The sequence below is a fragment of the Scleropages formosus genome, chromosome 3 (genome assembly GCF_900964775.1).
Source record: "Scleropages formosus chromosome 3, fSclFor1.1, whole genome shotgun sequence".
Lineage (NCBI taxonomy): Eukaryota > Metazoa > Chordata > Actinopteri > Osteoglossiformes > Osteoglossidae > Scleropages > Scleropages formosus.
This window is the reverse complement of record NC_041808.1, coordinates 35,082,937-35,135,105: the sequence shown is the minus strand read 5'-3', so window position 1 is coordinate 35,135,105 and position 52,169 is coordinate 35,082,937. Positions and strand designations below refer to the sequence as shown.

General features: G+C 43.4%; 2 protein-coding genes across 4 annotated transcripts; both read right to left on the bottom strand.

Moving 5' to 3' along the window:
• Nucleotides 1-211: 211 nt before the first annotated feature.
• On the bottom strand, nt 212-17,962 carry hsd3b7 (hydroxy-delta-5-steroid dehydrogenase, 3 beta- and steroid delta-isomerase). 2 transcript variants are annotated; one of them, XM_018732768.2, is made up of 10 exons: nt 17,759-17,962; nt 14,744-14,803; nt 14,464-14,549; nt 10,722-10,829; nt 9,812-10,136; nt 5,039-5,194; nt 4,016-4,124; nt 2,519-2,618; nt 1,815-1,977; nt 212-1,522 (listed from the first exon to the last, which is right to left on the bottom strand). In XM_018732768.2, exons 5-10 carry the CDS (start codon nt 9,966-9,968, stop codon nt 1,113-1,115), a joined length of 1,095 nt encoding a protein of 364 aa, XP_018588284.1. In that variant the 5' UTR covers nt 9,969-10,136; nt 10,722-10,829; nt 14,464-14,549; nt 14,744-14,803; nt 17,759-17,962; the 3' UTR covers nt 212-1,112. The 2 variants fall into 2 exon arrangements, with proteins under 2 accessions (XP_018588284.1, XP_018588281.1); XM_018732765.2 differs by lacking the exons at nt 14,464-14,549; nt 14,744-14,803; nt 17,759-17,962 and adding an exon at nt 12,798-12,903.
• A 2,016-nt stretch (nt 17,963-19,978) lies between these two features.
• setd1a (SET domain containing 1A, histone lysine methyltransferase) lies at nt 19,979-38,019 on the bottom strand. 2 transcript variants are annotated; one of them, XM_018732753.2, is made up of 21 exons: nt 37,983-38,019; nt 36,875-37,019; nt 35,724-35,822; nt 35,366-35,636; nt 34,531-34,661; nt 34,149-34,393; nt 32,202-33,975; nt 31,004-32,038; nt 30,605-30,784; nt 30,370-30,457; nt 30,082-30,248; nt 27,950-27,998; nt 27,640-27,856; nt 27,393-27,463; nt 25,756-27,242; nt 24,493-24,847; nt 23,734-23,906; nt 23,382-23,492; nt 22,917-23,036; nt 22,519-22,656; nt 19,979-22,235 (listed from the first exon to the last, which is right to left on the bottom strand). In XM_018732753.2, the coding sequence occupies exons 2-21, from the start codon at nt 37,010-37,012 to the stop codon at nt 22,062-22,064; spliced, it is 7,023 nt and encodes a 2,340-aa protein (XP_018588269.2). In that variant the 5' UTR covers nt 37,013-37,019; nt 37,983-38,019; the 3' UTR covers nt 19,979-22,061. The 2 variants fall into 2 exon arrangements, with proteins under 2 accessions (XP_018588269.2, XP_029106167.1); XM_029250334.1 differs by having other exon boundaries at nt 25,795-27,242.
• Nucleotides 38,020-52,169: the final 14,150 nt, after the last annotated feature.

Here is a 52,169-nt window from a genome sequence, read left to right as displayed (position 1 = left end):
TAAACAATTAGGAAGGAATCACACTGCTGGTGCACCACTGGAGAAGCTGACTCAGAGGTAGTTGGGCCACCACAGCAAACACTGATTAATCACAAACAACTGGTTTTATTACTATAGCAACTGAAACCTGTTGTGCTTAAGATTCCTAAATAAAGGTAGTATATTACCAACAGCATCAGATTGTAATGATACAAAAGCACCTATACTTTAATAGTGTAATAGGATCTTTAATAAACATTGCTGGTACATAGTTACAGAAATAGATGACTGATTAAATGGTATTTCAATAAATATTCATATTACATTTCAGAGGCAACATTCCTATGCTATTGTTTCAAGTACATTAATTGTAAAACAATTTCAATAACAAAATCTCTAAAAATTGAAAGACTGGCTATTTTGCAGAATACATGAAAACATTATGACAATGTGTACATGAGACACTTATAATAGTATCACAAGGCCCCTGAGAAACAGGTTTGCTAGGCAAATGTTTTAAGCATATTAAAATTATTTGAACAGTGGGGGAAAAAAAAAATGTTTTGAAAACACCTGACCTGGAAGGGTATGAGGTTCCCCAGCCACAGGGAAGTAGCTGTACAATATAATTCCAGATATCCAGGTGTCCACATTTGAATTTTTCAGGAAACAGTGAGGTATGGCCATTTCCACTTGAGACCAGAGGGTCCTAATATCTGTAGTATAATCCTTCCTGTTACAGTTACATGTTGAAAATTGGACATAAATGTTAGTAAAGTGGATTTACTTTAAAAAGTAGTTCAAATGTCTGAACACATTTGAATTTTATATTGCATTTGATAGAGAAAATTAACAGACCATGCATTTGCAATCAGTAAGTAAGAGCAAAACCACATCATCAGCAAACAGACGAAGTAATCGGAAAGAACGAAGATTGAAACAAAGCATAAGAGAATACAGATTAGGGGGGAGGCAGAGGGTGGAAAAGCCACACGCACGCACGCACGCACGCACGCACGCACGCACGCACGCACGCACTACCCCTTTATTTAGCAGGAACTTCTGTCCCGTTGTTGTAGCAGCAGCAAAACGGCAGCAATGAAACCCTTTCCTGTACCAGCTGCTTCAGGTAGTTAGGAGTCCTTGGTGCTGCGTGGAAAGGTGCTGACCCAGCGCAGCGTGCGCATTCGGGCCTGATCCCAGTCATATAGTGGCTGGTACTGAAAGTGGCGCTGGGCCTTGTCTGAATACACTGTGAAGGAGGTGCATGCCACAGCCAGGGTGTAGCGATTCAGCAGTGGGGTGTAGTTGTAGATGGACTTCAGCAGCCAGTGCATGAAGTCATTCATGCCCGCTATGATCCGGAGTAGCCAAAGTGGCAGCCTCAGCTCACGGAAGTTGAACTGCGACAGGAACTGCATGTTGAATTCCTCATAGCTTTTGTACGGTGAATTGTCATAGCAGAAGTATGCTTCTCCTCCCAGTATCTGGGGCTGTTCTCTCAGAGCACGGGCAGCCAGCACGTGCATCCAGGCTGCATTGCCTAAAAATAGAAAAAGCAATACAGTCAAGACAATCGCTGACCACATATTGTAGAGACATGCTTGCAAGACTTGATTTTTGCGTGACCAAGATGAAAACGCCGTTCTTTATTAAACAAAGACTTAAGACGATATAGAAATCGGTCTCTAAATGCAAGGACTTTTAGCTCTGCACTCTAGGTCATAGCATCCATTTCTGAAAACAAGCAAGGCTTAACAAGAGGCTAGAGGCAAAGTATCTGCGGTGACAAAAATGGAGAGGTCTTAAGGTATGTGAACGGACGGAGGCCCCACCTGCGTAGACACGGCCGTGCTCCGTATTCCGTGGGATACCATTGATCAGGCAGCCCCTATTGCGTACTGCCTTTTCATAGAATTGACGCATCAGTTCATGCTTCTCCCCATAGATCCCTGTAGGTCGGAGGGAGCAGGTGTACAGATGCTTGCCACTGCTCACCTGTGCGACCAGGAAGTGTGTGTCAGAGAGAAACAAGCAGGTCTCTTTATGTTTAAAAACTCAGCTAAAGCTGCTGGCACCACAGTACCACACAACATTAACCTGTGCTCCAGTGAAGAAAGTAATACCATCATATTCTTGTTATACATACTCTTGAAGGGTATTCTAGTGCAAGTGCAACTGTGAACATATTCTCTACACTGCACCACTATTCTGTTGTCAGAATGCCTGATGTTTCAGAAAACCAGAACCATTTAGTTTCTTTTTCCTATCATCAGTTTCTTGGACTGGACTCAAAAAAAACATACTTTTTCTGTTGCTCACTGGTTAGTCTTTAACAACTGTGGTTGTTATATAAAAATAAAAATACCACACAGAGAAAAACAGAAAAGACTATCCCAACGTGAACCAATCAAAATGTATAGGTTCTGCAAAGTGTGTCTGCACTTTAAAAGCCAGGTCTTTCAATACTGCTGCAAATACAACAAGACCTGCTATAACTGTGGTGAAGCGAGCAGAAAGGCCACCTCACAGAATATACCTTAATGCCATTGGCTTCCAGCACTCGCTTTTCAGCCTCCGCTTTGCTTTTTGGATATGGCATTCCATGCCACACATTATACACAGTGTCTTCATTTCCCCTGTAAGAATAAGGTGTTAAAACATTAAAAAAGGCATCTAACAAAGAAGCACAGGTGCTTTTCCTCAGGATATTAAGTACCAGTTAGCTAAATAAGAGCAGCCAGTGAAAACCACAGCTGAACACAATAATAAAAGGTCAACACTTGGCTATTGCTGAATGGGCTGGATCTGCACCGTCAGTATTCGGTGTGATGGGGATAAACATTCAGTTTATTAAGACAGCTGAAGTTAAGCTGTAGAGAACTACGTAGAAACTCCAGCCATCCATGCTGCAAGCACGAAGAAGGGGTTGTTTTTCTAGAGCATTCCAAATGAAAAACAAGAACGGAAAAAAGCAAACAGCTTGTTTTCCCCCCGTTACTTGGCGGGGTCTGAAGAATGGTGTCCTTTCCATTCCAGACATAGCTTAAATGTTATCCGATTACAGTCAAATTCAAAGAAGAGGGTGAGAGGAAACCAAGTGTTTTTTTTTTGTTTTTGCTTATCTTATTGTTTCTGGAATGTAAGAACCTGTAATTTCAGAAACTATCTGTTAGCACAGAGGAGAAAAAGCGGTGTTCCAGGGAAATGTGATTTATGTCACATCTGATGATACAAAGGTGCATATGAGTGAATTTGGAAGGTAGAATGTTCTTTTACACACGTGACAAACTGCTTTTCCATGCCATTCACCTTTTTTCTGTTTGAGGGAGCAGATGGAATACAGGCAGCTGACCATTAAACAGACCACCGCTGAGAGAAGTGAGATAAGAGGGTTTCCAACTGTAGAGACAATTTTCTATTTTACCCAGTCAAAGTTTTTCCAGAAAACATTTTTCAAACTACTCCTCCACCTTGTTGTTACATAATTTTGGAACCACAAAATTAATCAGTTTTGCAGATGAGCAAAGTCTTCCTAAATTACCTTGGACTTGGTAGCGCTATGGAGAAACATGCATCATCAACAAGTGGATAACATTTAAGCTATGTCTGGAATGGAAAGGACACTATTCTTCAGACCCCGCCAAATAACGGGGGGAAAAAAAGAGCTGTTTGTCTGCAAGTCATAATGGGCTTTCAGCATTCATAGTTTAGGTAACCGCATTTGTTCAGTCACTGCACAGTAGCCCCTACTCCACTTGCAGACAGGTTGGTAACAATGTCTGTGGGGCTCAGTTAACCAGGAGGATATACAGACAGAAAAGAGAGGCAATATATAAGAATATGCTGAGAAAATCTATACTCAGCTGATGAGCTCACTGGGTGGGGGATCACTAAAAACCATTAAAGTAGAAAAAGAGGGGCGGGGGGGGGGGGGAGGAAAAAACTAATGTGAATTGTGTACTTTAAGACTAGCCATGCATAAGATGGGGGGAGAGAGAGAGAAATGACATAAGTAAGGAGAAAGACAGCATACCGGATGAATGGTTCTCCTCGGACATTGGGACCTATGACTTCCATACTGCTAGTGTAGACTAGGTACTGGATCCCAACTTCCACACACGCATTTATCACATTGACTGTACCTGAAACATAGACAGAGAAACACAGTTGAATATGAACAGCTTAAACTGCTCATTCCCTGGACCTGGACTCCATTCCATATAAAAATATGCAAACATTTCAAACTCTTAACATCTCACTGAACTTAAGGCATACATTTTGTGCCAATACCTTTTCTGAAACATCCCAACATCCGCTCCACATTTTGCTCTAAATCTGTTGCACAATTTTTCATGAACTCAGACTATTCATGTGTGATTACTGCTTTAATTGTGGGGGGGGGGGATATTGTACTGCACTTCTACTGATCACAGAGGAGGAGGAGGAAAACTGACTGAACAAAGTTAATTTCTCCACAACATGAAACACAGCAATTAAATAAAAGCAAGCAAGAGAGATAAAACAAAAAGCCATTTCTGGTAGATATTTTAACAGCCATGAACAACTGATGTTTCTGAATGGGGTGTGATAATTTAACAGGGGCCTCGGAGCTGATCCAGATGTTTGGTTGTTGTGACGACGTGACAGTCTTGTTTGCAAGGGAGCATACCACAGAGATCAAATTAAACCTGGAGTGTCTCTCAGCTGCTGTCCATTCCTGAGTCCTTAATTACAGGAACTCACAAACAACATTTATCTCTTCACTTCAGTGATTTTATATTGACTGCACAAAATATCAGAAAACATACCACAGATTTCTAGCATGTGTGGAAAACTGCTGTTAGTAAGAGGTTTTAAATTTCTGTTCTAGCTGCCAAATGCAAGTGTGCAGCCAAGGGGGAGCACCGGGGAAACCAAGAGGACAGAGAAAACCATTTTCAAAATAGCTGCTTGTCAGGAATTCAAAAGCAAAATAATTCCTTTGCTCGTAGACCTCTGTGCTTTTGCTGAGAAGTGAGGATAGAAAAATGCCCACGCCCCCTCCTACTCATCTCACCTTGAACGTTGACATCGTAGAGCACTTGGTCTGGAACTTTGTACCACACATCTATGAGGCTGGCCATGTGGATGACGAGGTCGGCTCCTTGGGCTGATGCCAACACACTGTGGTAATTTGTGATGTCCCCCTGAATCACAACCACCTTTACCTTGTCTGAAGAACACACAAAGAAACCCTCCATGATGAGACTGCACACTGAAACTGATACCGAGACTGAGTGTGGGAGTTGTACCTGGTTTTGGAAATCCATTCGAGTCATGGTCAGATTTGCTTCTGAGCCAAAAAAATTAAACCACAGCCTTGTTTCTTGTAAAATGTGCTTATGACCCACTTTGCTTCTGCACTGAAGCAAATTGCTTTCCTCTCTTGCACCACTCAGACTAACTTGCTGAAATTTTAACATCGTTGCATCCAGTACAACATTTAATATACGTGCACATCTTATGGTCAGTGGGAAGCCTCGGGATGGACCCCTCTCTAGTAACTTTATGTTGTACAAGAATACAAAAACTAATAAAATTGATTGGTGTTCTGAAGTATCATTATACTGCAATATCAAAAATATTAAGGCAAATAATGTAATGCCTCATTACACTAAAATAAGTGTACTCCACAGCAGGCTTGGAATTGAAAGCTTACAAACTGTATTAGTAACAAGACTTGAAAAAGTAAAAAGCTCCTGCTGTTTAATTTTCACTCCTCCCCCCATCTCCAATATTTTACATGCACCTGAGTTACTGTTAAAGTGGGAAAATCTGTCAGCAAGAGGATGCCACAGGGGAATATTGCTAGTTTCCTCCACCCATTTCATTTCCTTATAGTGTTTCCAAAAAATACTATGACGAAAACCTTCCAAATCCCTCTACTCCAGGACACCTTCAATAGGAAAAACGCAGGAAACATACATATGGGTAACACTCCACATGGGGAAATTGCACAACATACAGTCACTGTGACCAGGGCCCATCAGCTCAATAGTGCTGGGGACCAAGTCCAGTCCATACTTCAGCTCTGACATTAAGCATTCAGAAAGGGAGTTGTGAATTCAATGGATTAAGACAAGAAGTGGAATCACATGGCTTGGTGTTCAGCTGGATCAAAAATGTTCTCAAAAAAACTGAGCAGTCCAATAATCCTATATTATAAATCATTGTGATGAAGGTTCAGACATCTGAGGAGAGATCTTGTCAGGAGTCACATAGAATTGATGTGAAACACTACAGCTGAATTGCAAGACATGAAGAAATAAAAGCACTTCCGTCAGCATGCTGTTCTGGCAGTGCTGTATGCAGCACTTCCGACCAGACAGTATTGTTCTCACCGGCAGGCATAGAAAGGTTTCATGAAAAATGTGGCATGTGCTTCAAGTCAATGGATTCTGGATCCTTTTCAATAAAGTAGAGATTAAAAAAGTAGGACACAAAAGTAAGAATGGATTACCATGACTGACCGCTATCCATTGCATATGGATAAGTGTAAAGGCCAAATCTCCAACAGCTGCTAGACAAACACTGGAATGTTTTCAAAATGGTCAGTGGGTAGTCACCTCTTTCAGCACAGCTATGGAGATAGCTACCATAACCTTTAAGGAAGAATTGTTCACCCCATTAGGGCAATACACAAATTTATTGATATCACAGTGCATTCAGAAAGTATTCAGACCCCATCACTTTTAAAAAAAAAAAAAATATTAGTCTTATGCTGAAATTTAATTTTTCCCCTCAAATCTACATACTCCATGACAAAGCAAAAATAGGATTTTATAATTTTGCAAATTTCCTAAAAATAACAACAGAAATATATTGAGAGAAGTATTCAGACCCTTGGCTATGACACTTGAAATTTTGCTCAGACAAATTCAATTCCTGTTGATGATCTTTGACATTTTTCTACACCTTGTTTGGAGTCTGCCTGTGGTAAATTCAACTGAATGGACATGATGTGGAAAGGCACACAGCTGCTCATATAAGGTCCCACAGTTGACAATGTGTATTAGAGCAAAAGTCAAGCCATGAGGTCAAAGGAATTGCCTGCAGAGCTTAGAGACAGGATTGTGTAGAGGCACAGGTCTGGGGATGGCTACAAAAAAATTTCTGCATCATTAAACATTCCCAAGAGCACAGTGGCCTCCATAATTCTTAAGTGGAAGAAGTTCCGAAGAACCACAGCGCTTCCTAGAGCTGGCTGCCCGGCACAAACTCAGCAATCGGGGGAGAAGGGCTTTGGTAAAAGAGGTGACCAAGAACTCAATGGTTACTCTGGCTAGCTCCAGAGAGTGTGTGTGAAGATGGGAGAAACTTCCAGAAGGACAACCATTACTGGAACATTCCACCGATCTGGGCTTTAAGGTAGAGTGGCCAGACAGAAGCCTCTCTTCAGCAAAAAACAGTGACCTAAAGGACTCTCATACTGAAAAACAAGATTCCCTTATGTGATACAACCAAGATTGAACTGTTTGGCCTCAATTCTAGGTGTCATGTCAGGAGGAAACCAGGCACCGCTCATCACCTTCACAGTACCAAAGATGAAGAATGGTGGCAGCAGCATCATGCTGTGAGGTTGTTTTTCAGCAGCAGGGACTGGCAGACTAGTCAAGGTTGAGGGAAAGCTAAATGGAGCAAGGTGCAGAGATAGTCTTACTGAAAACCTGCTCCACAGCACTCTGAGCCAAAGGTTCACCTACCAGCATGGCAATGACACTAAGCACAAAGCAAAGACAAACACAGGAGTGGCTTAGGGACAACACTGTGAATGTCATTGAGTGTCCCCAGACAAAGCCTGGACTCAAACCCAATCAAATATTTCTGGAGAGAGCTGAAAATAGCTGTCCACCAAGGGTCCCCATCCAACCCGACAGATCTGGAGAGTATCTACAGAGAAGAATGGGGGGAATCCCCAAATCCAGGTGTGCAAAGCTTGTCGTGTCGAGAAGACTCAAGGATGGAATTGCTGCCGAAGGTGCTTTAACTAAATAAAGAATACTTATGTCAATGTGGTATTTCAGTTTATTTTTAATAAATTTGTAAACATTTCTAAAATCCCATGTTCAATTTGTCATTATGGGTGTAGACTAAGGGGAAAAAAAAAAATTAAACAATTTTAGCATAAGGCTTCAACAGAAAAAAAAGTGGGGAAAAAAATTGAAGGGATCTGAATGCACTTTTTATCCAGACTGGGAAAAAATTAACCATTTCATCAGTATGCAAATGAAAGGTTTAAGTTGTGTCAAGACTATGCTACTTCTAATAATGTCCAGTGTTCTGACAGTGACGAATCTTTAACAATCAATTTCTGGCAGGAGCCATTCCAAAGCCTGCACTGGTTTTACATTTATTCATTTAACAGATGCTTTTGTCCAAAGCAACATACATCTCACCAAAAATACAATTTATGCATTACATTAAGACAAAGTGACATAGCTGAAGACATGAAAGTCTCAATTAAAGTTTTACTGAACCAGTAGGCATTTCAGATCCCATGGGGGGGGGGAAGGAGGAGAGGAAATAGTGGATTGGCAGGACAATACAAAATCATCACTGCCATACATATTCATGATGCTTACAGCTGTTATTCCAGGGAATTAATGGCTAGGTGCAATGCATGCATATTGCTAGGGGATGGCTGTACAACATGGGAAAGGGATTCTTACTGAATAGTAAGTGCCTTACCCTCAAATACAATTATGGATTCCACCTTGTTTTGCAAGTAGTAAGCAGCAGAACTGATCTTGTACTTTGAGACAAAGTCTGTATATCCAGATAGCAGCTAGTAACCTTGATGTTACTCTGGCATTTAATATTTAACAGGACATTATATTTAATATGTCCTTTCTTTTATTTGTGATGCAGGAAAGTTGGGGCTTTTGGGACATTCAGTACTTGGCTAATGCTCCCCCCCCCCCCCCCCCGAAACAGTTACACAATTTAGATACTCATTTACACAGCTTGCTATCTTATTGAAGCAGTCTGGGGTAGATTAACTCAGGGGTACTACAGCCGAACTGGGGAAAAAGGGCTTGGACAGGCAACTTTCAGATTTCATGCCCAAAGACCACAGCACTTGCTGCACTTTGGGGAAATGACACAAAAACAGATCTTTCTAAAATGTGAAAGTTGGCTGCACATGACTGTCGAGTAGTCAGAATTGAGCACACAGTTTGAATCGATAGTGCAGCAGGGAATATATTAAAGCAACAACAGTGAGCCAGAGATTCTTTGGGTAAGAGAAGTAAGAACCTGCTCTTAACTCTGTAAAAAAAAAAAAAAAAAAAAGAAAATAAATAAATACAGCTATGACCCTGAGAACACCTGACACCTTAGCTGGAGATGTTGTGGATCAAACACTGTTTTTGTCAGAGAAAATTGTGGGGTTCTATGTTGCTGTAGATAAGCATCTTTAAAAAGTAAAATTCCCCTTCCACTGCCCCAATCTAATGCAATTAAAAGCTAATGTGAGCAGACATATATTCATGTTATGACTTTTAAAATGCTATTTATCCAACTGTTAAAATAACCATAATTTTTTTTTTTTAAATAATAAAAAAAATGCTCCAGTCTGTAAAAGCTTTCTCTTTGAAAACCGATCTATAGTTGTCACCCTGCAATGCTGGTACTGACTGTTTCACGTTATATTTATTTTTGCAAGAACAGATAATAAAGGTCAATTAGTAACAGAAAATTCAAGGGTCAAAGTACATTATTTCATTAGAGTCTTTCACAATTAACTCTACAGCCATTTAAGTTTAAAATTCTAATGGAATGAAAAAGTTACCGGTGCTGTAATCCTCTAGAGCAGGATCCGCGTGCTTGTCAAAGAGTCGAATTTCTGTGACTTTGTCTTCTTTCTCCAGCAGGATCTGCAACAGGTGCCAGCCCAGGAAACCACAGCCTCCTGTAACTAAGTATGTCAGACCCAACTTCTCGCACATACTTGCTAGTTTCTTCCTTCTTTGCCTTTTTATGCTATATATTGCATCTCCTTGCAGTCCTCTTTATGGACACAGTGGTCAAATTTTTGTCCCTCTTCTTGTGTAGCTTTTGTCCTTGAATGGAGACAGGGAGTTGGTAGCTGATAGGGATTTCACGATGAACTCAGACTGTAAGCAAAGTACAAGCAAGCGGAGTATTTGAGAGAGAGAGAGAGAGAGAGAGGGAAGGGGGAAGACACAGAGGGGGTGGTACCACATCTGAGACAAAGAAGGGGAGGTACAGGGAAGCTCAATGCTCTGGACTAAAAAGATGAAATAGACATGTTCCAATGGTAGGGAATGTTTTTCTATTGTCAAATAGGCTACATACAGAACTGTTTCCAATGTGCTTTTTATGTACTGTATGTACAATAATGTAATAATTCCTTTATGTCCTTTGTGCACAGTTTGTGTAAATTCTCAGTGTTTTTAGTATGTAAGCCATCAGTTTTTATTCAAGAATTCTTAACTCAGGATGCCAGACAAAAGTGTTCAAAATTAGAAGTGTACTGCTCAGAGTATCTGCAGCGAAACCAAAACGGTCCCTCATACATTCCTTCTGTGCTTGCTAAACATATTACGTGTTCCATATAACCTGCCTCTGTTTTTAACCTTTAGAACTCCTACCGCAAAACTGAATTAAAGGATTGACTTGGAAGACATTCATTTCAAAATCCAATATAGTTATAGATACAGTGGCAGACAAAAGCCTACGTCACACTCCGATTCCCAAACAGCAACGCCTGGGGAAAGCCTGAAGAAAGGAGCACCAGGTGCGGTTGCTTAGTCCAACTGAAGACTCGTTCAAACGGGAGACAAAAACTGTAACGAAAGAAGAGGACTTAGTTATTAGGTGTTGGTTGTGAACTTTAGACTGGTTTAAAAGTTTTTTTTTTTTTTTTGCCTGTGGAGAATCATGTCTGGATTTAAGAGTTTACTGTTGGTGGTTTTCACTTTGTTAATAGTATGCGGCTTGATAGACCCATTTTCTTTGTTACTTGTATCGTCAGTCTCCCAATCCACCCCACCCCACCCCCGAGATAAAAAGCACATAATGAAACCCACATGTCTCCATCCACATTTCCAGTTCAAGTGTCGTCAACAGACACACCCTGGCCCTGCTATGTATTCATTGTAATAAGCAAAGATCGTGTATTGCACCAAAAAGTCTTTATCTGATCAAGATATCATTAATCCTAGAGCAAATACCGTAATTGTAAATAGTGCTGTAACAATGTCTGATATGACGATAATGTTTTTATAATTGCCACTGTATATTTTTAATGCTGACAGAAAAAAATCAAAGCGCTCATGAATCATGTCTTGCTTACAGGCTAGAACACAACAGGAAACACTTTACTACTGAAGGGAGAAAAGAAAAAGAAAAAAAAGTTTGTTTCCACTTGGCATGCACATGGTCACATCCATGGATTCATGCCTCAATGACGTATGGTCACTTTTGTAAGAATTTTAGCGACGCCCTTCCTATCCGGTTGGGACATGCAGGATCGTCAAGGTTGTGGTCACAGAGACCCCTTCCATGACAGCTGTTCTAACACATCCACAACATCCTGAATCCCATCCCACATCCACCCTTCCTTCCTGCTCTATTCCATCAGAAACATACGTATACACGCACACGTGCGGCAGGCTCGAGAAATCAAAAAGAAACCCCGCTTGAACACCATTAAACCCATTAAGCAGACAAGTCTCCATTCTCAGCCCAGCTTCTGTTTTAATTTCCACAAACTGACCAATCGCCAAAGTTCTGCTTCTGCACATTTTCTTTTTACATGCCACACATAGCTCATCAGCACTCTTTCCATCCTTATGTCTCCATTTTATCACCCACAGCGTATTCCAGGCTCAACGGTTAACTGGCTTCACGGACTGATGTTGAACGCTTGTCCTTGTCCCAGCTGCATGCCTGGCTTTATTGTGACGTGCGTACAGCTAACCCACTTGTTTCTTCATACGGGCCCTTGAGCTTATCAGCAATACGCATAACAGCAACCGTCAGCCAACGCGCTCAAGATTACCAGAGCTCTGCTCCTGGATTTACGCCTCTGCGACACCCTCTGTCGCTCCAAGCTTACGAGGCCGGTGGCTCCAGTGTAGCAACGTGAAGCACTTAATGAGTGAAACCAAGCTGACGGTCCACGCCACGGTTTGAGGTGAAAAACACATGAACCTGTGTACGGAGAGTTCGCATTTCCGATCAAAATACGACGAGCAGGGCACACTGACATGGCTCTCTCGCTTCATCATTTTTCTTAGAAAACTTTCTTCACAACACTCACACTGTCGAAACCGCCAACTCAAATTGAACAAGTACCCAGTTTCTCAGCACCTGGAGTCACCTCAAGCTGAAAAAGGAGTCGAACTACTAAGATAGCTGCCGAGTTCGCCTAACGCGGCAATTATAAAAGTTGTAACGCTAGTCAACCAGACGCAACGCTGTGGCTGTTGAGAAGCACTTCACGCCGGTGTCGGAGACCGGCGCGCCCGCTCACTCGCTCAGCTACCGGCAGCATTACTCCAGCGTTCTGTGGTGGAGCACACGAGTAGAATTCCACTTACGATTATTGGTCACCTCACGAACAAAGACACACACACCTGTGCTGTGGACTAGTACATATCGTCGAGACACCGGTCTACACCGCGCAATCTCCAAGCCGGTGAGCAACACGCATCGCTTACGGTGCGGCGAGGAGGAGCTGCAGCGACGGACATACAGCCCGGCTGCTAAACTGATAGCAACGCTTCACTGCAACAATAAAGCTCGCTTACACTTTATGAGTTCAGCAGGGCTCTCAGTCAGCAAAACTCCCAGACTTGTAATGAAGCCAAATGACGGAATTAAAGACCGGTACTAGGCTGTAACTGTTGTTAACACGAGTCAGGGAAAGACAATGGGGTAAATTTACACCCCTCCCAGACGCGTATCTAGGCAACGACATACATTTGCTCATGTGACCCTAAATTTAGGAAGCTTGGGGCCTTGCCATCTGGCTGTACTAGATTGAGGCACATGAAAAAGCAGAAAGTATTTTTTGACACCAAAAATAGTTTTTTTGCATGCCAGATATAATGTCTTATTTTAAAGCAAAGTTGTCTAGGTCTAAGTGTATCAAACAGTGTACTAATATCTAAATCCACATGGATAAGTTAGCTGAAGATTGGCCTGAATTGCTACACTATACATTTTTTTTACAAAATGGTGGCTATGACTATGGGGCAAAGTGAACCAAATGTTTTGGGGCAAATTAAACCGGGATTACATTATTGAGACTTACTGAACATCAGTAGCTAATGGTGGGGTTCAACTTAGTCTTTGACAAATATCATGGTATTTAAACGTAGTATTATATAACTTGTTTGGTTTATCATATGTTAAACATTTTAGAAAAGTTATCAAGTGAAGAACCTACAAGAGAAAAACAAACTGGGGCTCAACAGCAACTGAAGAGATGGAGAAAGCAGCCACTGATGTTATGGGTGGAAAATCCATGGCAAAACACAGAAATACTGACAGGTCAACCTTGCGGAGGTACATTAAAAAGAAAAACCATAAAGTAAAGTAAAAAAAACCATAAGGTAAAGTAAAAACCATAGGTACACTGGAACATTTACATTTATTCATTTAGCAGATGCTTTTCTCCAAAGCGATGTACATCTCAGAGAAATACAATTTATGCATTACATTAGGAGAAAGAAAAACATAGTTACAGACATGTGATTCTTAAGTAAATTTAGCTGAACAGCAGAAGCAAAGAGGATCTTTACAGAAGAGATAGAGAGGGAGCTTGCAAACCATATCAAGAAGCTTGCTGAGCAGCTCCATGGCCTTCACAGATTTCACTGAGCATAGTGGATATTGCAAATACCAGAGGTATTGTTATGCTCATAATTCCACCCCATACTTCACATTGCTTGCAGCCTCTGGACAAGTGGGTTTGTGGTCCATTTAAGACCTATTACAACAGAGCTCTTGATTGTTGGATGAGATCAAACCCAGGCAAAACAGCCCGTATATACGAAATTCCTGGATGTGCGAATGAGGCTTTCCTGTCAACAAGGACACCACGGACTATCTCTTCTGGATTCAAGTCCACAGGGATTTTCCCTTAGAACAGAGATGTTTTCTGTGATGCAGAGTTGGAGCCATCCATGGTGTCAGACAGATCAAACCCTGAGCTGTAGCCTGCTGCTCCATATGATTCACCCATGGTTTCAACCTCCATTTCTGCTGAGCTGCCTTCACCATGCCCTACACATCCACGTGTTCTCAAGCAAGCCAGATTCACAACCCAAACAAACTGGATATGTGTCTCCTACTGAAATTCTACCCTTACCCAAAAGTTGGTGACTTTGAAATAGTCAATTTTGAGTTCGACGAAGTGAGTGCAAGATTTTTGAAAAGAATCAGGGGTAGCACTGGCAGTGAGAAACCCACCTTTGCATTCAAAGAAAATGATGAGGCATCTTTCCCACTGGGTGATGTGCTGATGAAGCTACCTAAATCTCAAAAGGCTGGAGGAACTGCAAGGAGGGAGCAACAATTCATATTTCCTTGTAACCTTGATAAATGGAATGTTGAATAGTTGTTTTTGTTGTGCAGTGGTCTTGAAGCTCTAGTTGTGGCAGGTTTGCTTGTTTTCACAAGTTCAAAAATGTGAAACTACTTGTTAATTAAATGTCTGATGGTCAGTTTACTCTCAGATGGCTCAACTTACCTATTTCCAAGGCTGTTTGCCATAGATACATTCTTATACTTTTAGTTGATAGCAGTCATCCTGAAATATAAGTAGATGTTTCCATTTAACTTCTTTCTCATTTTTCCTTGCCTAAAGGACAAGATAAGTAAAAATTGGTTCATCTTACCCCATTCTCACTGCCACAAACAGCCACAAAACACGACAAAGTGTTGCCTTTCTCTGTTATATTGATCAACATCCTCTGTGACGTTTTTAATAACATTACATGTTCACAAAGTGTAGCTGATGTGTAACCCAAATATACTGCAACAAACTGCATTACTGGGGAATGTCACATTTGAGTGGGAAAAGGGGTTTATTGTAAAAAGTGGAGAATTGTGGGTAAAATGTGAATTAGTTGTCAACTGCTGTGGGGACTCACAGGGAATACAAGTATGTGAGTGTCTGTTGGCCAGTGTGAGACAAGAAAAAAAAGTAAGCAAGCAAGCCCAAGAGACGCTAAGCATGCTGGGAAGTCTTTGGGCCGAGAGCGTTGTCATTGGGCTCACGCCTATATCTCCTGCTGTGTGAAGGTGTTCCAGTAAATGTTTGTAATGAACCCCTTCTGTGTGAGCATAACCTGAATATGTCCTAAAACAGGAGAATTTTTATGTTATCATAGCTACTGAATGCCATTTATTTACAAACATCTGTTGTCTCTGTGACTGAAGGAGCTCAAGTTCAGGCGTGTGAAGGATCTGTGACTGAAGGAGCTAAAGTTCAGGCATGTCCAGTCTTTTTTGACCAAGGGCCACACATGTAAAACCATTACTTTTTGGGAACTTGCGGTTCGAGCTGCTGCCTTTGGACCCGAAGATCATAGGTTTGAATCTCACCTCTTGAGCAAGGCACTTACCCTAAATTTCTGCAGTAAAATTACCCAGCTGTATAAATAGGTAAATAATTGTAAAGTAGCTTTGGAGAAAAGCGTCAGCTAAATTGATTAATGTAATGTAACCTGTCCAGGGACTGCACATGTAAAAATCATTGCAAGGGCCATAGTGAATCTTAAATATCTATCTTTGTATTAATTTATTCTATTTTATAGATACAGTAGCATCTGTTTTACTGTATTTTGTGATTTCATTAAATATTTTGTCTATATCTGCGATGGACTGGTGTCCATTCCAGGGTTTACCCCCCTCAGCCTTGTGCCAAGTGAATCGAGGATAGGCTCCAGGCCACTGAAAGTGATTGATGAAAACGTATGGACTTTAGTCTATTAAACTATTACATAACATTGATTAAGTTAATGTTTGGAGACGCTTTTCTCCAAAGCAACTTGCAGAGTTAAAGTATTTTACAATCATTTACCCATTTATACAGCTGGGTAATTTTACTGGAACAATTTAGGGTAAGTACCTTGCTCAAGGGTACTACAGAAGGAGGTGAGGCTCAAACAACTGACTTTTGAGTCCAAAGGCAGCAACTACAGTATAACCACTACGTTACCAGCTGTCCCCAATTCTTTATTACTACTATTATATTAAATGAGTAATTAAAATTTTATATATATATATATATATATATACACACTGTATATATACTATATATATATACACACTGTATATATACTATATATATATATATATATATATATATATAGGGATAGAGAGTTTTATATTGAGAGCTTTATACATGTTCTTGCATTACATGAAATAGAAGACTGCACATCGGACACCACTGTTCAGCTTTTTCATTGTTTTCAGACATGGTTTAGACCAGACTAACAATTTCCTGTCTGTCGTTGCGGTTACTATAACTGGATATTTGTTTGTCTGCCCCAAAGGTGCAGCCCAGGAACTTTAATGCCTGTTATAAACTGTAAAAGAACTGCATCACTACTGTAGGTGTTAGATACCAGAAACCTTGAAATCTTGAATGGCAGAGTAAACATAGTATTCTTGAAGGCTCTAGTTGGAAAATAGATCTCATTATAATTATCTGATACTTTTCTCCAAAGCAACTCACAATGTTTTACCCATTTATACAACTGGATAATTTTACTGGAACAATTTGGGGTTAGTATCTTGCTCAAGGGTACTACAGCAGCAAGTAAGATTCAACTCAGCAACCTCCCTCTACACTATCAACTGTCCCACCCCTCTACCTAACTAAATATTTAAAATAGTTTTAGGGTAAATTTCAGTGTGAGAGATTCTGGTGAAGTATAATAGTTCATAATTAAAACATTTGTGTATGTTCAGATGCTTATAATCCACACACACACACACAATATGACAACCCCAGAACAAAGAGATGTGACCAGTTATGATAAATATGACATTAAATTGTGGAAAAAGCAGACTGGAAGAACTGGAAGAAAAATTCATATCTCACATGTTCACATCACCATCGTTATTTGCTGATCCCTGTGATCATGTGCAATATACAATGACACAACTGAATACAATTATTTGCAATTACAAATTGAAAGCAATTACTTGATGGTTTACTCCTTTCTTCTCAACAGCAGTATGCATGAACTCAGCAACAAACAGCTCTGTAAAAGTACTTACCAGTGAAACAAAACATTCCAGGCCAAAACAGAGCAATATGAAAAGACAGAAACAATAAGACGAAGAGCCAGCAAAAGCACGTTCTGCACCTGCAAGGCATTTCAACAACGCTGTCGCCGCATTTCTGAGCTTTTACAAAAATACATTTGTGGTTTTCATTCAGCTGAAGCAGGGTACTGACTGTGAGGAAGTACCGTTTCACATTTAAACTAAAAATAACTTCATTACATCTAGGTAGACTTCATTCCTCTAACTGCATAAGTTCATGATGTGTTTGTTTGCTGTGCAGTCTACATAGATGTATCAGAGTAAATGGCATTCAGTTATCTACTCTTTAATTTTGCTTTCATTTTGAAAGTTTTTTGCATTGACTAATGGCAAAAAAATCTTATTAAATGTTACTGTTTTGTACTGTAACACAAGAAAATGTGAAAAAATCCAAAGGGTTGAATTTTGGCACTATTGTTAAGCCTACCTCTCACTTCCCTGTTCACGTCCCTCCTTGGCAGGTGATTATGTTCTCATGCATTGAGCATATCTTTATTCTTAATCCCTCCCATAGTTTATTCCATGAAAATCTATGCTCTTCCACTGCCTTCCTTCCATTTTCTACCCAAGCATTTATTCCCCTCTCTTGCGCAGGCCTGCAGTTTTCTGCTGTACTTCTTGCTCCTTCATGCCATAGAAGCTGATACAGGAACTTGCAGAAGCAGTCCCTCCCACTCTGCAGCCCTGTCTGTCGAACAGAGCAGCTCTTCCTGCATGCACTGAAGGCATGGTTTACGGCTGGGGCTGTGGGCTGGGGCCGTGGGCTGGGGCCTGGGGCCGAGGTTGGGGAGCACCCAACTCGCCCACTGCGCTGCGTTGGCCATTGCATTGTTTGTGTCTGTAGTCTCCTGTAGAGCTGACACATGCACCTTTGTCAGGAAATGCTTAAAATAGTATTACTACATTAAAAAATTAGCTCATAAATTTGTATTCTCAGTAATTACACTACTTTTTTACTATTGGCATGATGGAGACCAGTTGATTTCCAGTGGTTGCGCTTTAAAATGATGGATATGTGCAGCACTGGTAGCCACAGCAAGGAGCTCAGAAGAACTGAGTGTTCCAAGTATGCCAAGGTTATTCGTGGCAACTGTGAGGTGGTCAGGCCACAGGTCATGTGGAAATACGTATTTGCATATGCAAATATGCAGGCCAAGATAGTTTTCAGAGAGCACAGAGGAAAACATAACCACTTAATATTTCTATCACCCTGACATGAGGATGTGAACTCAAATACTGTATTCAGCCAATCAGGTACATAAGTAATGTAAATATTGAAGGCAGCAGAAGTGCTTCTGGTGTCAGTGTTCATTGACAGCATGACTATGACAATGATTAATACAAGTGTTACAACAGTTGTATATTACCTGCATAGTACATTTACAATATACAGAACATGCACCATTATTCATATATGTATATACAGTATATTCATTATATATATATATATATATGATCCTTTCAAAGTGCTTAGCCTTGGTTTTAACTCCTACTTAATTTGTGAAAAGTGAGGCAATACTGCTGTATGTCAGACATGTTACACAGCATTCAGAGAATTCCACATAAATGTTATGTGATTTGGTGCTTATAGATCTATTCTTTACTGTTTTAAGTTACTGGTATTCTCATTTGGTAATGAGTTACACGTGGAGAGAATCTTTCCACATCTCAAACCGGATGAATTGTCCAAAATTTGGCGTATGTTGGGTTAATTGTTAATTATTGAGTTGTATTAATGAAAAATCATGATCAGAAGATGGAAAACTGGTTGAATTCAGATGTGGATTCACTTCATATTCAACATCATAGTTGAAATGGCAGGGCAGCACGTAGCATGGGTGCTAGGGACATTGCGCTGTAACTGAAGGGTGCCCTCCTGGTATTCACTGTAAAGGTAACATTTCTAATTATATTTGAAAAGGTTAAATAATTCTGTCATTTCTGGGGGGGAAGTGTCTACTGAAATAGTAGTGTAAACAAACAGCAGTTGTTTAAATTGCTTAAAAAAAACAAATCAGCCAATCTGGGATCTGAACGTAGTCATCTAGATTAAAAGTTAGTTGTATGGGTCTGGGGTTCGAGTCCCACTTGGGGTGCCTTGCAACGGACTGGCGTCCCGTCCTGGGTGTGTCCCCTCCCCCTCACGCCCTGAGTTGCCGGGTTAGGCTCCGGTTCCCTGCGACCCCATATAGGACAAGCGGTTCAGAAAATGTGTGTGTGTGTGTTTCACTGTTATCTAGACAGTAGTGAACTTCTTATAAGGGAGAAAAAAAAAAAAAAAAAAAGGCAGACACCCATCTATGATCAGTAGAATATAAGCCATTGCATACATTATCCCACTGGGCTGTTCTGACAGTAGGAAGCTGTCTGTTTACTTGAAACTAGTTGTGGAAACTGTCCTGCAGATGTAAGTAAACAGTTTCATAAAGACATCTGTAAATTATTTTGCATAATTATCCCAAGACATGTCATTGCTTTGAAGTCTCAAACTCTGGAAAAAGACTGCTTTCCCTTTTTTTTTTTTTTAAAAAATACTTTAATGCACCATTAATAAAGGGTCCAACGCATTAATACAAGAGAAATATTGCAAATAATATTAAAATAATAAATCAAATTAAAAGGACAATAAAAATAAGAGAACTGAATGGAAATGTATGTACAGTTTTCTGGGAGTAGGAAAGGAAGAACATATTTACAGACTGATACCAGTGTGTTTCTACGAGAAACAAACACTTCTACAATATTTACATTTCATTCTTTCAACTTTTTTTTTTCCTTTTCTGTCATATCTAAGCGGGTTTGTAATGAAAGACTTGTTGGAACTAGAAATATCTTCAAATATCTACAGGTTTGTCTTTTTGGGAAAGAACGCTGAAAGGATGTTTTTTCTTGTTTTCTCTCAAACAAAATTGTAAGCGAGCGACACTTCCTGAGTTTGGAGTGCCTCACAGGAACTGGGCAGCGCTGGAAGAGAGTGACACTCCTCTTATTCCCGACATCCAGCACGTAACTGTCGAAGACGGAACTGGGCAGTCCTGTCTGGAAACTGGGCACTCTGACACTGACGCAACTTGTCTTCCTTCTCTGTCAAAAGGCAGCATCTTTTGTCGCTTTTATCACATCCTGTATTACCTGGTAATTTCATTTTACGCACGGAAATCAAGAATGTAATTGTGGGGGGGGGTCTCCTAATCTTCTTTTATATTAATTTTAAAAAAAAATAAAAAAAAAAAAAAAAAAAAGTACTGCACTGGGAAGAATACTGGGCTTCTGGTTTGCGGGATTGATGAGTGATGAACAAAGAGGTGTGAAAATGGGAAGTTGTACCGAATGCTAGAATCATCTGTTAATGTGACTAAGACACCAATCAAAACTATTTCTAAAACAGATACACAGAGTGACAAAAACGCAACAAAGAGCCACACATCCATAATGCTGCCCAAGAGAGCAGTCAATGTGGCCTCGTATAGAGATATTTACCCGCTCGCAGCACGCTCTCAAGGGGAAAACACTCGGTGACTTGGCTGCAGTGTGAAGTCCTCCGAGACGGCTGCACCGCTCACACTGGGCTCGCTGGGCTACAGCACACTTCACGAGCTGCACTGTGCCACTGACAGTCTGCAGAGAGCTGCCAAGATGCTAGCAATGCCACAAGTGATGGTGAGGCCTCTCCTGACAGCCCTTAGAGCCATGTTTCCAGGCAGGCAGGCAGCAGTCTAAGTCTGTTCCCCTTGGTCCTTCAGACCTTTTGCAGGGCTTTGCTTGTGTGGGGCCAAGCACAGAAACTCATTTACTAACAGACTGATGGGGGAAATGAAATTCAGAGATTTGGAGCATTTGTCTATGCTGTGGCATACACTAGAAAATTACTATATAAGTACTAAAATCATCAGCTTTTTGCCTTCTAGGCATTCTAATGTGTAATTTTTTTTTCTTACTAACACCAAATGGTGAAAACGGGGGGGAAGATCTGATATTTCCGTAAGTGGCGGGGTCTTAGGTAGGAACCTATCTTCAAAACTGAACTGCAAAGAAGAAAATGGTGGTGTTCTGACCACTTAGGAGTGTGGACACAATTATACCCTCCATCTGTACTGTAAAAACATCATTTATGTACTTGCGTAAAGGAAATGAAGCTATAAGCGTAACACTTGAAATATTTGCATATCAGGGCCACGCAGACAGTGACGGTGACCTTTAGCCAGACCTCTCAGCCTGAGCTGTTAATCTATATTTTTTGTGAGGGGACAAGGCCCCATTTGGCACAGGCGGCCATGTGATGCGAGGTGCGCTTCCACGAGGCACCACTGGCCCCGCTATCTTGCAGCTGCAGCGACTATGGTGTATTTTTGATTCTATGGTTCAGTTCTGGGATCAGAAACACAAACCAGTACCTAGAATCCCTGAAATGATGCAGGGAGCAGCAATGTGGACAGCCAACTGTGATTGACATTTGTCTCTCAGATTTATCTTATTTGAAATCCTTTGGGCAGCCTATTTGTTTTCATCCTATGGGCCTCATTGAAGGCACCAACAAGAGATAGTAACTCCAATTTATCTGGTAAAACATGACTAAGTGGACTGTGTGCGCAAACAGTCAGAGAAGGGACCTCTGACTTGATGTGGAGAAAACAGACAGCTGAAGGGGCAGAGGAACAGGAGCAGTCTTTGTCCTACCCAAAGTCTCAGGTCAGATTAGGTCATTCTGAGCATCACCCTGAGGGTTGTATCTAGTTGAGAGTGCCACGGCAATTCTCGGTGCCGCACAAGCAAGGGATTTTATTCTCCTCGATGGGGAACTTGTAGTCATAGGTGATCTCCTCATTGATCCCGATGGGCTGCTTCGAATAAATCACAATCTTCTTCTGGGATTCTATGGTGATAACCTTGGCATAGCAGTTTGGCTGTTGGGCGGGGGAGGCAGAGGAAACAAATAAGTTACAAGAGCAGTGAATGAGACAGATGGAGACAAGGCAGGAGAATGATGGTTGGGCAAAAAAAAAAAAAAAAAAAGGAAGCAAACCCAAATATTGACAAGGTGGGGTGGGAGTACAAGGAGGAGACACAAACTAAAAGAATTAGCACACACATCAATGGATAGCCAATGTATATGAGAGTATGGTGATGCCCATGTGAGGCGATAAGCAATGAGACTTGAGATCGCTAGGGAACATGTCAAGTACTCACGGTGCAACAGTGGTTAATGAAGCGGGCCAGGTTGCCACACTTGGTTGCGTCGATGATGGTGTCATGGTCAACGCGGAACAGATAGCTGCTCCCGATGCCCTCCTGCGCGTAGCGCTTCTCCCGGTTGTCAGCCACCATCTGAAAGCGCATGCACGCACATAGTAGCATTTATGAGCTCAGCCTAACCCTAACTTGCCATGAGCCACTGCCTTCCACACATATCTGGAAGATCAAATTTCTGCAAATTATGCTGAAAATCAATTTATGTAAAACATCAGGTTACTTGTTGAAACACTAAACCTGCTATGTGACATATGAAACAACTACCTGCATCACAGCAAAAGGCACAACTTAACACACCCATGCAGTCAACACGGTATTTGCAAAGAATGCAGTACCTGTCTGATGTTCTGGCCTACGTACTCTATGACCATTTCGTCCGCGGCAATGGGCTCCATGGCAAACAGCCCCCACTCGTGGATTCGGCTGCGCCCAAAACGAAGCTTCTTCTTTCGGAACTATGGAGTACACATATCAGTAAGACCAGCACAGGCGAAACGCTTCCATAGAACACGCTAGTTTCATAGCGGAACAAGAGCAAAGCAAATGAGTGATGTACTTTAGAAATGCTTACAACCCCATAACCTATATTAATGGTACATATACTATGTGGTAGCCTCCTCCTGAAAACTGTTTTTCTATCCTGCAGTTGCACTGTCAAAGGTAGAATGTGTGAGCTCAGTCTACTCTTACAATTGGGGAACACTGTTCCATTGTCCTGACTCACAAGAGTCACTTTTATGGAAAGCTTCATTGTGGTTTTGCACAAATGCGAATATGTAAGACATTGCTCTACATCACACCTTGAGCTGGTTGAGCTTCAGCAGGTCAGAATCCATGACAGCCTGTGTTCCAATGGCACTGAGCAGGCGACGCTGCTCGGATCGCCGCTCAGACAAAACTCGGTTACTGGCCTGAGGCAGGAATGGGGGGGGGGGCGGGTCAGAGGACAGACACAAAGAAGGCTATGCACAGACACATACTCAGCACTTCTGAACACAAAGGTTCTGTCTCCCACAACTCCACACTAGGCATGCTGAGAAATCATCAAAAGAGACCCATTCTAACTTCTCAGCACTCAAGGCATGAGCTGAACTGAAATAAAACCAAACAGAACAGAACAAAGAGGGTGTAACAAAAATGGCAGGAGGGTACCAGATTGTCGTGGTCCAACTCCTGGGCAGATCCGGGATAGAGGTCGAGGTAGATGTCCTTCTCCTTGCGACTGATGGCATAATAACCCTCACTGCGAGCACAGCCAGTTACATGTTCCCGTAGTTGTTCATCTAGGTTCTTCCTCTTGCGCCGTGGATTTGGGATATTGGTGAGTGCTGCTGGGGTCAAGGATCACAGCTGCTAGACAGCCTAAGTGTTATATACATATGCTCCATGCGCAATGTAACACTCATATAACACACAATGTGCAGGCCCTATATCAACAGATGTGCAACCACTAGAAATATACAAGAGCTGCAGGGAAGTACGCAGCAAACGATTCAATCAGGGTCACACAGGGGCCCTGGGTCCAGGATGCAGCAACCTGGTTGTAGGAAGTGGTTCGGCCAACCATCTGACAGAAGCCAGACTTCCACCACGTTATGTTTCCTGAACAAGGAAAGAACACGGTACAACAATTTTTGTGCATCTGTAAATGCTGTCACTGAAAGTACTGATGTGATGCAATCAAGCAGTAACCTTTCTGCTAACAACTCCCACCCAACAAAAGAATGAAACCGTTTCCATTTGTATGTAGAGATACTTAGTGAAAGTTGCCACATAGCTTCTTCAAAAGTCCAACAGCAGAACTCAATCAACTTGAAACTAACCAATGCCCTTCTGGCTCTCTGTCAGCTTCCGGTCTGCTCCATGGTAGCAGAGCTTTCCAGGCCCTCTGCTATGCACCATAAAGGATATTAGTATGGGGCACCCAGTGGGTGTCATTGAGCCAGTCCATGCTGTGCTCCTCTTGTAGGAGCCTCTCATAGGTCATCTTGAGAAGCTGCATATCCTCCATGTCCAGGCCCGAGTTCCAGATATCATAAAGGATGGTCATCTGCTCAAATTCGCTCCTCAGCTCAAAGGTCTTGGGTGGAGTCTGGGGCTTAGGCTTGCTTCGCGCCTTGGCCTCCTGTATGAGCAGTCGCTCACTCTTCCGGACATCTTCTGACTCACGCCATTCTTCCTCTTCATCCTCCTCCGCAGACTCATCCGATTCTTCCAGGGCCTCTGCCTCCAGCTGCTCCACGTCCACCTCCTCGAGCTCCATTTCCTAAGGGACACATGCAGTAGGTCAGAAACTGTTTAAAGGAACACTGACTTTTCAGGAAGAAAATGCTATTAGTAATGCTTTCAATAGAAAACATCCATCTGCAAAATCCACCCAGTCATTTCCTCACATTCCACGTTATTTTATTATTTAATCTTCTACATGAGGCAAACTGTTTCACCGTATTTAAAAAAAAAAAAAAAAAAAAAAAAAAACCTACTTTTAACTGGTGCAATTCACATTAGGACCTTCACCCAGGGATCCCAGGTTACAGGTAAGTAATCCTACATGGGACTTGAACCAGCAACCTTCAAGGTATAACTCCATATTCTTAGCCACTGCTGCCAGGAACAGAATTATTGACAAACAATTCTTCACATTTATTTAGCAGACGCTTTTCTCCAAAGCGACTTCCAATGAACTGCATGTAGTGTTATCAGCCCACACATCTTATTCACCAAGGTGACTTACACTGCTACACTACACTACTAAACAATGGGTCACACCATCCATACATCAGTTGAACACACTCACACTATGGGTGAACCTGAACAACATGTCTTTGGACTGTGGGAGGAAACTGGAGCACCTGGAAGAAATCCACGCAGACACGGGGAGAACATACAAATTCCACAGAGACTGAGCGGGGATCAAACCCACTTTCTCTTGCACCACCAAGGCGCTGTGTCACCCCAAATTCTTTGTGTTCAGAACATCAACAATTTCTTATTTTAATGTTTAAAAAAAGTTTAAAAGTCATAAACTAAGCTCTCAAAATACTGACTGCGAGAGAACAATTACATTATGATGGACACCTGACTTTGGAATTGCACTTCTCTGATGCCCCCTGCTGCCCTCCTGACTCAGCTCAGCAGTATCATGCTGTTAAACGCACTGCACTACCGCCTCACCTCCAGTTTCCTCTTTCGCTCCTTTTTGCTTAGGCGCACCTTCTGCTTCTTGGTCTTCTGCTGCTCCTCTTTCTCCTTCCTTCTCCTCTTTTTCCTGCCTTTGCTCTTCCCTTTCGCCACCTCTTCCACCAGGTCGACTTCTCTGGCTGCTGGCCCTCGTTGTTTTGCAGTGGGCAGGACAGCAATAATGGCAGCCTTAGCATCCCCACACTCCCCCAATAAGCCCACCCCTAAAGGTGAGTGAAGTTCCACAGCATCCTCTGTGGCTGGCTGCACCTCCCCAATCACCTCTTCAGGGGCCTCAAGCACAACCGAGATGGCATGATGGCTGATGTCTGGGGACAGAATGACCGGGTGGATGTCTGCTTTTGTCTTCTTCTGGGCAGGGGAAGGTGGTGTAACAGTGTGCATCACAGGCTTTGAGTAGTTGTGCTCTAACCACACAAACTGACCCTCCAGATGAAGGGCTTGCGACTGCGTTCCAGTCTCAGTACTTGTGCTCTCTACACCCAGTGACTGTTTCTGCTCCTCGGCCTCGTCCGACGTTTCCGTTTCCTCCGAGTCCTGCGTCTCAGGCTCCAGCTTGAGGGCCACATCAGCAAGGACGGAGAGGTCAGGCGGAGGCGCTGATGTTGTGGGGGTTGCGACTAGCTGCTCCTTGAGCCTTTGTTTCAATCCCCTGTCCACCTGATCCTTGTCATCCTCCCGTGGACATGGGTGTAAAGGAGCGGTTGCAGCTGAAACGCTGGAGGTCCGAGAACGGCCCCTGGGACGTCCCCTCTGAGCCGGTGGAGGAGAGGAAACGGGGGGAAGGGAGGTAGGCTCCTCGTAGGCCATCCTCACCATGGATGCATGGTCTGGGGGCAAGTTCTGGACAGTCTGGCAAACTAGAGGGGCTGGGAGAGCTGGAGCCTTTGGCAGAGTCTCCTTGGGAACCCCTCGTTTGGAGGCTGGTGGAGACTTTGCCAGGGGCATCTGTGGAGATGTGGGTGGGCCGGTGCTCTTTTTAGGCTCGTCGGGACGAAGTGAGCGGATAGGTGGAGGTACAGTGAGGACAGAGCCTGGCGAGGGTGCTGTGGAGAGGGTGCTGCCTTCTCCTGGTTTGGAGGCAAACGGGAGGAGCATAGGGGAGGGTTTGGCACTGACCGCTGAAGGAGGAGTGGCTGGTGTGGAACTTGGGGAAGAGGCTGTAAGTATGGAATCTGGTGGCTGGGCCTTCACAGGAGAAAGGAGGAGGGACTGCGTGGGGGCAGGGCAAGGAACAGGTGAGGCAGGGGCTGCAAGAAGAGAGGAAGGCTGTGCTGCTTTGCCATCTGATTCCTCTGTAGAGAAGGAGACTGTCTTGCGTCGCTTCTTGAGAGGAGGGAGGAGCATGATAGGAGAAGAAGGGCGAGGGGGTGGTGGTGGTGAAGGTGGGCGATCTGAGCCAAGGAAGGTCTGGGCTGCCTGCTTGTCTTCTGTTCCAGTCTTCTGTGTTTCTGCTATTCCTGGAAGAGCAATGCAGGCAGAGAGATCACTGAGCAAGCGATACTTCCTCAACCTAGTCAGCAAATGCCACAACAAATAAATATGAGTCTCAAAGTAAGCAATCCTCTTGTCTTTTGAATAGAAAGGTTTTTAATAAACTTGAGCTTGACCTGCTTTGACATCAGAAACTTTGCTGTCTTCCAAGGTTGTGGTGCCGAGTTGCTTGACATGATCCTGTTCACTGAATCCACAACAGAAATGTTAAGTATCAGTCACAAAAACTAAATACCTTGTACGTGCTTTCATGTGTTTCATGGCAAAAGTTTTGATGACATCATCAATTTTACAAAATATCATTAAGAGACAATGAAATTAAATAATTATCATTGTCAACACAACAGGGAGTAGTCTCATCACCTCTCATCATCTCTTTCCACATCCAGCACGGCACTGTCCATCGTAGACTCGTCCATGGTGTCGATGCCCTCACTCTCGCCAGCTTGTGCAACCTCTTCTTCGTCATCCTCCTCCTCATCAGAGGAAGAGGTGGTTGAAGATGATGAAGATGAGGAACTGCTTTCCGAGGACGAGGAGGAAATGCTCTCATCATCACTGTCACCACTCAGAGCCTCGTCTGAGAAAAAGAACAAAGGCAGGATTAACAAAAGGTTTGCGCCACTGACAGCAAAGCCCATGGACTGAGAAATGTATTTTCTGGCACAGTTACCTTCAGATTCGTCCTCCTTATCGCTGTCTTCATCATCATCATCATCCTCCTGTAGAGAGCATCAACATAGTCAGGACAATAACAGCACAGTTGGAGTAGTAGAGTATCTGGGTACATGAGTGCAAGCTCTGTGTGTTAAAGAGCATCGACATATGCAAAGGAGGTGTTTAATAATACAGGGCACTTATTTGCGATCAACTACTCAACTCTCAATGACAGCAGCTAGGGGCAAGAACAGAATTTAGTCGTGAAGAGTAAGTAAAATTAATGCTGCGACTGTAAAAACTTTGAGATGTACATGTGCTGCAAGCTGGAGTACATTATGCCGACATGGTCGTAAAGAAGCGGACATGGACATTAGGATTACAAGAAAGGCTACCGTGTTCTTACCCATTGTTACTGGCAATTTTTGTATACAGTATACGGTGATACAGCCATTCGAGTTACTAGTACAGGTATTCCCTGCTTTTCGAAAGTTCGTTTTTACGCCACTTTGCTTTTACAAAGACCTACGTTAGTACCCGTTTTCGCTAACTGAAAGAAATCCAAAGAGGATTCAGAGAGCCGTTCTAGAGTCAGTGAGCACCCCGAGCAATGAAAGTGGCGCCACCAAACTCCTTTCCCGGGAACTACACTCAGCATTTCAGCATCAAGCCGCCATAGCTTTGAACTGTGTCTGTGAGCATCTGTGCTTTATCTCCATTTATTTTGTGCATCTGTTAGCAAGATGTGTCCTGATGTATCAGAAAAGCCTAAGAGAGCTTGTAAGGGTGTTACGCTTAGAGTAAAACTAGATGTAATTAAGCGTTTTGATCGCGGTGAATGAATATAAAGACTGTGTGTGTGTTGAACTTGCCTCAACAACACATTATATCCTCCAGACTGATACACACTGAGCACTGTGTATTCTTTACATTAAAAGATAAACTAAATAGCCCCTCTGTTGGCACAGAGAGGTAAAAAGAGGCAGCTTTTAATTATGTAAATTAAATAAAAAACATAATTATATAAAGGTAGTGTTTTAAGCAGAGAAGCCAGGTTAAAACCCTACCTTTGGCTGTATTAACCTTAAGCAAGGTACTTGCCCTAAAAGGCTTCATAAAAATTACCTTGGTGTATAAATGGGTAAATCAGTGCAAGTAGCTTAATGCTAAGTCACTTTGGAGAAACACATCAGCTAAATAACAAAAGTAAATGTAGTATAAATCTGTTGAATTTCGGATTAATAATTGATTAGATATTTAGCATTCACTTATTTAAATGGCTTACTGACCTTACTTAAGGTCTGACACATGCAATATGAAAAGCAAATAAAACGATTAGTAATATATTGTATATTCTATAAGCTTTTTTGGTTAAGCTTATGGACACTTAAATGACTGATTTTTATAAAAATAAAAATAAAAAAAAAAAACTCACTAACAAATAAACCTAAAAATACTGCCTTAATTCTGGTGAAACTGGAAACTGACTGGTGAAATGTTCAAACGTCTGCTTTGCGCTGCCATGACAAATTTTTTATAAAAAATAGAAATATGTATACACATTCACTTTTTCAGTAGTCAACGTGCAAATGAAAAATAGATTTTCATTCTCCATTTAAAATCGTATTGAAAACATGATTAAAGACCATTTTTAATCTATCCGAATCTAGATTAAAAAATTGTACATTTTGTAAAAAATTAACAAAATTGTAGGCGATTTCTTAAACAGCCAGTATTTTCACTGTGTCTTGTGTGCAATAAAACAGAAAACATTTACATAACATAAATAAAATACTAATGCTATCTGTCAGGGGCATCTGGTACTATAATGGTTAGAGCTGCTGCCGCCTTTGGATCTAAAGGTTGCAGGTTCGATCCCCACCTCAGGCTGTAGTACCCTTAGCTGAGGTACTTCCCCTTAATTGCTCCAGTAAAATTACCCAGCTGTATAAATGGGTAAAGAATGGCAAATAGCTTAACACTGTAAGTCGCTTTAGAGAAAAAGGGTTAGTTAAATGATGTAATGTAAATGTAATGCAAATGTCAGAATGCTCATACACATCTGCCACAATAAAAACAGGTCTCGGGTCACCTGATTTCTGCAAGAAGAACATAAGCAAACATGCTAATGAAGTGACGCGTGAAAACCTTGTCTGAGGAAGAGGCGTCAGAGGTCTCCTCTCCCTCGCTGTCTAAGTCGAAGGGCTTCTTCCTCTTTATCCGCTTTCTTGCCCTCTGTACATCTCTCTCTGATCTGGCATCCCTGCCTTCCCCACGTCCATCCATAGTGTCTGGACCCTTTTCCTGGTACGAGTCTGCAAATGGTGGGGAAATAAGGTGCATTTCTGTTAGTTGTACAATCTATTAAACACCTGCAGATTCATAGTTTGGTCTTGAAAGCACAAGAGCATGAGAGAAAAAGGATGAAACGCTCACCCTCATCCTCCTCGTCTGGTGGAGTTGAAGGACGGGTCCTCTTCATCTCCCCTGTGTCCTTGAGCTCCATGGGCTCCTTCCTCTTCACCTGAAGAAAGAGACGGTTCTTGTTCAAAAAGAAACAGTTGTACATTTACACATTCCAACCAACAGATGACAAAACTTCCATCAGTGCACCATCAGCAGGTAACACTGGAAATGTACTTGTGACCCTGCCAAGCAGATCAAGCAGTACCTTGAAAGAGGGCAACCGGAGTGCCCCGCGGAGAGAAAAGCCCTCCATGCCACCACTCTTGGCCCAGTCCACTAGGGAGAGCATGGGTTCCCGAGGGCGGCTGTTGGGCTTCTCCTCCTTCTCCTTCCTATCCTCCTCTGCTCGAGCAACTGATGCACTGCGCACCACTGTCTGAAAAGGCTGACAGGAAAAAACCACAGAGAATTAAGAGGAGCAACAGGCAAACTGGGGGGGAGGGTCTTCTGTGTACAGTTGCTCCTGAAATTAATCTTTTGTTGAAAGTGCATGCTCCTGTGTGTCTTTGGATTCAGATTTCACACTGTTGTAGCAGTCCATTCAAGTTAACTAAAGGAAAGGGTGGGTATTGCAATGCAGGCATGTGACGGAAACACCTCGTACCTTGGCCTTCCTCTCCTTGCGCTCCCACCACTCGTCGAAAGTGCCAAAGGCGATGTTCTCCACCATCTTGCGTGTCAGGTCCCTCTGAACGATGCTCCTCATCTCCTGAATGAGGGCAGCCAACACCAGGCGCACTGTGGCTTCATGGGGATGCTGGGCCAACACGGGCAAATGTGAGCCCCCCACCCCACCGTACTGGGCCCCATATGAGGATGTGGTCGAGCTGGTAGAGGGGGACAGCGGCCCATAGGGAGGTGGGTGGAGATAGGACGGGTAATGCGGAGGGGCTATATGGTGTGGCCATGAAGAGTGGGGAGGAGGAAGCCCGTGATGGTGGGGAGGTGGGAGCTGGGGACCATGGGGGTCAGGGTAAGGGTATGGGATAGGCGGAGGCATGTAGCGGTGATCCTGGTCAAAGTGAGCACTGCCCCCTTCTTGGTCCAGGTACGGGTGGTGCGGGTGCGGAGGAGGGAGAGAGTGCAGGTGGGACATGTCATGAGGGAAGGAGGGAGGGTAGTCCGACTGAGAAGGGTCACCAGGGGTAGCTGTCCCATTGCTGGAGGCCATGCGCATCTGATACAGCCGGCTCAGCATCTGCGTCTGCATCTGAAAGGACATGGGGGCCCCGCCGCTGTACTGGTTCATGAGCTCCACAGAGCTGGTGTAGTCGTACATGTGGTGAGGGATGGGAGGGGGATACTCTGGGTGCAGCTCCATGTGAGGGAGAGGTGGCGGGATACCAGGAGGAGGGGGAGGCTGTAAGGAGAACCCATGAGGTGGCGGTGGGGGCAGGTGGGGTGGGTATGATGGCATGGGGGGTGGTGGGAGGACGGCGCCAAAGTGCTGTGCAGAGTCAGACCGGGCAGGGGGTGAGGAAGCAGGATCAGGGGTCTGGGATGGTGGGGCAGACTGAGACGACGGGACTGGAGAGGAGGAGGAGGAAGGCAGGCCACTGTGGTGCGTGGTGCCAGCGGAGGTGGCACATTCATCTTCATCTGATATCTCCATGTCCTCGCCGGACGAACGGGGGGAGTTCTACATCAGGTAAGGGGAAAGACTTTAATGACTCGAGAGCAACACTGGACATAGTGACACACCAACTGTCAAGTAATTGCCCTTTTGGCAGTTTCCCTCTTGTTAGTTGAGGTCACTCCTGAGAAAGAGCGCAACACATAAGAAACAGTGACAGTGCTCTCACCTGACCCTGTCCATTGTAAGTCGGAGGGGTGTGTGCGCCGAGCCTCTTGCGGGGGTCGGCTGGACTGGAAGCGTGAACCTCCTCCTGGTCTGTGGCAGCTCGGCCCAGGTGGGCTTGCTCTGCCTCTAGAGGAGGTGTTCGGGCTGAAGAGGTTAAGGATGGAGTCACAGCTGCCCCTGCTGTTGGGCTTCTCCTCACATCTCCTCCCCCTTCTTTCCTGGACTTCCTCCTGAGGCCTTCACACTCCCTCTCATGCTCCCCTTTCCACTTAGTTTTGCCTTCCTCCGTGTCTCCCACCTCCCAGTCTCCTTCCCTCCTCCTCTGTCTGTCTCGCTCACTTTCTCTCTCTCTAGGCTCACCTTTGCAGCCCAGACCTTCTCCATCACCCAGCGGCACTCCACTATCACTCTCCTCCACCCGTGACTTCTCATCCTTCTCTTCCTCTTCCTCCTCATCGGATGCAAGGAAGGAGAATTTGGCCTTCTGTTCCTTCAAAAGCATCTCAATGCGTGAGTCTAGGCTGCTGCTGTGGTAGACGAACGGCAAGCTCTCATTGGTGGAATCTGGTTCAGGGGACGAGGAGTTGCGCTCCAAGCAAGAGAGTGGGGGGGAGCGAGAGGAGTGAAGAGGGAGGGAGGAGGAGGAAGGGGAGGAAGAGGAAGAGGTGATCGAGGGATGGACTGGTGAGGAGGGAAAGTGCTTTGACGAGAGGGATGTCTGGGGAGGAAGTGGAGGGGTCCTGGGCCTGCGCTTAACCTTAGCCCATTTATCCTCAGGGGGTGGACTCTCCTGGTCATAGTCTGCTGCACTGTAAGTCTCAGCAACTGCAGCTGCAATGACCGAAGCTGGTGGTAAGGGAGGCGGTGGTGGGGGAGGAGGCGGTGGAATGGGGGTTTGGAGGCGGTAGTCCTTATCAGTGCCCAGACCTCTCTCCCTGGGTGCTCCTCCCATCTGTTGAGGACGGAAGCTTGATGTGGGCTCCATGTCATGAGGAGGCAGTGGGGGTGCCTCTTTCGAAGGGAATGAGTAGCCAGACAGAGGAAGGTCTGAGTTGTTGGGGTACTCGCTCTCCTTGTCTTTATCCCTGTCCCGATCCCTCTCGCGATCTCTGACCCGCTCCCGGTCTCGGTCCCGGCTGCCCCGGCGTCGGCTATGGGAGTGGTGGTGGTTCCGGTGCCGCTGGTGACTATGGTCCCCAGACCTAGAGCCCGAGCTGCCACCGCTGCTGCCACTCCGGTAGCCCCGGTCGTCTCTCCGCTCAGAGTGATGGTGGTGGTGGTGGTGAGAGTGATACGAAGATAACTTAGAAGACGCATTGGCCTCCTGTGGATGGTGGTGATAAGAGGACCGCCGGGCACTGATTCCACCCCCATACCGTGCCCCAGAGTCTCTGTCTCGTTCTCTCTCTCTCTCCCTGTCCCTTTCTGAGAGGGCCGGGGTCTCGTACTGGGAGGCAGGGGGTGGAGGTGGTAGAGGTGAGTGGAGTTGCAGTTGTCCTGCTGCTGCACTGCTGGGGTAAGGAGGGTAGGGAGGAGGCTCATTTGGGCGATAGGAAACTGGTGGGGGGTAAGGAAGGCGTCCCCTGTGGAACAGTGGCCCCTCCTGGGGTGGTGGATGAAGGTCTTCGTGGAAACGTGAGGGCATGTAGCTTCCTCCAGAAGACGACGAAGACACTGCGGAGGAAGAGCAGGAGGAAGAGGGCAGCAGGTCTTGTGGAGGGTAACTGCTGCTCATACCACTGCCATTGCCTCCACCATAACCCAAATTTCCATATCTGCAACAAGATATTAAAGCATCAACTCCAAGCTGTGAGTTCAGCACACAAGCAGAACAACACTGCATCCGTGAGGAACTTCAAAGGGAGTAAGCAAAACAAGTGGTGCTTGTGTGCAGTACCTGCTCCCAACCTTTGCGTACAAAAAACGAGTTTCTGGATGCCACACTGACCTCCCCCCGAAGCCCGAGTCCTGGGAGAAGGGTGTCCCTGAGCGAGGTGTGTAAGGCGTGCCCCCGCCCTGGGAGGATGCAGAGGAACCAGGGGTGTAAGGCCCCCCCAGCGAGGAAATGGGCGTGTCTAGGCGCTGCTCACTGAAGCCTGTGTCTGCAGAGCACGGAGTGGTGCTGCCCGGGGTGAGAGGGGGCACACCAGACCCCATAAGGTCGACAGAAGGTCTGCGCCGAATGTCTGAAGACTGCAAGAGGGGTGAAAATTGTATGAAGGCACAGACACACTTGGCATGGCACAGTCCTCACATAGCTGCACAGAATGGGCCCTGCCTGAGATCAACCGCATCTACTCGCTGTCAACCCAAGTGTTCCTGCGTCTTACTGTGTCTGGGTGTGTGGAGGCAGGTGCAGGGGCTTGAAATTTTTCAGACAGGGCCTTCCCTCCTGTGGGAACAGTCTGCGGGGTGTAAGTACCACTGACTATCAGGTCATAATACTTCATCCTCTGCTGGCCTGCAAGCAACGGACAAAAAAACAATTTTACGCATCCGGTACATAAAAAGCCTTCAGTACACACTAATGTTACACTGGAGGACAAAGATTTGGGCACTTCAAAGTTTACTTACAAAACACACCCAATTACACACTGAAAGAACCTACAGGTGTTATATGAAGAAACAAAAAGACAGTTCAAATAGGATGCCGGCACTGGGCATGTTGTGAATTGTTCACTGTGTACAGTGGAAAATGATCAGTTTTCTTTCCAAAAACAGGCTGCAATATCTGCTAAAACAAAAGTCTTGGCAAAACAAACTATTAGATAATCTTTCTAAAAATGTCCAATGCTGTAACTTCAAGATTTAAAACTTGAGGGATTTTTGAGCCCAGTTAACTGGCTCAAAAATATTTGAAACATTGCGAGAAAGAAAAAAAAACAGAAAATACACCTTGGAATTAAATGAAAGGAACATACAAGTGCACATTTACATAAGGAAAAGTAGTCTGAAGCAGATACAGACACTGATTATTTGGATAACCGTTAGCACTGAAATGTGATGGACTGGTGTCCTGTCAGAGGTGCACTCTATGCTTTGAGGAAGAGCTCTGGACTGCGGCGACCATGCCTTAGGATAAGTGCTTGTGGATAGGCAGATAGCGACAAGCACATGCACTTCCCTGCATCTAACAACACTGTAGCTGATGAATTTGTGAATCACCTCGGATGTCCAGCTGTGCATGGACGATAGTGCCCATGACTGAGGTGTTGTGCAGGTTCTTGACAGTGTCCTTTGCACCCCTGGTGCTGGTAAAGATGACGCGGGCAAGGCCAAGATGCTTGCGTGTCTTGGGGTGGAACAAGATCTCCATTTCCTCCACCTCACCAAACTTGGCACACATCTCAGCCAAAAAAGGCTCCCGGATGTTGTCATTCAGGCGCGCAAAGGTCACCTCCTTCAGAGGAATGGGGCCCACGTAAAACTCATCCAACTATGTGAATGAAAGGATTGAAAAATATGTTATTTCCATTGTAACTGTTTCTATCCTTCATCGAGAAAAGCAGGCACAGAAACAGACCTTGAATCTGGGCACTGGAAGAGTCAGCTCTGTGCGTTTGGACCAGATCCTGCGGGGTCGCGGGTCCCTCAACTCCCCCACTGGGGTGAAACCCGAATCCTGAGATGGAGAAAACTGTAACTAATTCTTACCAACAAAAGTGGCTTCAAAAACAAAACATAATAATCAACCAGACAGATGCACAAGGCTCTGTCAATTACACAAAGAAGGAAAAAGGCTGATAGCTTACTAACACACTAATACATGCCCACATCAGAAAAAGAGTGCTACTTAAAGCCATGCAAAACACAATTACATACCATATTAACAGACTCAGATGAGCGCACACAAACACACACAGCTTCATCAGTAATGGGTGCAAAATGTAACAGTAACTTACAATACAAAATTAAAAACAAAGACAACTTTCACTTCAATGGTTTCACTGTTGTGGCATCTCATTTAAAAACTTTAATAAAGTCCCAATTATTATGAGGTAAACAAGATAAACACCATGAGATGCACCTGGACACAGTCCACAGCACAATGGCCAATGAACAATTTTACTGAACACAGACATACATTTCTCTTGCTACATTCGTTCAGTTTTTCCCCATTTCTCACAACACACTGACCTGCTATATATTATTATTTTGTAACAAATTTACAGAAGTACAGGCCTATATTACTAAGAAGGTAACTAGATTTAAAATTATAGATATGCCAACCTAGGCTGCATTTACAACTCATCTTCTATTGAGAAAATTTATTACAATTCTGAGGGACACACATTGTTGGCAAGTAATCAGCTGTCAGAGACCCAATCCATACAGCCAGTCAGAGTACAAAGCCATGACACTAAAAAGAAACACAAAGCTCTGCTTTCCATTAAGAACAAACTTCTTATATGTTAATGTTATTCACACTGCTTATTTAATCAGCTGTACTTCTAAGGATTCTTTCTTTTCTTTTTTAACTCGACCTGAGTGTTACTCCTGTATGTATTAATGCATGTAGTTGTTTTGGCGACTTAAAAGTATGAAGAAAAAAAATGAATCATACTGTCATAAACAATGATCAGGTGCACGTCGAGGTCTCAGTCACAAATACACCAGAAGAGGCGCGCGTGCACACACACACAGAACCCAACGATGCCTAATGGAAACACGAACCGGTACGTTGAAGTGCACCCCATCGTATCGGTACACCTTCTGAGAGACCCTACGGATGGCCGGGTCCTGGATCAGTTTGTAGCTCTTCCACGGCACGCTGAGAGCTCGCTGAGCTTCCAGCCCGCTGTCGGGATCCATGCTGTCACTGTGGGGGCAGAGAGAGAGAGAGAGACATCAGGAGGAGCCGACAGCTCTCTAGGAGGCCGAAACGCGAAGCACTTGACACAGCAACTCGCTCGCATGTTCCACTGAGAAACCTTCAATTGTCCAACACCTACGAGGAGGGCAGCTAACGCCGTTAGCCAGGAACTTGTCAACAATGTGCCCCAGAGCAGGGTACTATTGCATCAATCTGGTGTTACCAGCGGGAATTCGAAGTAGGAACCTCCTGGCTGCAGAGAGGGGGAGCACAGCAACTACAACTACTGTGACTGCACAACAAGGCGCCTTCCTAACACACACACATACATACACACACACACTAGACACAGCAAGATCGCAACTCGCCGAACTCATCACTTCGGAGACGCTTCAAAAAGACAGCCGACAAAACACGGGACCGCAGGACAAAACTGCCGCTGCTGTGGTACAACTCGCACACAGTCACACACACACAGCGGCTTCTTTCGCTAACTCGAACCCCTACTCTATCTGTGTCTGAGGTGGTCGTGAGCTCCTTCCAAAAAACCCAGCGCCGCTGACACACTATCATGCTGCATGGTTTCAGATCAGTGCCAATCACAGTTACTCGGTGACGCACTCCACATGAAGTCAGTGAGCTACATCAGCGGACATGAGTAAAAACGAGCAGAGGGGTGCGTTTGGGTCCCGACCCAGGGACCGCCGGACACCCACCTCCTCGTAGCGCCCCGCCCGCGTCGCCCCAAACTCCGAGCCCGCGGCTCCGGCACAGGCCTTGGCCGTGCGGGAGAAACACAGAGCGCCCGAAGCCCGAAAAGGTTGACGCGAGGCCCACCAGGCGAGATATATCGGTGTCGCTAAAGTTTCGTTGCAGTAATCTTGCCGCGGATACCAAGAAAGTCCGCATAAAATCGTTATTCGCTTTAAAAAAAGTATAAAAGTGAGTGAGCGGCCATCGCGTACTAACCTGTGAGCCTCGCCTGTTCTCCATCAGTCACCGCGATTGGGCGCTAACAATTCCCCTCCGCACTTTCCACACAACCCGAGCCGGCTGCACAGCCGGGGCTTCACGTGAATAAGACACACATTTTCTCTTGGAAAAACTTCCTGATGCTAACAAAAATTAACGCAGTATTCTTAGCATTCTGTAAAACGTGTTATGTATTATGAAAATGGCCGTGTCCGATTTTGAACGGCTCCGTTCTCTGCATCGCTTAGTGACGAATGTGCAAGCGCGTAGCGAAAGATAATTTGTATGTGGAGTTGAACGTACTGCTAGTTACCGTACCACATGATGTACATGTTGCTGAAAAACTGATAAACAAAGGGCGGTTAGCCGGTCCGCGCAGCGCTCCTCTACAATTTGGGGGGAGATATGGTGCATAATAATAATAATAATAAATAAACTGTGTAACTTGAGTGTTTCATTCCACCCCAGCCTGGGTGCTGCGTCTGTTACGTTCAAATTCAATACTTCGCGTAATGAAAATGCTGCGATGATCAACACACAATGAATTCAATCATCATGATGATGATGTGACCGACTAGAAGTCGTGCTTGTTCGTATTTTTTGTTTGATTTCGGTGATTCTGTCAGCAAACGTTGTCTGTGAGTAGTTTGTGGAGCCGCTTTACACTGCAGTTACTACTGTGCGGACTGACTGTGTGAGTAGCCAGGTGTGGAAGCGGAGTACCGGCGTCCCGCACTTCTTACTGTCCTGTTAATTCAATTACTAATTGAGTGGTAAATGGTGGTAAACGAACCACTTGCTTAGCCTGGATGGGCCCTGGGATTCAGAGTGAGGCTCTTCAGAGCGCGCGCGCGTGTGTGTGGTGGTACAGGTCTCGGCTCGTGCTGCTGTTCTCCAATACTGTACTATGTAGCCTATGGCTTATCATGTAGCTCCGCTTTACTATTGTAACACATCTAACTGTGACTGTGAGTAGCTAGGTGTGGATTGCGTGGAGTGTAGCGCATGGCCTGTTTCCAGTAAAGGTCAATCACCAGTATCACTAGTAACCAGTTATTAGTACTTCAATCACCAGCAATAACCAGTATTGTTATTACTGGTTACTAATAACAAGTTATTATTGCTGGTCAATCACCAGTATTACTAATAACCAGTATTGCGGTTCTCAGTTTTGTTGACTGGAATATTAACTTTCTCTAAGACCTGAGCCTCCCAGTCTTTCTCTGACTGAGATGCACATCAATGGATCTTCTGCAAAAAAGTTCAGTGCCACGGTACACATACTGTACCGTGTTTAGGAATACCGCTGTATTTGGCAGCAGCGCAGACACAACCTTGCAGCAGCGAGGAGACGAATACCAGGTGCAGCCACTTTTTGTGTTGTTACTATTTAGCACAGCATCTGAAACGTGTTGTTTGAGTGGTATTTTCAGGAACATATTTTGTTGACCAGCTCTGTTTGTCTGGCTTTGACATTCGGCACTTTAACAGAGGTTTGAATTCCCGAGTTTTCGGACGAGGGCATTAATTAGTGTCGGTTGTCCACTACAGAACTCTTTGAGTGCAGTTCTCCCTGCTCCTAAACTGCTTTAGAGCAGCAGCAAGATGCAGCACTGCTGAAAAAAGTGAAATGAGTATTACGAACCAGTGCGCTTCCAGAATGTACTGTATACTGAATTTACAGTGATTGACATTACTGCTGCGTCTCACTGCATTTTCAACTGCCCTGTTCACATGCTTCCCCGTTCCCACTTGCTTCTCGGCCTCTGGAGATGTTGCACCAGTTTTCCCAACCGGAGGGATTTTTCTTTCTCTCTTTTTTTGCCTCCACATTGTTTCTGAAAAAATATTTGACATTCTGTTAAATGTGTTTTATAATGTGCCGATGGATGTATCCCTTTTTTAAAAGGGTCTCACAAATTTCCTGGAAACTGACAAAAATGAAGCTAACAATGTCTCACATGGCATTTATTTGACATGAAGCAAAAATATAATTATATATACACATCGCACTCAGACGTTGTGTGACAAATGAAGGCATTGAGCAGGGGCTCGTGGAGATGACTTATTTTCATGTTTTGAGTTAAAAGATAATGTGGAAGTCTTGTAGCAGAGTGGCACCCCATCCACCCCGTAATAATTGGGGATCAATAGTAGCGGTAATTGACCTTGCTTCATGTCCCTGCATCCCTGCATAGGCTGAGTGGTTATGAGTCTTAGAGCAAATGTTTGATTTGTTGCAACTTCATCGCAGGTTTTCACAGAACCTAAATAGTAAACAAAGCAGAGATGTCTGCATTTTTAATCTTTTACCAATTTCGCCATAGCAGAACGAGCGAGTGTGGATTCACAAACAAATGGAGTTACAAACAGACTTGAAGTTACAGTGTTTGTAAGCAGAGGGTACTGTACTGTATTTTACTGTACTTTGGTGTCATGCTCTCCATAACCACTAGAGGTCGCTGTACTCTTTTCTGCTTTGCCTAATAGCTCCTCTACTTGGTTAGGGCACTTGCGTCACTTTTACATTTACATTTATTAATTTAGCAGACACTTTTCTTCAAAGCAACTTACATCTCATAGAAAATACAATTTGTGCATTACATTTGGAAAAAGAGAGATAGTTGCATATTATGATTCTTAAGTACAGTTTGTTTCTTTCCACCATATGAAGTGTGTTCATCACACGAGTAGCTGCATAAAACTCAGAAAACTGACAATTCCCGGTCATCTTCCTACTTTTTTTTAGAGATACACAAACATTTACGTACACAACAGGAGTACCGGCTGTGTAAACGCTCATCCGGGCATGATCGTACAGTTATGGTGCATGAGCATTTACACCCTACATGAACTTAAGAGCTCATGGGCGAAGTGAGTCTGGAAGAGGTGAGTTTTCAATACCTTTTTAGATGTGGACAAAGATTCAGCAGTTCTGAGTGAGATGGGGAAGTCATTTCACTACAACGCAGCCAGAACCGAGAACCTCTGCGCTTTGCCTTTTGTCCATGGGACCACCAAAAGGGCAGAAGTAGATGAGCGAAGCAGTCTGATTGGGGTGTAGCGGATGATCAAGTCCTGTAGATATCTGGGAGCAGTTCCACTGATGCATTTGTAGGCCATAACCAGGGTCTTAAATTCGATTTGGGCAGCTATAGGAAGCCAGTGCAGAGAAACAAGTAGTTTCTCTTTACCGTAGTTTACTTTTACTCTCCTTCCTTTATACATACAGTGTCTGTACATGTCAGTAGTCTTAGTCTAGACTTAAAATTTGAAGGAAATAAAAACACAGCTTAAGTGATACAAGGTAATGTGAAATATTTTGCCGAAGACCCTTCTCACATGTATTTTCTAATAAAACAACGAATGTATAAAATAGGCTTTCCGTATTGGTCAGGGACTATACAAAATCCAGTGAAATAACTCTAAAACTCTGATTTCTTACAGCATACAAGCAAAAAGCAGGACGGCCTTCGAACAGCCGTGGTATGAGCACTGAGAAGTATGAGGGGAAAAAAATGCAACCGCCGGTGCATGTCAGTTCACTTTCACGAAAAACTTGTTCTTGGGTGTTTTCAGAAACACCCAGTGTCAGGTGTGAGGTACTCGGCAACGTGTCGGCATGGTTTCTGGCTGCTTGCGTTCTCTGACGCTCTTGGGTCAAATCTCCCTTGTCGCTCACTTGGGATTTTCAAACTGATAACGACGCTCAAAGGGGCATGAAGACAAAAGTCTTTCTAAATGTCTCACCATGACTGGGAGAAGAAGCGGCCACTGTGCTTTCTTGCTGCTATTTTTCGGCTCTGTTTAATTTTTTAAAACTGTATTTTGAGATTTTAGAGGAGGTAAAACCCAGACATTGTATACATTTTGTGTGTCAATGTCATTGTCCAGTGCAGAAATCTCAGTCCTTGACCCTATTTTCTACAAAAACAAGCCCCACCTTTCTACCCCCTGATAAAAATATTTGAAATAAATAAATAAAACAGAGCAGCAAACAACTACAAAAAGGCACGAACAGAAATGTACCCAAATAAATATATAGATTCACAAGGAGAGCCTTTCATTTAAAAATGACCACGTCATGTGTGCACCAATGCCTCAATTATATTTTAATCTCAAAATAGTCACGTGTTACTAATATTACTTACATATCACATGTTATTATGTGTCTAAAATATAACTGAGATTTCTGTTGTCATTCAAAAAGGGTCTCAAAACTCACCTCTTTTACACTCACTATTCCTCCAATCTCTAATGTGCTTGATGAATGGGTACAGTGTTATCTGTTTAATAATAAAACAACAGCCTATATGCAGCTGCTTGTGTAATGTACACTGATTCATATTGTGCTATGTGACAAATGGCCTGTGTCTGCATCCAAGTCGCTCCTTCTGTTGGTGTCATCCACTGATGTGTTGTTTACTCAGATGTACTTCACTTTGGAGAAAATCGTCTGCTAAATGAATAAATCAGAATCAGAACGAGCTTTATTGCCAAGTATGTTCACACATACAAGGAATTTGTCTTGGTGATGGAAACTTCCACAGCACAGACAGAATGACAGTGACAGGATGCAGATGAGAAGATAGAATATGTGAATAAAGGATAAAAAATATATAAAAAATATAAAGTACCCAATATACATAAATAGTCACTAGACATTATATGTATGTACAGGTATGTTCTACACAAATGCAAGGGAATGTGAGTAAGAGATATGATGTGATAAATAGATATAGTTATAAATATAAATAGCATTGTGTATTGCACTGGTTTACTCTCTAGGGGGGATTTAGCTGTTCATGAGGTAGGTGGGCTGAGGAAAGAAACTTTTCTTGTGCCTGGCTGTCCTGGTGCTCAGTGCTCTGTAGCGCCGGCCAGATGGCAAAGGTTCGAAGAGGAAGTGGCCTGGATGTGAGGGGGTCTACAATGATTTTGCTCGCCCTTTTACTGACTCTGGACGAGTACAGTTTTTGGAGAGCTGGGGCGGGTGTGATGTGCCGATGATTCTTCCAGCAGTCCGATCTATCTGCTGTAGTCTTCTGATGTCTGATTTCGTAGCTGAGCCGAACCAGACAGTTATAGAAATGCAGAGGACAGACTCGATAAATGTCAATGTGGTAGAATTTACTTCGGAAAACAATGTTTTTCTTCCAGAACTTTCTTTCAGAGCCCAAAAACGCAAGGAACCAACGCTTGTTCAGAATTCGGTGAATGTGCTGCTGTCTGCATGTCATGCTCAGCTGTAATCACACATGGGGGAAACAGGATTAGACACAGAAAAACAGCTGATTGCACATCAGACACAAGGAGCAGTCCACAATTATTTTTAGAAAGAACGAAAAATCGTGTGAATTTCTGTGTCTTTCAGGATGAGGGATTTAGGCGCTTGCCAGTTCCTGAGTGAAATGGTGATCTTTCATGAAAACATGGGACCACTTGGTTATCCATCATTGCCTCTGGATTGCAGCCATGATGCCTGTGAGTGAGTAGTGAGGAATGACTGACCACATGTGGATGGGTGACCTACGCCTTCTGTGGAAAAGACGAACCCTCATCCTTTGCATCTTTCCGGAGTGGCAGTTACCCTGGTAGCTCAGTTCAAATGTCAGAAAATATTGCACCAAGTGAAACATTTATGCACTCAACCACAGCCGTTCTCTCAGTTTTAATGCTGTTAATTCTGCAAAGCACTAACTGTTAAAAGTCAAATGATAAATTATGAATTTCCAAAATGTTGCCCCTGTGTTTGCATGGCTTTCCCCCAAAGACCAAAGGCACGCATTTCATGCAGGTGTGTCGCTCCACATTGTCCTTAGTGGGTGAATGTGTGTGCTTCTGTGTGTGTGTGTGTGTGTGTGTGTGTGTGGCAACCCTGCAATGGACTGGCACCTCGTCTCGGCTGTACCTCGACCAACCCACACCTCTGTGCTTCTGGGATGGGTTTAAGTGAAGGAGTGATTTTTCAAACATCCACCTGTTCATTCTTATGCAGAGTACTACTAAACTCCTCTAACTGCTCCTTGAAAGTTACTGTCACTGTGCAAATGAGGATTATTTTGGCATTGACAATCTGATTGTTCTCTCTGTTTGAGGAGGACCGGCTCTTGGAGGAAAAAAAAGTCAGAGATGAAGCTGTGGAACGGTTCCGCCAGTCATGACAACACCACCATCGTCAGATTTTCCTGGTTGCCAAATCCGTGTCTTCGTGATGCTGTGGGTGGGAATAGAAATCGCTGTGTTCTTGCTGGGGTGTCCTTCCTGTGTGGCCATCATGTGGAAGATGCTCCAAAGATACCGACAAGGCTCCTCCAGCTCCAGCAACGACATCTTCATTGTAAACCTCTCTCCACTATACACCATGTACAGCATATCTCTCTTCGTGGATGCTCTCGGCATCTTGATCCCACACTCTGATGTCTTAAATGGAGTTACTGTGTTCATCTATAACATCAGCTTCTTTGGGGGCCCTTGTTCATGGCTTGCATCTGCATTAACTGCTACATGGCTGTGCCGTGGCCCGTTCTCTTTAAATTCACTAGAAAGACACTGTACCGGGGCTTTCTCTTGGCTGCAGTCTGGATCTACGTGTTGAGCTTCACTTTGATGTATGCTTTAGGGAAGCTGACCTTCCGAAGCTGCTTCTACGTCTTGGCTTTTTATATCTCCGTCACAATCATTGTTTTCTGTAATAGCTCCATCCTCATCGCTTTGAAAAGGGTTACTCCGGGAGGTAGAGATCTCCACTGAGTGAAGAAGAGGGCCTTCAGGCACATCCTAAGCATTCTGGTCATGACTGTTGTGCAGATGTTGCCACCAGTGGTGGCCTCTTCCTTTAGCGGCTCACTGTTTAGTTACAACCAGCTGTACGCCTGTTTTCTACTTCCAGCTGCTATGATCTTTCCCTGCATCATGAGCTCTATCATTCCTTTCCTGTACTTCAGCTGTAAAGACAGGGCAGCTGAGCTACTCTCTGACATGCACCAGGGAAGAGACCTCAAGGCTTTGCCATGTGTTCCATTCAAAAAGTGAGACTTTAAAACAAATGTGTTGTGCAAGCTATTCCTCTGGACATTTACTGCTTTCGTCTTCCTATTTAGGTGGCTATTTCTGTCAGACTCTGAGACATCAGAGTTCATTTTAAACCTGTAGGCCCAAATCATAAGGAAACCTTTTAAATAAATGTGCAAGATTATTAATTAAAAAGAATAACCATATTAAAGGGCAGTATCGTTGTGCATTCTGTTTGGGCATGGGTTTGACTCTCCAAGTTCTCCCTGTGTTTGTACGGGTGTCATCCAGGTGCTCTGGTTTCCTCCCATTGTCCAAAAAACACTTGTTTCCAGGGAGTTGGTGGCTCTGAATTGTTCACACTGTGTTTGTAAGTGACTGAGTGTGTGTGTGTGATCATCCTGGGACAGAATGACATCCTCTTCAGGTTTCTGTCTCACTAACATCTTACCCTGTGCTTCTGGGATAGACGCTGGACCCTGGAACCCTATCCTGAACAAAGAGTAAATGATAGTAAGTGACTCATATTTAAATAAACCCATCCATCCATCCATCCATCCAACCTTCCTGGTCAGGGTCAAAGGGGTCTAGAGCCTGTCCTGGAATCACTGGGCGCAAGGCTGAGAAGGATACACTCTGGGTGGAATGCCAGTCCATAGTATTTTATATATATATATATATATATATATATATTATAAAAACCTCATACTTTTTTCTTGAATTACTAAATATTTACATGTATTTAACATGTTGTGTATATTACATTTAAATGGACATATAATATATATATACAGTATATACATTATATATATATAAAAAAATTTCCCCACTCGCCCCCTTTTGCGGGCGGTCGTACTCGTGTTCTCTACCAGAGGCCTGGGAGCTTGAGGGTTCTGCACAGTATCTTAGCTGTTCCAAGGACCTCGCTCTTCTGGACAGAGATCTCGGATGTTGTTCCCGGGATCTGCTGGAGCCACTCTCCCAGCTTAGGGGTCACAGCCCCAAGTGTTCCGATTACCACGGGGACCACTGTTGCCTTCACCTTCCACATCTTTTCTAGCTCCTCTCTCAGTCCTTGGTATTTCTCAAGCTTCTCATGTTCTTTCTTTCTGATGTTGCCATCGCTTGGGATGGCAACATCTATCACTACGGCTTTCTTCCTCTGTTTGTCCACCACTACTATGTCCGGTTGGTTAGCCATTACTAGTTTGTCAGTCTGGATCTGGAAGTCCCACAGGATCTTAGCCTGGTCATTCTCGACCACCCTTGGGAGCATATCCCACTTTGATCTTGGGACTTCCAGCCCATACTCGGCACAGATGTTCCTGTACACTATGCCAGCCACTTGGTTATGGCGTTCCATGTATGCCTTGCCTGCTAGCATCTTACACCCTGCTGTTATGTGCTGGATTGTCTCAGGGGCATATTTGCACAGCCTGCACCTGAGGTCCTGCCTGGTGTGGTAGACCCCGGCCTCTATTGATCTTGTACTTAGAGCTTGTTCCTGTGCTGCTATGATTAGTGCCTCTGTGCTGTCTTTCAGTCCAGTTTTGTCCAGCTACTGGTATGATTTTTCGATATCAGCCACTTCTTCAATCTGCTGCTGGTACATACCATGTAGAGGTTTGTCCTTGCATGATGGTTCCTGTTCTTCCTCGTCCTCCTTCTCGGGTTTCTGGTGCCTGAGGTATTCACTAAGTATCTCATCAGTCGGGGCCATCTTCCTGATGTAGTCAAGGATCTTTGTTGTTTCATCCTGGATAGTGGCTCTGATGCTCACTAGTCCTCGGCCTCCTTCTTTCCGCTTAGCATACAGCCTCAGGGTGCTGGATTTGGGGTGAAACCCTCCATGCATTGTCAGGAGCTTCCTTGTCTTGATGTCAGTGGCTTCTATCTCCTCTTTTGGCCAGCTTATTATGCCAGCGGGGTATCTGATGACCGGCAGGGCGTAGGTGTTGATAGCCCGGACCTTGTTCTTCCCATTCAGCTGACTTCTCAGGACTTGCCTTACTCTCTGCAGGTATTTGGTTGTTGCTGCTTTCCTTGCGGCCTCTTCATGATTCCCATGCGCCTGCGAGATTCCAAGGTACTTGTAGCTATCCTCAACATCTGCTATGTTGCCTTCTGGTAGTACAATCCCCTCAGTTCTGACTACCTTCCCTCTCTTTGTTACCATCCGGCTACACTTATCCAATCCGAATGACATTCCGATGTCATTGCTGTAGATGCTGTGGATCAGGGAATGTTGGAACACTGAGCTACTAGTTGTTTAGGCATTAGTCTTGATGTTGGGTTTCAAAGTATCCATAGGTCCTGCATCCTCTTCATGTAACCCCTTTCACTGGGGTTACTTGTGTAGTAACATTCCAACAGTTCCCTATTCTCATCTCTTGTCCATGCATGCCTTGTTCTAGTAGTCCACATCATCACTATGTCCTGGTTCCCCAACATCTGGTGCAGACCTTGTTAATCCAGGCAATGTCTGAGCCAGCATGACTCTCTTTGTTTGTTTCACTCTCATATCCAAGGTAGGCAGAGCCAAGCATAAGGAGGTCTTGCCTAAGGACCCTCTATTGGAGGTAGGCCATGATTGGGATTCAAACCCCAGTCTCCAATGTGAAAGGCAGCAATCTTACCACTATGCTATCCAGCCGCTATAATGTATGTATGTATGTATGTATGTATGTACGTACGTACGTACATACATACATACATACATACATACATACATACATACATTATAATTACTTGTTAAACACTGGCTTACAAATTGTTATTTTCTAGAATGCCCAGGAGGGGTGGGCAACCACTGGCCCGTGGACCCCCAGAGGTTTCTTTCTCCCTCAACTTTCAGTTGGGAGTTTTTGTTCCTTTCCCCGGTGGCCAGTAGGTATACTTACAGCTCTATAATTTTTCTTGCTGTATGCCTGTGTTAAAGCACTCTGCGTCACTGCGTGAGAAGAGCGCTCTATAAAAAAAAAAAATAATAATAAAAATAAATATATATCCATTTATATGTAATATATACAGCATGTTAAATACATGGAAATATTTAGTAATTCAAGAAAAAAGTATGAGGTTTTTATAATTTATGAATTTATGGTAACTATTTGGAAAAGGTTTGTAATATCATAAATATTCTTAAGAGAACAAGTTACCGTTGGATCTGCTTTCCTGCACAAATGAAATCACTACAAATATAGAGGAAGCAGCATGATTCGTACGCTCTCTTGGCTTCAGGTTCAGTGTCAATGTTTATCTTTATCTTCTTTTTGTCAAGGCATTTTTTCCAATATACCAGACATTTTGATTAATTACAAAGTTAAACAGAAGAATATTCATGTCCAGTGTTGTAGTTAGGACATGACATCATACACATTTTTTTGATTGGTGCCCTAAATGTACTTCACTTCAAGGCTACATATACTCATTGAGTCATCTTAATATGACACTGGAACTGAGAAAATTGACAAGCAATGGAAAAAATTACACTTTGAATGTGAAAAGTACTGTCTTTACACATGGATGAATATTAGAAATTTATTCTGAGCTGAGATTCACTTTGGAGAAAAGCGCTGCCCAAATGCATGAATGTCAATGCAAACATAAACACTGAACTGTAAAAACAACATTATTGTCTAAACAGGACAAGTTTTTTGTTGACATGTTGTTTGAAGTGTGAAGATGGAAAAGACTGAAGTAAAAAGAAGCAGAGGATGACCAGCTCAAACTTCTCTTTCAATCTTCATAGCACAAAAAATTCTACATGCACTTCGTACACTTGTGTGTGTGTTCACCAAGAGTCATGATCAATTTGAGGGCACTTAACACCAGCAACATGTCTTTGTATGTCTTTCTTGTATTTATTTCATTCACTTCTGCTTTAATGAATCACATAAACTGTGTGTTTCTCAACACAGAAAGCAACTGAAAGGCATCGGCTCAGGGTGCTTTCGTAAACATTTGTAATATAGGGTATGATGTGGAAAATTCAGCTGCCCCTACAAAGATCTGCTTTGAATGGAACCATATTTTCTTACATTACCTCACTCTTTATTTGCTAGTGACCACATGGAAATGAAGCAGCGCCTGCACAACACCTGCATCAGCCCGTTGGTTGTGTAAAGGGATCTCTCCTACCTACTCTGTTATTTTTGAACGAAACCTTTATGCTCCCAACAATCACTCAAAAAAGTTTTGGTCCGTGTGGAGACAATGCGCCCTTGTACCTGTACTTCAGTGCAACTTCCCGCATGCACACATGCAGAATGTCTACCTTCATTAAAAAAAGGATTTTCCCCCCTTTCTGCTCCTTCTTCTTCTACTTTACATCTCTCTCATTCACTATCGTAAACCTCTTGTCCTTGTTAGGGTCACGGTACACCCAGGCACTGCATCACCCAACTTCCCTTGTGCTAGATATACATTTACATTTACAATACTAAACATAGAGTACAGCCTCTCCCCTATGTACAACCTCTGCAACTTACGACCATCCGTACATAGGACTGAAAAAAATACAGTATAAATTAAAAAAATAAAGAAAAAATATATGAAAATAAGAATTACACTTGGTCATACGTCCGCCAGTGCTGAACTGTGTGCTTTACCACAATAAACCAAATGCAATGCCACCTTTATACTTTTATATTTCCACAAAATATTTTAAAATGATGAAATGGAAACTTAAAGATGATATTTTAAAAATAAAAAAAATGGAAACTAAAGAATGATAAATATACTACTGTACTGTATTTGGTGAAATCATAAAAAGACCTAAGAAAGAAAGTAAAAAATAAACCAAAGAATCTTTTTTTAAATAAACCATAGAGTGATTTAAAATAATATAAATTCGTAAAACTGGTTAAACAAAAATGAGATAATCACAAACTTGCATAACGTCAAAAATAAAAATAATGAAATATGAACTAAAGAACCTTAAATAAGTGGTAAAAAAAACTACAGAATCATATAAAATGTCAATTAATAAAGCTGGTTAATAAAAAATGAGATACTCATGATAGAAGCTGAGTAGGATAAAAGAATGTTGTACAGGTATATGACAGGGATATGTCCGACTTGCGTCCATTTCAAGATGCGACCCATTGGTTAGAACGAAACTTGGACGTATGTTGGGGAATGGCTATATAGCAGAAATTTACAATACTAAATGTGCATTTACATTTACTTATGAAGCAGATGCTTTTCTCCTAAGAACTGTACATTATACAACTGCAGATATGCAAAAGTACATTAGAGTACTTAAAAATAAAATAGAAAATAAAATAAATAAATGAGTATTCTTACATATTGAGTCGTGAGAAATTTTATTGTGCAGCTATGTTTAAATTCTCAGCCATCTGTCGATTTTTGTAAGATATTGCTAAACCTATTGCCAAAAAGATAAGCATACAATGTGCACACATGAAAGAAAACCATAAACATGTTAAAACCTTGTAATTTCACAAACACTAACCCTATCTGATAGCACTTGACCATTTCTTCTGCCCCTCACTTGTCACATAACTCAAAGCCCATCATTTAACATCTTCCATTATGTGAAATTCATACCTTTTCATCAGAGGATTTCCATATTCAGCACACATACGCATAAGTCAGTGAAGATGTGTCTCGTCACACACACCCATCTCTCTTTGAGGTAAGTCCACTGCTGAACTGTTACTGACCAACTTGTGTATGGGCAACTGAAGATGGTCAAAATGATATGACAAACCCTTCGGTGTCCTTGAGTATTTTTAGACTGGGCACAGGTATGTGTAATATCCGAATTTACTTTTGATTGCAGTTAGTCCTGTATTTTTCTCTTCTTCTGGCCAGTTGCACAATGCCATTAATATGGAGCGTGCAATGAGCACTCTTCTTCTATACATCTTAATAACAGCTATAATGGGAGCCTTACGTAATGATCTATGACACAAAGCCAGTTCCGTTGACGTTGCTCTATTCCCATTATACTATAGGACTTAATGGCACATAAGTACATTTCACATGTAAGTGATTTCACTTTGAATTCATTTAAGAAATCTACGGTCCTCCTACGCTACATTCCCACGAGCAGGAACCAGCTGATTTTGAGCAGCAGGAGGCTGGAGGTTGTAAAGAAAGGGCTCACATTGTGAAGTCATTTGGAAATCTTGATTTTCTTTCCGTTACAGGGGTCAAGCTTCAGGTCGCCCGTGTGTGTCCTTAACCACTTCGCTGACTGTTGTCTAACTGCATTGTGTGCAGAAATGTTGTCAGAACCCTCGCACAACCACTGCAAGTAACAACCCCTGTTGCAGAAAATAAAAGCAAGATTTTTGCAAAGTGGGTGAAACGTGTACAGATATGGATGGGTGCCAATAAAAAAGAGAGCTGAAGGGAATGTGAAAATTGAACATTGTGAAATAGGTGACGGACCGACCTGAATTTTAGGTTTATCTTCCTATCCTATCTAACAAGTTTGACCATTTTCTCACAGTACCGCAAAAGGTAACTATAACTCACAAACTTTAAACATTCATTTCTCTCTTTCCCAGCATGCTACACATACAAATACATTTTAAAATCAATTATTTCTCTTTATGTCAGAACAACTGAGAAGAGAGAGGTCAAAGATGGAGCTCTGGAACAAATCCACCAATTACTATGGTGGCACCACTGTAAGTAGTTCCTACTCACCTGGAAGATGCATGGGAATCATATGGCTGTGGTGTGCACTGGACACAACTGCTTTCCTCCTGGGTAGTCCCTCCTGCATAGTGATCATGTGGCACTTGCTGCAAAGATATCGACGTGGCTCCACCAACTTCAACAGTGACATTATCTTGTTTAATGTATGTACTCTATATATGATATATAATTTTTCCCTCTTTATGGATCTCTTGAACACCACAGTGTTCAACTTAACTCTTCCTTTGGGACTTATTACATTTCCATATAGCATCAGCCTGACCGGGGGGGCATTGTCCATGACTTGCATATGCATCAACTGGTACCTGGCGGTCCTTTGGCCTGTTTTTTACCGGTACACCAAGGACATTTTATACCAGGTGCACCTCACTGTAGTGATCTGGATCTACACCTTGGTACTTGGGATCCTCATACTTGTGAGGAACTTGTCTTTCAGCCACCCACTGTACCTCATTACATTTGGCATAAACCTCATGG

Coding starts and splice junctions, on each gene's coding strand:
- hsd3b7 (XM_018732768.2), bottom strand. CDS start 9,968: ATGTGCGAGAAGTTGGGTCTGACATACTTAGTTACAGGAGGCTGTGGT. Junction 5,195..9,811: donor TCTAGAGGATTACAGCACCG/GTAACTTTTTCA, acceptor TGTGTTCTTCAG/ACAAGGTAAAGGTGGTTGTG. Junction 1,978..2,518: donor TGGAAGCCAATGGCATTAAG/GTATATTCTGTG, acceptor CTGGTCGCACAG/GTGAGCAGTGGCAAGCATCT.
- setd1a (XM_018732753.2), bottom strand. CDS start 37,012: ATGGATCCCGACAGCGGGCTGGAAGCTCAGCGAGCTCTCAGCGTGCCG. Junction 27,999..30,081: donor ACGCCTCTTCCTCAGACAAG/GTTTTCACGCGT, acceptor TGCTCTCTACAG/GAGGATGATGATGATGATGA. Junction 23,037..23,381: donor TGAAGCTCAACCAGCTCAAG/GTGTGATGTAGA, acceptor TGTACTCCATAG/TTCCGAAAGAAGAAGCTTCG.